The sequence below is a fragment of the Drosophila melanogaster genome, chromosome 2R, assembly GCF_000001215.4.
Source record: "Drosophila melanogaster chromosome 2R".
NCBI classification, from domain to species: domain Eukaryota; kingdom Metazoa; phylum Arthropoda; class Insecta; order Diptera; family Drosophilidae; genus Drosophila; species Drosophila melanogaster.
The window spans coordinates 5,740,755-5,801,702 of NT_033778.4; the positions used below are offsets into that span (position 1 = coordinate 5,740,755).

Consider the following 60,948-nt stretch of genomic DNA (forward strand, 5'->3'; position numbering starts at 1 on the left):
CGCCCACATTTTAAAACAATTTTTGGATTTTTATTTACAATTTTATTAGGCTTGTAAGTTTGTATCGATTTGCAAAAAAACGTTTCGCCACATCAACTCTTACGCCCTAAAACCCCGAAGAACTGCCACGCCAACATTTTTGGAATTTTTTTGGGATATTTATTCATAATTTTATTAGTCATGTAAAGTTCTACCGATTTGCCAAAAATTAAATTAGGACGCACGCTCTAACGCCCTAAAGCCGCTAAACCGGTAACGCCCACACACAATATTTAAATTATTTTCTCATTTTAGTTCCCAATATCTAATGATATTAATATGATATGATATGAATATATGATGAAATTTCGCTTTCGCATTCACACTAGCTAAATAAGGGGCATTTGATAGTCGGGGAAGTCTACTATAGTATTCTCTCTTGTTTTTTTTATTTTTTCTCCAATTTTATTTCCATTTTATGTTCTAGAAAATGTTGCATTTTTTACTAGCACTTGCAGTAGCGAAGTAACGGGTGTATCGTTTTATCAAGCTTTAAAGCTATATAAGTAAAAACAGATAATTTCCCTGCTCTATAGATTTATGAATTAATACTAATATATCAAAGCAATCAAATCTTAATTTTGTATAACATTTAATTTAATAGCTTAAGAAACAGTATTATCAAAACTCATTTTTTTCGAAGGGTGCTCTTATTGCCACTAAAATTTGCGTCATTAAAATAAATATGTTTGCCGCTTAAGTGGTGTGCGTCTGGGACTGGTAACTGGGGTGGATCCTCACGACTGCTGGGGCATTTGGATTTCCGGGTGGTGTCAAATGACACGGCCTGCGTGCTTTAATCCGTGGAAATACCTGCGGCGATGCTGGTAACCAGACCTCACCCCAAACTCCGTCAAGGTTATTATACGGTCACATGCTGGGCCCTAAGGGTGGCGAGCCAAGGATGGTGGCTCGGGTCGGTTTGTGCGAAAATTTGTAGAAGTCAAAATCTATCTTTTCAGCAAACAAAAGCTCTGGCTAAGAGTTTGAGTTCAGGTGGCTCATGTTTGCGGAAGCACTTGGGGTGCTTAGCACTGTGCACGGCGGGTGGGTGGGAGAGTCGCCGGCTAGTGACTCAAAAACATGATAGCCCGATTGACGAGAATATTTTGTACACGAGCTCAGACGGGGATTGTGTACTCGTGTTTTTGCAGTTCTCGGCTCTTGATTATGTAAAATCCCGTGCACGTGCTCAAAGCAAAGATTTTTTCAACGAGAACAAGCCGCACGTGTGCCCAAGCCAGCGTGTGCAGCATACGTTGCATTGGCCCACCGCAGCCCTCTGCTCCGTAAAACCACCCCCCACCTACCGAACCGCCCGGAGACAGGGCTATCAACCGAGATCGGACTGAGGCTCGACGGGGAGTTTGCTTACCGTGCCGTCTGGCTTTTATTCTATTACACAAGTTTATTACGAAAATCCGCCATAATAAACGTGCGTCCGTCAAGTCAAAGAAAGTACCTCCCCCCAATCTGCCCTCCTTCGGCTTTACCCACCCACCTCCGCGTTTCCAATTCCAGGAGCAGTCCCAAGTCGTGGTTGCCAGCTAGCGAATTTCAGTATTAGGCAGTCATCAGAGCAGAACGAGCAAACGGAGCCGAGCTGTGAGGACGAGTACTTTGGGATATGGCTTGATGTTTGGCGTACGGTGCACGGCACTACACTATATGGGTGACTGTGAGAGTCTGAGTGCCAAGCAGAGCTCTGCTGGCTGGCTGTTTCGTGTCAAAAGTGTGTAATAAAGCGAAACGCTCCCGCAAATTGAGCCACGCTACTTGAACCTTCAATTATGTGGCCATCGCAGCCCCAGGCTCTCCGCCGTATTTAGGCCTTACACCTCCACCTCCGATTCGACTTGGTCCTTGTGGCCCAGTGCAACATACGTCTGCACTTACCCCGTGGCATTCGCTGCCGATATGCACGGTTTAATTGGAGGGCCTTTGCGTTGTTGGGTGCTTATCAGTGCTCTGTTTTGCAGCTGATTAAATGAAAATAAATCAACTAAAAAGCGTTTGCGCACTTACAGAGTTGTTGCTACAGCTACGTGGCATCAGGTGCAGGACCATTCCATTCAAAGGCTGATGATGAAGCGCTATGAGATGCCCAACGACCTCAGCTGACATACACGGGATTATCCTCCTGGCTAATGACAGAGCGCATTGACCCATGTAGGCAAATTTGTTAGTGGGAAGTGAAGCCGCTTACAAGTTTAAAAAATGTTTAATTGTTCTATCGATGGGGTTTGACTAATACAATTTTCAAGGCCGCAGAGAAACTAAGATCTCTGCCTCCGTACAGGCAGACAGACAGAAGTAGGGACAGATGGGCGTGTTAAAAGAGCTCGGATTTTGATATTGAGTAGGAATATATAAACTTACTAAATTGAATCATTCTACCCGTTTTCTTCTCTATGTGTGACGGGTAAGCCATTTCTTAGATTCAAGGATAAGCAAGAGAGTATGCTATAGTCGACTTCCCCGAGTATTAGATACCCGTTACTCAGCTAGTGGGAAATTTCAAATTTAGCTTGGATATCGATAGATATTGTTGAATTGAATGAGAACAAATTTAAAAATAGTTTAAAAGTAACGCCCTCTCCAACGCCCTAAAACAGCTTATAACTGACACGCCCACTTTTTTTTTAACTTTTGGATATTTTTCCCCAATTTTATTAAACTTGTAAATTTCTATCGATTTGCCAAAACACTTTTTGCCACGCCCACTCTAACGTCCTAAAACCTAAAACGTCCTATTTCACATTCTTGTAAATTTATATTTGACAAGCAAAAATCAACAAATAGATTAAAATAATAAGGTTTTCAATTTGATTACATTTAACCATTGTATTCCAAATACTACATAACTGTTTCGTGCGCAACAGGTAAAAGGAAGAGTATCCGACCACATGAAATATATATGTTTTCAATCAGCATCCCTAGCCGGGCCGATTTGACCATGACCCTTATACATATATGAGGTATACACCAGTTGTGAAAGGTTTTAAATGTTTTGCCTTTTATTTCGTATTGTCATCTGTCTGACCAATTTCTATCTGTATACCAATTTTGACGACTCCAAAATTTTTTATATGTTTTGCGAAATTATATCGCTACGCCAAAAAATGACAACTTTCTCGATTGCACACAATAGCCCATTAACGAGTATAAAATAGTTGTTTTCTCAAAACAAATAGAATTATAGGTTCTCAAAGGTGAGTCAAGATCGAAAAATTGAATTCCTTAAAACGGTGTCTGTTATTCTGAAAGCTAAAAATATTATTCGTTCACGCGGCAATTGATATACTGTGTGTTTATTTTTTCAGACGTAAACCGGGAAGGTTTCCTCACCATTGGTCTCCCACACTATCACTATAACTATAATATATGTAACAACCACAACAGACTTTCATTCCTGGTGCGTTTTGTTTCTAAGTGGATTATCGTCCGCAGGAATATATATTGTATTATCTTAGTGTTTGCCCATATTTTTGTGAATCACGTATTAGATAAAAAATATATATATTTTTGATCAGGATCAATAACCGAGTCGATCTAGCCGTGTCCGTATGTCCGTATGAACGTCGAAATCTCAGGAAATATAAAACCTAGAAGGTTGAGATTCAGCACACAAAGATGCAGCGAAAGTTTGTTGACCCATCTTGCCACGCCCACTCTAACGCCCTAAAACCGCCCAAAACTGCCACGACCACATTTTTAATATTATGTCGAAATTTTTTCATATTTATATTAGTCTTGTAAAATGGTATCTATTTGCACGCCCATTCTAGCGCCCTAAAGCCGTCCAAAACTGCCACGCCCAAATTTTTGAATTTTTTTTTTTTTTTGGTATTTACATTATTTTATTAGGCTTGTAAATTCGACTTGTTAACTTTTTGTCACTCACATTCTAACGCCCTTATTATCTTATTTTATTCCCCATATAAATGGCATATAAAGCATTCTCTCGTTTTAGAGTGTATTTTATACCTCATACAAGATTTCCAGTGCAAGCTGCCAGAACATATGTATTTCTAGAGGCAAGATAACAATTACCTCGACCTGCGCCAAAGTTGGGGTGTTCATTGTTTTTGATTAGAAAAAAGGTCCTTGTGAAAAAGATAGTTTCCTTCATCGTACCACCTTTTTAATTAATAGCCAAGGCGTTTATTTTAAGAGGTCGTTCGAAGAGTAGCTTCAAATTGGAAATCAGAACCTTTTATTTCGAAATACTTCGTGCTTGCGTTTCCTTACATAGTTGAATTTGATTGATTTATTGATTGATTTTCCCCGCGGCATTAAGTGCGCGCCCCTTGAAAATCGAAGCAATGTTACTTACTGTGATTGAATCAGAAGCTGGGAGTTGTAGCACGAGACCAAGCCTAGAAAATGGCTTCCCAACCAAAGACGAATCCTGTTCCCCCACCAGGCAACCCCAGGGAAAACTATGCTTGGCCTCAGAAAAAATCAGCCGCCCTTCCCCGCCAGTCCGCTGGTTGCGTCGTGTCGCTGCGCAATAGCGAAACATAAACAGCAACATCAAATAGAGAGCGAGACTGCAGAACATCTACAGCCAGGGGCTGAGTACGCAGAACTCTCGTGGCAGTCGTCGTCACCACGCCCCATTATGCGATTGGTCCTTGCGGCGTGTAGAAAAGAATAAGCGTAAGATTTTGTGTGTGAAAAAATGATCAGAATATGAGAGCGAGCTTACGACTTTTTCGGCGGCGAGGGATGGCACTGGGCCTGCGATGGCCCATGCGCTGGGTGACGTGGCTGCGGGGAGGGAGGAGGCTGGCCAACTGAAGGCCGTAAGACGTGTGAAATAACCGTGCGAATGGCAGAAGTTTCGCCCCATTGCCGTAGGTCACAGTGCGAACAGGGCGCTGGCCAGGGAGCAAGAACAAATAGCTGAGCCATACACCGATGTGGAACAAAACCAATTCAGCGCTTTGCGTACAAAACGCAACTAATGGCAAGCAGCAGCGGTACCCTGCCCTTTGATCAAAATAGTTTCCAGCCTGCAACTCGTCACCGCCCCACTTACCCCCATTGAAAACCCAAGACTGCGACATTATTGCGGGTGGCAGCAACCCCTGCCTCCAGCCCTCGACTCACTCTCTTTGGTCCTTTGTGAGCACCCATTGTTCTTGTCTCCGTTTTGCTTACTAGAAATATTATTTATTGTTTGCTACCTCTACTTCATTTCCGTTCCGATCTGAAGTATTTACATTTGCTTGAGAGCTTTTTCCAAGGTGGGGGGCTTCCCGAAATGCTGCTCAATAATTACGAATATGAAATGGGGAGGCCGTGCGAATCGAGTCACATGGAAAGTTGAAGTGAACTGAACTGTAGCATTAATAGCTACACAGCAATAAAAAGCAACACTGAATACGTATTGAGTCGGGTCTATGCAAATTTCTTTGAACCAATTTCGAATTTCTGGCTTTAAAGGACTGTATATGATCTTATAGCTGTATTCATTAAGTAGCGTTTGAAACTCATGGCTCCAGATTTAAAGTTACATATACTTGTATATATACAACTACTCACGAAACTTATAAAAAGTTGGTGTCCTTAAATCATTTCGTCTGTGTCACAAGAGTACATGAAACATGTAAGGTTTACCACTTTTAAAATGATTGGCAGGTTTAGCGGGAAAGCAGCTATAACCAAAACTATTATACGCTATTTAACCAAACCAAAGGAGTAAATTAAGAACAGTCCTTTATAAGTAGAATGTTTTTTAATTTATCGTCAAATATTATAAGAACTAGATTGATTGTAGTAAATATTATAAGAAGTAGATAGATTGTAGTAAAGTTTTTGTAAGAGTTACAATATTTCCCATGTCGTTATCATAATTTTAGAAATTAAATTCTCAATTGGAAAAAACTCCATAGTTTTCTGCCTTATACTGGAAATGTAGAAATTTCAAGCGCTAAAAGAGTTTTGAAAAATCGCCAAAGCTAACATAAGGGCCTTCCTCGTAGAGTAAAAGGGTATACTTGATTCGTTGAAAAGTATGTAACAGGAAAAACGATGCGATTCCGATCTTACAAAGATATATATAAAGTATATATATATAAAGTATATATATATATAAAGTATATATAAAGTATATATATATATATTTTTGATCAGGATCAATAGCCGAGTCGATCTAGCAATGTCCGCCTTTCGGACCATCCGTTTAAACGTCGATATCTCAGGAACTATAAAGCTAGAAGGTTGAGATTAAGCTTAAAATTCTAGAGGCATAGACTCAGCATGTTTATTCCCCGCACACATAACTGCCACGCCCATTTTTTTTTTTACAAAATGTTTTCATTTTGTTTTATTTTTTTGTTTGTCTTGTCAATTTCTGTCGGTATACTGGCCACCCCCCTCTAGCACCTACAAAACGCTTAAAACGGTCACGTCCACACTTTTGAAAATGTTTTCATTTTTTTATATTTTTCCGCAAGATGTATCGCTTTTGCATTTCGACTATCTGAGTAACGGGTATCTGATAGTCGGGAATCTCGACTATAGCATTCTCTTTTGTTATACTCGTTACTTGTTTTAACTGGATACCCAGCAAAGTAAAAACAAAGTTGTTTCAGTTGAGCGGTCTTATGATATAATGGTGAAATCTGAAGATTTTAAACAGAACAAAAGAAAGACAGAAATTGAACGAATTTTAAAAAGTGTGACTTTTAGAGGTTTGTTTTTGTGTACTTGCGCCTCATTTCCCGATATCTCGATGACAAACGGATACAGCTTATCTTATGGACCTAATATATCCTGACCAGGCTTAATTATTCTCAAAAAATTCAGAACCCTTCTCGTTATCTAATTAAATATATAGACTATTAAAGCATGCTTATTGGTAGTTTGTGTTGACGCAGCTTAGAAATACCATTACTTGTCAAACTTTCTTTTTTCTAATTTTTCGATTTAGTGAGAGAGTGGGTTACACAGTGCGAAGTTGTCTACTACAGCGTTATTTCTCATTTTTAATCAGTTTCTGTGCACAATCGCGCATTGCACGCGATTAAAACGGCAAGAGCATGTGAAAAGTAATTTGCAATGTAAATGAAATGCTGCGCATTCAGTGCACAGTAAGTGGGTAGGTAGAGTCGGTCGTATGGCCCAAGTTGACCATGCCGGGAGTCAGATGGAAGCAGAGATGAGCAGAACAGGAGCCCAGTAAGCATTGACACCGACTTCGCGGTATGCCAGTCGTATTAGGGGAAGGGGCGCTATGGGGCGCCGTATATCACCCAAATGAATGAGCAGCAAGCCAGGTGAGCAAGGCTAAAAATCGTATCGGCAAACAAATTCATTGCGTTTTACACAATTGTCAGCGGGGCATGATAACTAAATGAAATTAAATTGCGACAAATTGCAGAGAGCCGGGCGAAAAGCACGCATACCTATCTACCGGTTCGGCCGCGGCTGCATCAGCTCCAAAGTGTGCTACTTAATTACAAATTGGCCCTGACTAGGCCAATCACCCTTCTCACTGGCCAGTAACTCGAACCTGGCCTCGAGCAGGAGCTTCACCGCATTCGCATCAAGTGTGACGCTTGTGTCGCTTGGGCTGGGCCCACAACTGCATCGGAAGGGAAATTTCCGGGAGATCTGCTGACCTCCCCCACTTAATGGGCTGGCCGGCTTATTTAACGTTCCCTCGACTTTGGCTGCTCCTGTGGCTACAGATTTTGGTCCAGTTTCAGATGCACCTCACTTCTTCTTTCAGTACATTGTTGTCGTAGCACTCGTAACACGAATGCTGCTGCTATTTCATTAATTGGTGCTACTTTAATTAACATTTTAAACGTCTAACAAAGAAATGCGCATGCCTGTGACCTTGAGTGATTGGGCCCGCCGGTCCTGTCTGGTGAGTCCGAAGCCAATGGATGTGCTATATACCTACATGTCGGGGTCCCCATTACCGTTGTGTGCGAGAGTTTGCGTTTCAAATGCTGGTAATTAACACTGGAAATTTTCAAGAGCAGTAGTCTACGTACGTATACCTCTCTTCTTTCGTTCTCCTCTGAGGGGATGTACATACATTACATCCGGAAGTCAGTTGAAGAGCCCGCCCAGCCGGGGCTTCCATACAATTCGTAGTTTAACGAATTTGGGGATCGATACCAGTACTGTGTTTAATAAAACATGCTACATTTAAAAAGGCTGTGGTTAAAGTAGATCCCATTTTATGGCATATTCCGCGTCGGCGAAAAAGGCTTTGCAGGTTTCAACAAACTTGATGTCTGGCTAAATATTTCAGGTTATGAATAAATCATTCGAAAAAGGATGAAATCCCGTCCGACAGTCTGACAATCAACAAATACAGCCTACAAACACAAAGGAATTGTAAATGGAAATCAGAACAACAATTGCAGCCTCAACTGCCACTGTAACTCCGACTGCAACTGCAACAATGTACACTCAGCCCAAACGCAATCGCAAATCGAATATGGGCTGCGCAATCGTTTCATTCCTTGTGAAGGAGAGTGGGGCTCAGAGTGGAGCAAAGTTTGTGCTGGTATATGTTTCGCATACGTACCACTCGCCGTGGATTGCGTGGTGGGGCAAACAATGCGGCAAACAATGGTTGCCGCTGATGCCACTGCAGATGACTTTGGTTGGGCCGGCGGCAGTAACGACAGACAATATATGGCTAACTCCTGTGCCTCCATGGCGATGCCTCGTTCACAATCACCCTTTCGGCCTCACCCCCCCAGCAGCCCTCTCTTGCGTTTGTGCGCACAGGCGCACTGGGAAAGAAATGGCGGATTCTGGCCCGAGTCCTCCTGGATACATTTTTTGGCTTTGAGTGGTGTATCCATCGGCGAGAACGTACAATTCATGACATTTGAGGGAAAAGCAGAGGGAGATGCTGCCAAACGCAGCTAAATCTGAGATGATGCCAGCACGTAAAAAAGCGCATAAATGAATAGGATTCTTGACCGCGACATGGACTTGTAGCCAGAGCGTAGTATACCTGGAGCCGTGGAACCAACGAAATCCCCAGCCACGTACCTGCTCGGCTGGAGAGGGAGTTCTTTGCCCATGTCCACCAGCCGCAGCTCTATTGTATCCAAAAGTGTGGACATGTGTCCAGCTTTCGTAAAATACGCCCTACGGCTGCCAGCCAAACGCAGTGCTGGGATGTATGTACATATGTATGTATGATGTATGCACTCGCATTTCGCCAGAATTCACCAAAAAGAGCGTATCGTCTGGCCAAGCTTGAAGCTTACAAGCAAATTACATTAATTACGTTAACTGTAAGATAGGATACAAATCTGCATGCTGATCAAGGTAACACACATATAAATACATTTGATTTGATACAAAAAATTGTCATTTCTAGAGCCAAGTTGGGCTTTTACAAATATTTTGTTTTTAAACAATTTTTTTTATTTATTGTACGATGTATGCCTAATTGGTTAAACTAAGCTACAGTATAGGTATCACCCATAGCTTCAGTGGCTTTTGACTAGATCTAAATTTATCATTATTATCAATTTTATAGCTGTTGTTTGTACATCGATTATTGCACTCTTTGGGTAACCTCTGCATTGACACTTGCCAACTTTTTTGTACCGAATTAAAAACGAAATGGCCTATGGCCTAAATACCCTCTGCTAGTACAGTAAATAGTGTATTGCCTTTCCGATCCTATGAACCGATATATATACAGTAGTATATATAGTATATACTATATATATAGTATATAGTATATACTAATATATAGTCTAGAGAGTTGACGATAAACTTTATACTTGTTATGAAGGCTTCAGAGCACTACACGTTTCTCTCTTTTCTTCCTTACATCCAGTTAGTTGTTATGCACATACTGCATTAAATGCCTTGACACATTTGTGCCATAGAGCTAGAGCCTTGAATTAAAAACCGGCCGAAATCAATAACTACAATTTAATACAAGACCCCCCCTCCCCATGCCTAAGCACAATTCCAAACACAAACATACCCTGCCGATGCCAAGCCGCCACAAGAATACAGAAATGCCTCTCATTGCCGGCCCGGTGTCAACTACTCGGTTTGTGCGGCACTGGAAATGTTAACATCCAGGCTGCTCTTTCAGAAGCACCAACGACAACAATGGCGTTGACTTGCACCATCCATGGAACATGGAAGAAGCCAACGAATCCTACGCAAAAGAAACCAATCGACCAAGCCGAGCAAAATACCTGTAGGCCGGTTGCGGCGCAGACATGAAGCAAAGCAAAGCAGCTTACCAATTGAACGCCGCAAAAGTCGCCTCGGCCGCAGTGCCTACAGAAGAGATATCAAATGCATTGATAAGTGAGAAGGAACCTTGGGACGTGGCACAGGCATAATCATTCGACCTCAGCGCGGTCTTCAATTCCGCTGAAAAGTGCAAAACATCGGCGCATGTGGAAAAGTGGGGGCTCTGTAGTGGTAGCTGCTCCGTCGTTCGGTGGCCATTATGTTGCAGCTCCTTGGGGATGCGGCGAAAACAGCAACATAAAAACACAGGGAACCTCAGCGTCAGCAACGTCAATGGACGAATGACGATGGTTGTTGCTCAGGTAGATAAATTCGTAATACAACCAAAACGTCTACAATTCCAATTCCTCGGATCTGGAGCTGGGGTGGACGCTGGGGCCTGGATTGCACCATTGTCCGCTGTCTGGGCTGTCCCTCAGTGAGCCGTCGACATGTTGCTGAGCCGCACATTCGGTTTACCTTTCCGGAGGCCTGCACTTTCGGGGCATTTTGTATTGCTTGTGTTCCTGCGGCTTATCCAGCGCTTTCAACGCCCTGCGATCAACGCAGGCAGCCAGTTCAATCCGTTCATATTCTGGTTTACGAACGAAAACCGCAACTGCCACAGCAGCATCACTCATGGTCTACGCCCCCTTTGCGAGTGACGGACAAATCCGATATGGCATTTGCGACTGGAGTCCTGCAATTATTACCTTCGCTGGCCGTATCAACTGGCCAAAGGTTGATTGCGCAATCGGTTTTGGAAAGCTGGTCAAAAATATAAAATATTCATGGGCGCATGTACATATTCCATAGATCCTGAGATAGATCCATCCTACACATGTCAACTCTTAAAACTACACAATTTCAAAGCATTTTCGGAGGAATGTATACATATGTATGTAGTTGTGTTTGCTCATTACACAAAGGGGTCGCTTCCGCCGACCACATTGATATTTGCACAGTTCTCGAGCGAAAATAAAACAACAAATAGGTGGTACGGTACGCCACTTACAATTACCCCAATGCCCACAGAATGTTTTAGGGGAAACCACAATTTCACACTGCAGAAGCAATAAAGAAGGTGTGTTTCTCTGTGATTGCACCTGCTTCAGTAGAGGGGGCTTATCAATTTCAGCATTTTGTAGCTGGTAGCTGGTAAAGGGATCCGCGAAGTGCTTTAGATGCACAAGCTTACCGAATGGTGAGATACAAAGTTCGAGGCTTTGGCGACTTCGCTGTTAGACTGGAATTTCGACCCAATTAGGAAATTCTTCAATAAGCGACAACAAATATTGACTGCTGATGCTACGACTCTTTCTGCTGAAAAATTCGAACCCTTTGGGGGAAAAGACTTCAAATACAACTGCTTTGGCAGCCAAACATACATAAAATATATTGTTATGTCTGCGATGAGAAAACTAATTGACAATGACAATAGTGCTCGACCTCGTCGGCCATTTGCCGGTCATATTTCTGCTTCAAACTGTAAGGCCAAAACGCTTTTTCGCCGTGGCTGCGGGAACAGGATTGGAGTTTCGGTTTTGTGCAGAGATAGGGATGCAGCAGCGATGGCGATGACGATTAATTCTTTGGGTCTTCGGACCGTTTTTCTGATGCCGGAGCCTTAAGCCTGGGGAGCCACTACCGCTTTCAAATATTAAGTCTCCTTTTGCAAGATACATATCAAAGGTGCCGCCAAGGTAGTATGATATTTTAATTTGCTATTTACAGAATTGCATTATATAAAATAAAAACAGTGGTTATGGCTGTCGCTCGTAGAGTGCTATAATATTAAAAAGTACGTAAAAGACGAAGCTGTTTTAGATATGTAGATAATACGATCAGGATCTCCGAAAGGCAGATTAAGCATGCAGCATAAACAACATTTCGCGAAATGTAATTTGCAATTTGGTAGTTTCATTATGGTTTAGGACTTGCTTGCTTATTAACTAGATAAACCGGTAATTATGTGTGGAGAATTCCAACTTGATTCTAAATATTTTTCAGGAATATGCACACATTATCGAGAGCTTATGAAGTATCAACACGTAAGTAAGTTTTCTTATTGGGTGAATACCGCCATTGTTCCAAATAGTTCTAATTTACAAGAGCGAGATCTCTTTTTATAGCTACGTACATATATAATATAACAAAATATATGAGATAAAAACAAAATATTAGAACAATTACTCAATTTATGTATGGGTCCATTCCAAATTCTACCAATAAGCAGAGGATAACAATAATTAACATTTAAGAAAATTGGGTTTTGGGTTAAGATTGGGTTTTAGAGAAGAGCCATTCATTCGAAAATAAAAGGGAGCATAGACAAGAACCACTATGTAAAATAACCATCCATGAAACAAACCCAAGCGAAGGTGTAATTTTCCACTTAATCATATACTAGAGACACTATTTGGACTATATCATGCATTTTATGCAAACCAAACATAATATGAGCACAAACTTTAATTTTGTCATGTATTACACCTCTCACTTGGTTACATTCATATATTGTATATTGTATATTACAATATATCGATAATACGCGATATGGCAACGATAAGAAATTAAATGAAAACGGTATTGTAAACTTAATTTTCAAATCTACATTTCAGTGAATTAGAATATGGTCTAAGGGTGAAAATAAACCTAATAAACCTAAATAAAATTGAAAATATATCATTTCGTTATTTCAATAAATAGGCTTCGTAAAGTACCATTTTATGTATAGTGTCAGCATGTCCGAAAAAGAACTTAAAATTAGAAAGTAGGAAACCCCTTCCCAAATGAACTGGAAGTTTACTAAAGTAATTTTTTTTATTTTTTCATATTTGTTGTTGCCAATAAAAATAAGAATGAAGGACTAAGGTTAGCGTGATGATAGTTTCGCACATAGACCATTCATCTACCAGATATCGATATAATAAGAATCGCAACTAAAAAGGCAAATTTACCCCAAAACTCAGCCAAATGACTGGCCTATTTAAAAAAAAATCATCCTGCTAAAACACACAGATGCAAAGCACCAGTGTGACCCAAAAAATTGAATAGTTGTCCTATGGAGAACCAAAGCTTAAGTAACCAACATCGAGCTAGCATCAAACATACATATATAGAATAAGAACATCACCCATATCTGACCAAATATATATTATATTTTTTAGATGTGTGACGGGTATTTGATAATTGTGTCACTTAAAAATACAAATTCTGCGTGCCATCATTTAAACAGATTTCCCACATTTCTGTTATAATGTCATGTCGTATTTGTATTCTATTTCTCAAACATTTAATTAAAGGAAAAGTGAAAAATACAAACACGAAAAGCTTCGAATATTTCTGTTAAAAGCGAATTAATTAGAGAAAAATATTAATTTTTATGGTACAGCTTATTACACTTTTAAATAAATGAATGGTAAGAAATAGTATTTTCCAGATCCGGATGGTATAAATGATCAATGTTCCTGCGGTCACACTAAAACTGAATTACTATCAGCCACTCTTTATTTCAAAGCCGCACGTGCTAAATTTAACAGGCTAGTTTCGTGAATCCAAAGCCCAGTAGAAAGCTATGGATGATGGAAATGAAAACATTAGTATGGAAGTGGTGGAGCCCGAAGACGCCGAGAGCGACATGAGCTCTGACAGTGGTAGTGACGCAGAAGACGATACCGCTGAGCCCAAAGCCCCCAAAGAGGTCTACTTGCCCGGAACCAAACTCGCAGACGATGAGGAGCTGGTCTGCGATGAGAGTGCGTACGTGATGCTGCACCAAGCTTCTACGGGAGCTCCCTGCCTGAGCTTTGATGTCATTCCCGACGAGTTGGGCAGCGGACGGCAGTCGTTCCCGATGACGGCTTATATTGTGGCCGGCACGCAAGCTTCCCGCGCCCATGTCAACAACCTTATTGTGATGAAAATGAGCAACCTGCACAAGACGCAGGACAATGACGGCGACGAAGACGAGGAGCTAGAAGACGACCAAGACGACGTGACTGACAGGGAGGAGCTCAAAAAGCCGCAGATGACATGCGCCCTTGTCAAGCACCAAGGGTGCGTTAATCGCGTCCGTGCCCGCCGATTGGGCAATTCGGTCTACGCTGCCTCCTGGAGCGAACTTGGTCGTGTGAACATTTGGGACCTAACTCAGCCATTGCAGGCCGTGGAGAACGCTCAGTTGGCCAAGCAGTACGAGCAAAGCGAAGCGCGTCCAGTGTTTACTTTTGGTGGCCATCAGCAGGAGGGCTTCGCCATCGACTGGAGTCCCAGTGCAGATGGTGTACTGGCGACAGGGGACTGCCGGCGAGACATACACGTGTGGACTCCGGTAGAAGACGGCACATGGAAAGTTGATCAACGTCCCCTAGCGGGCCACTCACAGTCAGTTGAAGATCTGCAATGGAGTCCAAACGAACGTAGCGTTCTCGCGTCCTGTTCGGTGGACAAAACCATCCGAATTTGGGACTGCCGCGCCTCGCCTCAGAAAGCATGTATGCTGACATGCGAGGACGCACACCAGAGCGACGTAAACGTGATTTCGTGGAATCGCAACGAGCCTTTTATCGCCAGTGGCGGCGACGACGGCTACCTCCACATCTGGGACCTACGTCAGTTTCAGAGCAAAAAGCCGATTGCCACTTTTAAGCACCACACGGACCACATCACTACTGTCGAATGGAGTCCCGCAGAGGCTACCGTACTGGCGTCAGGCGGTGACGATGACCAAATTGCTTTGTGGGATTTGGCTGTAGAGAAGGACATCGATCAGGCGGTGGACCCGGCGCAAAACGAAGATGTCCTAAACAAGTTGCCACCGCAATTGCTTTTTATTCACCAGGGACAAAAGGAGATTAAAGAGCTACACTGGCACCCTCAACTGCCGGGCGTTCTACTTTCTACAGCCCACAGTGGCTTTAATATCTTTCGCACGATCAGTGTCTGACCTCGCTATTATTCTGTTTCTTAACGTTAAAAAAATTAAACCGATCTTGTGTCTTTGGGTTTTAAGAATTTTTTACTGGACTTATTTAAACACAAAAAGAAAGTGGAACACTATTGACTTTTATGAAAGTAAATTAGCCAATTACTAGTCCACGAGGACTAGAGCCGAAAACAATCTTCTGGGGCAAATTGGCTTTGAACTATCAACATTTTATTGGCATATAGACTTAATTGAAAAAGAAAAAGATAATTGCGAAAGTCCTGGTTTAAACATTTCTTTTGTACCGTTTTATTGATGATATTTCGTAAAGAGGTTCGTCATGCATTTGGTAAATCCCGGCATATGTTTAAAGAATAAAAATGTAACGTAAAAAAACAAATTTATTATAAACATATATGTACTACATATCATTATTATTATTATAAAATATCAATGAATAATTACATTATACTATGTAGCGGGCGACTTTGAAAAAAGACATGCAACTTCACGCAAAGATTTTGTATAATGTCCAACAATTTTTGCATGAAAACTGATGGCAATGTTCTTCAAAATAAGTAATTCGTTGAAAAGTGTAATTTAAACACTATATATACAGTGCCACTCAACTAAATAGCTTTGACTTTTTCCAATTTTCGAAACGTTGTATCTCCATAAAGGGATCTCCGATTATTTTTTCAAAAACAAAAAATCTTCATTTTTTTTAACCCAACTGAACAGGATTTAAACTTTTGAATTCACTTCTCGATTGACCGTGTGATTGAAAAGAGTTAAATTCTGCATTGCATTCTATAATTAAAGGCATTCGGTATGAGTTTTTTTGTAAAGTGCGCCGTGAAAAAGATTTAACCGTAAAGCGATTTACGAAACCGCTCGGCTGGATTAAGTGGATTAAAGATCAGAAAGTCAAATTGCTCGAGTGGCCGCCTTACTCCCCTGACATCAATATTATCGAAAACATTTGGGGACTCTTGTCAAGGAGAGTACACGAAGGAGGGAGACAATTTAGAGACCCTGGTCTCTAGACGAACCAATAAAAAAGCTTAATCAACGATTTCACTAAGTAAAATTAAAAAATGTTACGGTTCCCTACCAAACCGTATGTTTGAAAGTATTAATAACAATGGTGGTAACTACATAACGCCTTAACAAAGTCCTTTATTATTTAAAATTCCCAGTTATTGTATACTTTTATTTAATAGTTTTACTGGTCAAACAGTTGAGCCAAAAAAGTTTAGATTTTTGTTGTTTTTGAAAAAATAAAAATAATTCAAAAACCAAACTAACAGAACCAAAACCTTATTTCGCTTAAATTCCTATGAGTTCCCTTTTGAAAATCGGAAAAAAGGCAAGCCTATTCAGTTGATCGAACCTGAAAATACAAAAAAAATTAACTACATAAAAAAAATATGACGTCAGAGGTGTCGCAGTGAATTAAGTTCAGAATAACGGAATGATTTTATATTATTAATAATAAAACTAAAATGCCATGCCTTTTAGTTTTCCCGCTTTGCAAGACCCAAGACAATGACATAGGAAAGGAATCTAGTTCTGACCCCAGCTGACAGTATTATTACGATTATCAGCAACTTCAAATAATTCGCGCCATTTTCAAGCGCTGCCACTCAGTTGAATAGAAAAGTCACAAAAAAAATACCGAACGGAAAGCTAACGTCAGGGATGAAACTGTCGCTCACAAATGTCAGCATTTCCTCGTGCACAAAACAAAATAACAAAATCGAGCTGAAAATAAAAATATCCGAAGAATCCGATCAAAATGGTAAAGTCTTCAAATCCCCTGAGCATCGTGCGCAGCATTTACAACAACGAGTTTCAATGGTGAGCGTGCATTCATATATACATTCCTCTTAACTCCGATCAGTGCGACTTTATGTAATCGGCACAATTCTGATTTCCCACACAGGATGCTGGTCAAGAGCTACGGACTTTTCTTCTTGGGAGTGCGTTTGGCCAAGGAGTTCGTGGGTGTCGAACTGATGCCGTCGCTGGGGCCAGCCTAAGAGTACTACCAACATTTAAAAATTCCAAAACGGCAATTAAAGATAACTTAGTATAATATTAGAAGAGAGCTGTTATTTGTTTGTTGTATTAAGTTCTTGTTATCATAAGGTCTTTGATTTTCGACTCGTCGGTGTCAATCTCTGTGATAAGACTGTCGGCCAAAACACTGGGTGTCATCTCGCGCTGCAGAAAGTTGGCCACCAACTTACGGCTGGGAACTGCTCCTCCGTGGGCCAGAATTTCGGCCCGATATTTCTCACCAGCCTGACGATTGAATGGGTTGGCTTCAAAGTACGTCTGCCAGATCCAGGAAGCGATTGTTTTCGAAACAAGATAGGCATAATACTTGGCTCCGTAGCCAACTAGGTGGGAAAACCGCAGTTGCCACGCAGTGTTATCTACGTAGGGAAGTCCGTAGTAATGATCCTGTACTGAGCGCAAGGTGTCTGTGCTGCTTTGGCCATGCCGCGCCGATGCTCCGTGATATTCCTGGTCCAGCGCTGAGTAGAAAACCTGAAGTTGGGTCTCGCTAGCGGCGAACAGATTCTTGGAAGCACACAGGCGTCTTAGCATGTCCTCGGAAATGGGTTCGTGGGTCTGAAAGTGGCGGGCGAAGGTTCGCAACACACGGGGATCGCCCGCAAAGTACTCCATGAGCACACTGGGGACCTCAGCGAAGTCCGTGGAACAGCGCGTTCCCGTCACATGCTGATGCTCGGTGCGAGCTAGCATCGAATGCATTGCGTGACCCATTTCGTGAAACAGGTTGTCCAATCGCGCTGGTGACAGAAGCGTCGGTCCACTCCACCGCGGTTGCGCTAGACCCAGCATGACCACCACCACGGGGAGCTGGTAGGAGCCGTCCGGCATACGTTTGCCGCCCTGGATGGTGAAGTGACAGTCCTGATTTGGCTTCCCCACTCTCTCATAGAAGTCACAGTAAATGTAGCCTAGCAGTCCTTCCCTCTCGTGGACAACGGCGAGCTTGTAGATGTCGTTGTGCCAGGCCTCGCCTGGCTTTAAATCTGTGTTCTGCAAACGGATACCGTAAAGCGCGTGTAGCAAATTGTCCAGACCTTCCATGCAACCACCAAGAGAGAAATATGGCAGGAACTCGTTGGCGTGCTCCTCAAATAATTGCCGCCTCAGCTGGTTGGTATAATACGGCGTATCCCAAACTTCGGCTCTTGCATCCGCCTTCCCGCCTTCACGGCGTTTCATTTGTGACATCAGGGCGAAATCGCAATCTGCGCGCGGTCGCAGCTTTTCCGACAGCTCGTCGATAAACTCTCGTACCACTTCGGGTTTCTCCATCGTGCTACCTTTGAGTGCCCGGTGTGCATATGTATCGAAGCCACAGCTACGCGCCAGTTCATGCCGGCAAAGCAGTAGGTCTCGGAGAAGATCCTCCTGGCTCTTTGACGGCTGCAGGTACAACCGGTAGGCAGCCTCCCGCATCTGAACGTTCTCTGCGTTTGTGCACAGTCCAGTGATAATTACATTTTCCCCAGAGGTAGGAAAGCTGACAAAAAAAAATCTTTAGTATAGCCCAGATAGTGTTATATGTGAACTTACTAGTTACGAAAGGACTCAGGGACTTGGCTGCGTGGAAGAACACTAGGTTGCACAGCTCCACTCATGAACTTCTGGCCGAGCTGAAGAATATAGTCATTTAGCCGCACAACACGCATACGTTCCTCCTCGGGCAAGTGAATTCCACACTGCTCAAAGTCGAAAAGGAACAAACGCGACACATGTCTGTCCACTTCGCTGGTGGGCAGCTTATCTCCATGATCCACTACGTGGCTTAAAGCCTTATAGATGGGCTTATGCGTGTTAAGGCTCTCGACCATTCCGCAAATGCTTATGCAGGCCTGCTCTGCTGCTTGGGTGTATCTGCTCTGAGGATGCGCGATACGAACAAACTCTGCGAGGTCCGCCACCTTGCACAATGAGTCAGAAAGCTCGTCAAAAATGTCGACCATCTTTCGACGTCGTTGATCGGAGGTGGCCTCGGAGATCAGCTCCTGCGTCCGGCTTTCCACATTGTCTCGAAGGAGATAGAAGCCCTCAAAACTCCGCAGTTCGGGCATGCCAAAGAGGCCCTACGGGAAAAAGGCCATGTATGCCTAGTCAGAGGTCCTGCGTTTTACAGACTTTGGGTCTTACAACATCGTCGTGGGTGAAGTTGATCCGCCTAGCCGGTGGCGCATTAAACGCCGTAGCCAGCGGCGTCCACGTAGAGACTCTGCGACTGCAGTGCCGCGTTCTCCAGCGCAGCAATGTTCGACCAAATTCTAGCATGGCACTTCCCCAATTTCGGATCACTTAAATTGCTTGTTTATAACGAAATGGTTACATGAGAAGTCAGCTGCCGGTGAAGTCAACCCGATGTTGCCAGACGTTTTGCTTTTCGATTACAGACATCAATTAACTGCATGTGCAGCTGTATAGAGTTGAGTTGTGTTAACAGTATTTTTCTAAAGCTGTCACCAGTTTAACTAGGATTAGTTTAGATATTACAGAAAAATAAATGTTAATTAAGCTTAAGCGAGTCCTATTTTAGGAATACAAAAAGAATAATATTCCTATTAAGACTGAGTTGCAGGGTATCCCGAAAATGATGTTATTTGATAAATATTTACAAGCAAAAACCCAATTTTATTTGTAAATAAATATAATTATAAAAAAAGCTGTTATACGTAATATGTAAGTCTTCGTTTAACTTGAGGTACAGATATACAACTGATTATGATTTACATCACATATAATAAGTGATATATTGGTATTTTTGAAACCCGTATAATATAATTTATCGATAGTTGATATTTGCGATATTGTCATTCTTGTCCATCCCTATCCAGCATCTCGTTCCGCGCGTGGCTCGTTTGCCGGCACGATGGATTCTATTCTTTGCATGATTTTGCTGATTTTGGTAAGAAATCATGCTTCTGAGGCAGCTAGGTTGAACCACCCGCGTGTGTTACTACCAATATTCGAAGACAAGGCAATAAACTTTACCCTGGAAGTCGACGAGCCGAACTGCTACAAATGGTAAATCGGCGTCATACAGATATAATTTTATAACTTCTAGAACTACTACTACTACTATGCTGAACTTGCAGGTCGTCCTCACGCCAGGACTTGATATCTGTCATGCCCATTTACAAGGGCTTCAGCGAATGTGCATACCAGGCGGTGGTGACAGTCCGCACTCACGATCGTCGGAGGAACACTGCAATCGTCTTCGCCGAGGAAGTACAAACGGGCGAGACGCTGCGTTCCGACGTGATTGTGGATGTCATTGCTAGTCTAAATGTGCGCACCGCCACTCGACAACTTTACCTGGAGGAGGCGCCCGCCATGTTCGAGCTGCACGCCTTTGATGAACAAGGCAACGAGTTTTTTACCTTGGAGGGAATCGAGTTTGACTGGGAGATTTTGGAACCCGGTAGCAAAAGGCCCACCGCAATGCGATACCTCACGTTCACGGACAGTCCGTACCACACTGTACCGCCCACCATTGAAAAGTTTGAAGCCGACGGCAAGAAGGGGCACATGATCCTCCTTGAGGGCATTAATACTGGCACCGCCAAGGTGACCATCGCCATGCCTCAGGCCGAGTACAAGCATGTGCGGCCAGTTGAGGTGTACATCAGCGTTCTTGCAAACATTATAATTGAGCCTTCCGAAGTCACCATAATGGCTGGAGACTCCGTCTCATTTCGCATTCTGCAGCTGAAGATGGACCGACTGCACGTTATAGACAACAATCAGTATTATTTGGAGGTGGAGGACTCCAGCATTGCATACCTTCGTGGAAACAGTGCCACCGGAGCGGCTCTGGGTCGCACCCAGGTCTTTCTGCGAGACCGCAACATGGCGGACTCTGATGAGGTCCAAAAGGGACCCAGCGCTCTATTGACTGTGGCATATCCGAATAGGTTGTCCATCAGTCTGTTGCCCCATCTCAATTGGGTGACAGTACAAGGCGAGCATCACGCTATAGCATTGGATCTTTTTGCTGCCGACGGTCAGAAGATCACAATGGGCACTAAATATTCAATCAACTCAGAGGTGGATGAATCCTTTTTCGCCATTGTTGATCGTACTCGCAACGGAAGCCGCCTTTTCGGTCAAGCAAAAAAAGAGGGAATCACTCAGGTGTATGGCTCATATAAAGACGTAAGTTTATAACTAAAATGTTTGTTATATATATTACTCTAGAAAATATGTGCATAGATATAACCCATTAAAAAGAATCGCGGTATTATCATATAATTAGGCGTTTGTCCACTTCTAAAAACTAAATATTATCTAACAAAAAAAAAGCCATTAATTAAAATTTGTTTTTATTGCTTGCCGACCGCTAAAAATAATTCATTTCGTTTGCCCACCTCTTTTATAACGAAGTAAATAAAATATTAAATAAGTCAAATAAATATCTATTTTTATAAAGTCAACCGCAGTGATATGTAGAATTTTAAATTGTTTGCATTTTTTATAGAAGGTTAACTCAAAATAATAGTCCAAAAGTCTATTTGTTATATTAAAAGTTCTTATAATATTGTTATTTATGTTGCAGCTGTCGGTACAAGCTGAGCTTCAGATATTTGAGGAGCTTCAGTTAGCGCCAACCAAGGTGGTGTTGCCATACGATCCTAACAGCTTAAAACCTTTAAAGCTGCAGTTTCATGCATCTGGCGGAGATAACAACTACGCTTGGTTCTCCGGAAATCCACAGGTGATCCAGATTGACACCCAGGGCCAAGCCACAACTGAAATCCGCGACGTGAAATCCGCTTACGTGAACCAGGAGGTACTGAAAGATGGTGGTAAACTGACCGCCCACACCACCGTCAAGGTGGCTCTATCCAAGAACCAGAAAATTTCCCGTGTGGCACATATCTACTTTCTCCCCCCTGAGCGCCTTCAGATCACGCGGAGCAACTTTGAGACCGCCCTGAAGGACTTCGTACACGTGCATGTGGGCGTATACGCTCGAATAAATAATTCAGAGGTTCCCTACACAAGTTGTGATAATCTTCACTTCCAACTAGACTTCAGCCAGCCCATTCTGCAGTTGGAGGGTAATGAAGGGGCGGAGGCTGCTCACGAGGCGTGTCATGTGCTTCGGTTGCGGGCCACCGCTGTGGGCACCACCTCGCTACGCGTTTCCTATATGTATATGGACAAAGTGCTTTACGACATTATTGATTTGTATGTCTTTGAGCCATTAGTCGTGCTAAATCCAATAGAAAACGAGGTTGTTCTTCCCGTTGGGTCATCCCGTAATATAATTTATGCTAATGGGCCGCAGCGCAGTTTTACGGTGGCAGCAGAAATCATACAATCTACCGCTTTTGATGAAAAAATATTAAAAGTGTCTAAATTAGAGTTCGACACGCAAAATTTGATAACTGCGTTCACCGTGCTGTGTCGTGAGCTGGGCGAGACGCAGTTCACTTACCGAGTGCATAATAGCCTTCCCACCTCAAGCTTTGCCTTATATCAATCGGAGGTGACCACAAAGGTGCATTGCGTCCGTCCTCGCTTCCTAAAGCTCTACGCTCGCCATAACCTGCGTGACTCCTGCCCCCTGGAGAAGCGCACCTCGTTATTATTCCTGAAAGATCCAGAGAATAAAATTGAAATTGAAATCGAGGTACACGATTCAAATAATCGTAGGCTCATGAATATCAGCTCACTAGGGCTTGACTGGGAGTTTTCCGCTGGTGAAGAGCGATACCAGAAGAACATTATCCCGCACCGTCAGATTTCTGAATTGGAGTTCAATCATGGAGTTACCCTGCCGAGTCGCGACCTTCTTGTCTTGACATTGAGTGAAGTGGCGACCAACTTCCGCATTAAGGGAACGGTGTCCCAGTATAACGACAAGCTACTTGCCCAACACGGTATTCACGCGGAGCGTCCTCCCTTTGGAATCAAAAATGTGGGTAATCCTCTTCAACGTTAGTAATCCGTAAAAATTTAATGATAATTTTTTTACAGCCTCAGACGGGTTTAATATACACTCCTCTGATTGAAAATGAAATTAGGTTACACGCCGTTAACAGTACGTTGTTGCCAAAAGATTACATGAGCATTTTTCTGGCCTCGGGCTATAGCGAGCGAATACCAATCGCCCAGGGCAGCGGCTACTTGCAGCTGGAGCTCTCCGAGGCAGGTATTGTTCAAGTTGAATACAATGAAAATACCCGAATCCTAGTGCTGACGCCACTACGCCTTGGCCATGTTCGTCTTGAGTTGACCGACCGTTGCTTAATGAACGAACCCAGCCATTTATCCATCTCTGTGGTTGGAATCGGGGCTATTGAGGTAGTTAGCATGGACCGGCTAGAACGCACTACTAGAATCGAAGCTATCGTAAGGCTTTTTGATACCAATGATAATCTCTTGCTTGTGGACCAGAGCAAACTTAGTGCGTACGATTTATCCGAGGTTGTCGCAGACCAAAGTATACTGAGCGTGCGCCTAGGCGAGCAGGAAAATGTAGGACCCGGAGAGATCCGCTACACAATTACGGGCAACCAAGTCGGCGAAACCAAAATATTATTTCAGTCTGGCAAGGGCATTTATAAGGTGGCAAGCGACCCTCTAAATATTCAAGTTTTCGCTCCAATTCGTCTCTTTCCGCGCGACTCAACTCTAGTGGTGGGCAGCAGTATACAGGTGTACTTCCATGGAGGACCGCACCCAAATACCAACATGATAATCTCAGTGGAGAAGGAGCAAGTAGCAAGTAAGTTTTTTTGTGTATCATCTTAAAATCACGTAATCCCTTTTGTTTTTTATCGTCAGCTATAAGCTCTACTGTTGTTACGGCCCATAAGCTGGGGACCACCAAAATCGTAGGCAAATGTCTTCTAAAAAACCCTGTCACTGGAAAGGACGAGGTGGTCTCCCAGGACTCGGTGGAGGTACACGTAGTGGCTCTGAAAGGAGTACAGATTCGAACGCCTTTGGTCCGCATTCATAGTGGGGCCGTAATGCCAGCTACCTTGTGGGGTCTTTCTGATTTGTCGCCCATGATTTTGGGTACCTTGCAAAACACTAAAATCTCCTGGAAAGTAAGCCAACCACAGGTGGTTGAGATATTTAATGTATTTACAACTGCAGGTTAGTATACTTTTATCTATTGTTTAAAAATAAACGTGTTCGGATACCGCTGTAGAGATAAGAGACTGTAGCTCTATGGCCACCAAGAGCACGGATAACAAAAACAATGTATTCTTCGATGAGCCTGCCTGAATGAGTTTCAAAGCAGGCACAGATACGGAATATACAATAGTTTCTATGACTGTGATATTTGATGATGTGAAGCGCTTCCTTCCGCTTGTTACACATTTTTCAACGAATCTCTTTTGCAAAGAGTTTAGTATAACTTAACCTCTGCAATTGGATACATAGTTTCTATACATAACAAATAGTAATAAATTACGTTTTTTACTACTGCAGGAATAGAGTATCAGAGTGGGGATTTGATATCAGTTAGAGTAAGAGCCCTCAATCCTGGAAAGGCAACAATCACGGCATCGGTTACTTTGGCAGACGGAACAATACTGCCACCAGCTACAGTGGACTTACAAGGTACGTTCAAGCTGAAACGGCCACCTATGTCTACCATAATAATTAAAAATTGTATTGCAGTTTTTAAAACATTGGAGCTGGTAACACCAAATGCCATTAAAATGGATTCAATTTTGGCTGCGCCGCGAAGCATTCTTCAGCTTAAATCTAATATGGATAATGTGGTCTATAAACTGGACGATCGAAGTAATGGCATTGTCAGTGTAACACCAGATGGCCTTGTACACACAAAGGACTCTCTTGGCCGTGATCTGATAATTGTGAGAACCTGCTTTTCGAACCCTACACGGGAGGACTTGAATTTAGTATTTTTAATATAGGCGACGACCGCGGACCAATCCCTACCCATAGGAATTGAAGTTAAAAATGTGCAATACATTTTAGTAACGCTGATGCCAATCCTCAAATTAAGAGAGCTTGAACACAAAATCCCGCGTGGAATGAACTTTGTGTTTAAAGTGTCGCTTCACGACAATTTAGGCAACGAGCTGTCGCACAACATCGAGGATTTCAACGGACTACGATATGAACTCGGCAACAAAGATGATGTGGATGTCCAGATAGATAATAATCTAACGTTTGCGGTAAGTGTAATTAAGTCATATGATTGTAACGCTCCATCATTGCCATGTCAAATTGTATACTTTCCTTTCTCCAAGTAGTTAAAGAGAGCCCAATTTTTTTTATCTCAGACCAAAAAGTGTAAATTCATTTAGGTTTTAATTATTTGAATGAAAGGTTCGGCTACTTGTGTCTTAATTTAAAGCGAATACATTCGCATTTTAACATTCAAATGTAATTTATATTTGTCTGTTACACTCATTTTCGTTTAGTTGAACTTGATGCGAGAGACCAACAATGTCATTGGCATTAGTCTAAAGGACTCAACGGGTGTCAAGCACTCCATGGACTTCATAAAGCTATCTGTTGTCGAGTCGGACAATTTATTTCCCACCAAGGTATTTATTCTCCCAAATAAGTGGAACTTGCTTTCTTACTTATAAATGTTTTAATGGAACATCCGTCGTCTGTAACTTATTTGGCTTTGACAAAACTTTATCCAACCGGCAGACTATTTTCTCTGTTGGCGACATAATTTGTTTCGATTCACCTTTAACGTTGTCATCGACTTGGCGAAGCTCCAATGAGCAGATAGTTTACATTAATAAGCATACAGGTGAGTAATTTACTGCTTGCATTCACTTTAATCCCACCTTTAGTGAGCATTGGTATACCCTTGCATTTAAATCACAATTTTGGGACGCTTTTCCATAACGCCACTATGATGTTTTGGATTTTATAAAATATATATGTATATTCGTATCCATCTAGTCGAGTCTAAAATTTAAGCCTTTCTGTTTAAAACTCTTCAAAGGGAGAACTTCTCAGATCGATTGTATATATAAAATCACAAGTATTCTTTTCTTAACATCGAAAATGAGCGAAGCCGTCTACATCAAAAAACAAAAGGGAATGCTATAGTTGAGTTCCCCACCTATCAGATACCCGTTTTTCAGGACAAGACTGATAAAAAAATGAAAAAATATCAAAACATTTTTAATATGCGTGGGCGTTAGGTGGGCGTCGCACTCGCACTTTCTATCTTCACCCCAAAATTATTTTACCCACTAAGATACATAGTTTATATCCTCCTCTCCATTACAGGCATTGCCCAGGTGTTAAGTCATCGACTAAAGCCGGGAGAAAAGATTGAGATCACTAATGGCGACGAGACAAAACGCGGCGGATTTTTAAAGTATGACCTGGAAGTTCGCGAATCGGATACGGTATTGCATCCATTGTTACCACCTTTTGTCAGCATCTCAACCAATATTTCCTACAGATTTTGTTTGTCAAATCAGTGGACACATTTAGCGGACCAGAATATCGGGGACAACTAGTTATTCGCAACCATTTGCAGTCCGAAAAGTATAGTAACCTTGTAAGGAAATTGTAAAAAATAACTGTGTCTTGTCCTGATACATGCTTCCCTTCCGTAGATTGCACAAAATGTTTCAAAATGTGCCAGGGAATTGGGAAGCGTACCGGTGAATTTCTTTACATGTCGCCTGGCGGCCAAGGATGCTCTGGGACGTAATTTACTAAAAATGTATAAAGTTGATGCATTGTTTGAGCCTAGCATCGGGCAGTACTCTTGTCGACTACAGTTGCTCACCGGTTTTATTGAGTTGCTAAGTATTGTCAAGACACACGACGTCTACCTGGAGCTGGAGGTCAGTCTCAAACAGTGTAAGATGTTCATTAAATTAAACAAACTCTTCTCCTTTGAACAGGCAGTGGTGGCCAAAGGAGTTTCCGATAAAATGTCATTGAAATTAGTACCCGGTATCAAAGTTTTTCCTGAATCAGTGCGTGTCACCGACCTAAAGCCACATGAAATTCATATAAGCGGACTAGACAAGGCGTTGCTCAAGGTTCAGGTAAGTCGCTGGTGGGGCTTTGGGCTCAAAAGTCTTCTTATTAACTCTTGCGGCGTTCTGCATACTCATATTCTAATGTCTGTGGTAATGGGTGTGTATACCAGATTTGTTTAGAAGTCTGATCGAACTTCGAGATCTCTAAAACCATAAAAGATATTGAGCATGTAAATTTACCCATAACCTGTGCTAAACTGTTTCAAACGATTTCGCCTACAAACAACCCAAAACAGTCAAAAAAAATCTTTGATTTTTTCAACCATCCAATTTATTTTGGATGCGTTTTATCGTTTTTTCCCTGCCTTCTAATTAACTGTCAGTACTCACTTAGTTTACATGGACATATCCTATGACAGTGTCCAAAATTAATAGTTGACAAGGTGTAACACGCATTCAGCATTTAAATGTGAACATATTTAAAATCCTGTGTAAAATAAAACAAGAGAGAGCGGTTTAGTCGAGTTCTCCGTTTATCAGATACCCGTTACTCAGTTAGTGTGAATGCGAACTCGAAATTTCATCATTTTTCTTGGATCTTGATAGATATTGGGGAATATAATCAGAAAAAGTTAAAAATTTGTTCAAAAATGTGGGCTTGACAGTTTTGTGCGGTTTGTGAGCGTTATAGTAGGCGTGGCAACATTGGTCAACAAACTGCGTCTTTAGAATCTGTATGCTGAATCGCAACCTTCTAGCTTTTATAGTTCCTGAGATCTCGTTTATACGGACAGACGTTTATACGAACAGATCGACTCGGCTATTGATCCCGATCAAGAATATATATATCTTATACTTACTTTTCAACGAATCTAGTATACTCTATTATTCTACGAGAAAAGGGTATAAATACACACATGCAATTTCAATATTGTAAACAAAATCTATCTATCACCTTTGATCAACAAAAAGATACAACTTTGAAATGAGATATTATAATTTCTTTTGCACGGGTAATTCGGTAATTCCATTGTCCATAATCTAAAAAAGGGAACGCAATAAACGCTGTGATTTCGAGAAATATAAAGCTAGAAAGTTGAGATCAGCCATGCAGGCAGGTTTTGTTCGAGAGAGAAAAAAGACAATTTGCACCCCGATTATACATGGCCAATACGAGTCAAAGATTGGGTTTACCCGATCTGCTCTTTACAGCTCTTAACAGATCTCTGGTGTGCACTTTTTATTCTTCGCCCAGGGAGTGTGAGAAGCGGGTATCTTTTAGTCGAGATTTTAAACTTAAGTGTGTGCTCTTGTTTCCTTCCTCTTTCCTTGTGCAATATTTACAAAGGTGAAGCCATCGGATTCAAAATACTTTGCTGTGGACTTTATCGAGCATGGACATGGTTTAAGCAAATATCGTTTGGAACTGTTTGATGACCTTCCGCTGGATGAAAACTTTTACATTTTAGTAGTTTCACCGGACACCAAACAAAGCATCGAGGTGAGTCCTTATCCCCATTAGCGGATAGTAAATGTGCTAGTAAGTGTAATAGTAAGTGTGCTTAGATGCGTATGAAATGTAAATTACTTGTGGGAGCTTATGCAGATCGAAATAATGCCTTTACTACCCAAGTTTCTTTTAAATATCTGCCTGCACCACCCTATACCCAGCAAACACCACAATAATGATACACACTTGTCTGACCAATATCTAAAGATATTCTTTTATCGACCACATCCCGATATCGCTAAGATGACATTTAATGATAATACGTGTCACTCCGTAAAAACCTTAAGATCTCAAACAGAGAAGAAAAGTCAATAATTTAAAACTCCTCCATTTTTATATTTGATTAGTTGGCAGTATCTATCGAATAACCTTTAAAATAAATTGCAATACATTTTTGTGAAAAATTTAAATTCATTTATGAAAATCGTTTTATGTTACATTTATTTAGAAAATGAAACAAAAGAAATCACTTATCAAAAATTATAATGATACAAAAATGCTTAAATTATTATTTATTATTAGTTCAGGTTTTACGCACTAACATTATTGGAAACCAGTTAACCAAAAATGTAATATAAAAGCTCCGGGATAATGATTTAAAATATATATATATTATGATGTTTTGCCTGTTATGTCGTAAACTATCGGAAATATTCAACAGTTTTCATCCGCTAGTATGCGCGGAGTCTTATACATCGAACGTCTAGACTTTCAGACCGCTCAGCTAGTAATCTTGATCAAGAATTTATACTTTAAACGCGTCGGAAACGCTTCCCTTTACTTTTCTGCATACCTACATATTTATTATATTTTACGAGTACATGGTTTTCTTTTGTTGTTTTATTTTAATGGCATTCCAAACAGACAATTAACTTCATTCATTCTTTTAATAATACACCACGAGAAGTTCAATAATTTCTTTAAGCAATTGATTGATTGATTGATCCCATTTTTTGGTCTTACAGGTGCCCATTATCGGCAATACCATGCTGGCCCCGAAGTGCACTGACCGCCGATATGGCGGTCCTCTTGTGTATCGGATACTGGAGAATTTGGGCTTCGTCCTGACTACGACTGTTATTGTAATCATTTCCATATGGGGTAAGTTGGTACACAAGGTTTTTATCTTTTTACAAGTTCCGATCATTTTTATTCACCCCATGTCTTTTTACGTGTAATTCTTTAAGCTAATAATATTAATATTTAAATTTTAATATTTTCACCTTTTAATGTACTTATTACAGCCAGGACAATTTTCTTTATACAAACCTTGTAATTGTTTTATTCTAATTCTATTGCAGTATACATGTCTTGCTTTCAAACTCAGGGCGTCACGCAAGTGAATTTTGAAGGTAAGAATTATTTAAATTCATGATAACCAGTTTTCTATGCAATAATCATACACGTTACTCGAAAAAGGGAATTATTGTCTAATTGTTATTGGCAAAAAGCGGTTTTAACACTTTCATAATCTTCAGTCGAGTCGATCCAGACAAACCCCAATATAATACATTGGTCTTGCACATTGTGGCACCGAATTCGTTCTTTCATTTCGATAGATATTGGATAATATAATGAGGAAAAATGGGCGGTTTGTGGGCGTAAGAAAGGGCGCGGCAAAAAGTTGTTATCAAATCGATAGAAATTTGCAAGACTAGTAAATATAGAAAACAAAAATGTGAAAATATTCTTCAAAAGTGTGGGCGTAACAGTTTTGGGTGGCTTGTGGGCGTTAGGGTGGGCGTGGCAACATTTGGAAACAAACTTTCGCTGCGGCTTTTTCTGGAAGCTGCATGCTTAATCTCAACATTCTAGCTTTTATAGTTCGTGATATCGAGGCGTTCATGCGGACAGACGGACATGGCCAGTTCGACTCGGCTATTGATCCTGATCAAGAATATATTTGCTATATATGGTAGGACCCGCTTCCTTTTGCCCGTTACAAACTAAACCATTTGCTTATGTTAGTAGTAAATAACAATGCAAAGCCTGCAGTTCGACAATTCATCGCTACTCAAAAACATCACAAAATCGACGGCTACGTCGACACAGCTAGGCACTTGCGCGCTATCTCTTTTCGAAAAATGTAATGGGATGAAGTCGTGATGGTATTTGATTTAGCGAGAAGCTTAAGCTGAGCCGACGCTCTTATTCGGCAATCGTAGAGACCTCAAAATTTTAATTCTTCGCTGCGCAATGGAACAAGCAAATCGGGGAAAGTACAATAAAAGAAATAAATGAAATCGCGAGTTTTATTTCTAAGAGACTTGCTCCCGTAAACTTTTTGCGAGAAACACTCCCGAATTCCTTTTATTAGGTGTCTAGTGACTCTTTATAATAGCCTGTAGAATCCAAATTACAATTTGATATTTTCTTTTTAAATAGTGAATATAAATAACCTCTAATTACAGCATTCAAGAAAGGGAAGTCGAGGACGGAGTTGATGCAACAATCTGGAAGAAGCAGTCAAGACGATACATTTGGTGGTGCGTTTAACTAGGCCAGCTGTAAACAGTAATATTTACTAATATTTAATATTTTCAATTCTTTTTTTTTTGTTAGACTCCTTTAACGTACGTAACTTTTCTCCGGATCGGCGAAGACCCCCATCGAATGCTTTGTCGGAGTCGTATATTTATGGACACCCTCGTTTGAACTCTTCAAACAGATCAGAAAACTCGACTAGCTTTAGTTAGTTGGATACGTAAATTAAAGACTGTCAGCAAACTGACTCGGGTTTTTTGTAAAATAATATAAGATAAACTCAGGCATTTGTAATACTTATATGCAGCTTCTGTCCTTTAAAGTAAATTCTTCTCATCCTGACGCCAGAAAAATAGTTTGTTAGGATAAGTCAATATTTGTTATGGAATAGAAGAATTAAAAAAAGAGTGAGATTGCAACGTCACAAGTTTGTCAGATAAGCTTACGTTTGTTCTACGTTTCCGCAAAACACAACTAGTTTTTAAATAAACATCAATTAAAATGAATATATATGTACATATTAAAAACCGTTCAAATGGTGAATATCATTGTGAACGGCAGCCTACGTAGGAACGTTAAGCCACGAGAAGTGGTGCGTAAGGAGACTAGAGCCGTAAAGCTGAAAGTCTGTATCCTGATCAAAATGTATTTCAAGGCTCTGTTTAAACTATATATTATATTGTGCAAAGTGCAAAGGGAAGCGTATGCTTGACGTTCTTAAATCATGGGAACTAGGTAAGAATCTGCACTCTAGAATTAAATATAAAAAGTGGATTCGTTTTTTTTTTTGGTTGTACGGCTCAAGCTCAAAATGTTCAGCGAATTTTTTGAAAACTTACAAGCAAGAATTCCGTGCTTACACTTTCTGAGAACCTTACGTGCTATATGTTATTTAAATGGTATTAATACAAATGCAAATCATTGCATTTACATTTCGAATAAAATTTAAAGCTCAAAATGTAACATTTTTCAAAAACAGATAAGTGTTTTTACCTAAATACAAACATTTTTCAATTGCCAACTGCCGTCACGGCTATTTGAATTGTGTTTTTTCCGAAATATGCTTGAATTTTGGGGTATCCCAGCCGTTCTTAAATTTATTAATTTATTTATTGATAACTTGGGATACACACTCAAACACTACGGCACGTCAGCTGTGCGATAATATTTCGTTGTTATCTAAGTTTGTCTCTCCCACGCTCTCTCTCTCTCTCTCTCTCTCTCTGCTGTTCGCAGTGCAATTAAGTGCTTAACACATTCGCTTTTGTAACCCATGCAAGCGCACATGGGTACCAAATTTCGCTCACAAAATAAAACACATTTGGAAATCGCTACCTATATAAAATCCGTGTTTCTCTTTTCTAAAAATAGCTTAATAACTTAAAAACGCTTGTTAGCTCAACACATATATTGTTTTTTATTTATATAAATCCATGAATAGTTGAGATGATATCGACGAATATATATGTATATTCAAAATTAGTTTTTCGATTATATGATATTTGGAACACGTAATACATAAGTCCAAACATTTACAAGAGAAAATAATGTAGTCGAATATGCTATAGTAGAATATATATGGATTACTAATTATCGAACCCACAGTAGGCGATGCAACATTTTTACACCCATTACTCGTAGAGTAAAAGGGTATACTAGATTCGTTGAAAAGTATGTAAAAGGCAGAAGGAAGCGATTCCGACCATATTAGGTATATACATTCTTGATCAGGATATCCGAGTCAATCTAGCCATGTCCGACTGTTCGTTTGAACGTCGAGATCTCAGGAACTATAAAAGCAAGGTGGAGATTTAGCATACAAATTCTAGAGGCAGACGCAGCGGACAAAAACGGGCACCACACTGCCACGCCACCACTTTTAAAAAATATGTTGCTTTTTTCCTTCTTTTTATTGGTCCTGTAAATTTATATCGGTTAGACGCGCCCTTTGTAACGCCCAAAAGCCTCCAGAAACTGCCACGCCCATACTTTTGATAAATGTTTAGATTTTTCTTTGTTTGTTTGTCTCGCCAATTATTATCTGTTTACCAAAAACAGTGGCCGCTCCCATCCTCTCACCTACAAAACGTTCAAAACGGTCACACCCACTTTTAAATAACTTATTTGCCATTCAAATACCCGATTTCTGAAAAACCAGCAGCAAATTTGGAAAAAATGGAATTCTTCTGGTTACCTTGCATAGATTATATTGACTTCAGTAAAGAGTCCGAAACAAATTGAAGTCATTTCCAAATTTTTAAAGTCTTCTGTCTATTGCTCGTAGTATATTAGCCGGAACGGGCCGGACCACTAAATCTTATATCTGCAGCGGGAATAATTTAAAATAAAAATTGAGTTAAAAATTACCATCGTTGTTTTTGATCATAATGTGTTTTTTGACAATATATATTTATGGTTTTAATTTGATATTTATCGGATATAGTTGGAAAATTATTTGAAAATAATAAAAACAAAATTCAAGTTTCGGAATAACGATTTAAATACTTTACTTTTTTTTTAAGTTGTGGCTATGGCGGTAGCTTTTGATTGGGGACAGCCAAAGAGGAATTGAATTTCTCCATGATGTATATATAGACTGCCGCCCATATGTTATTAAAATACACTCTGATCAACAACATTAAAACGTTTATTTTATTATTAATACTTATGGATCAAATGGCCCTACCATAGTTAAAGATGATTTTTGACTAATACCTGTTGGAATTCGAATGTGGAGGCATTTATTTAAAGTATATTTGCTACGATTTGGGTCAAATTAAATAAATTAATTCTAAAATTAGAATATATTTTCTTTGGGGTAATGTCACTGGATGTTTAACAGTAAATGTTGTAGGTTGCCACATACAAAGTAAAATAACATGGCTTAAATAACACGGCTAGATGCAATCCTCATTTTTTGGGGGTCAGAATTTACAAACATTACAAACATTACATTATTTCGTTGATAACGACTACTCTGTTGTAGGTTCCAATTGAATGGTTGAATGCTTGATGTTATATCTTGGGCTGGATACGAGCGCCGTGGCAGCCTGCAGTACCTCATTGCCGTCCGCTCGGGAGTCTGAAACGCATTAGATGGTAATGAAAATGCAGTTCTGTACATTTTAGAAACACACCTGTAACGAGATGCACCATCAGCACCCTTTGCTGAGAGGTCTGTTGCCACACGTTTAGGTGGTGCAAAGATCTGCCAATAGAAACACATTTTTAAGGTGAGGTTACCTTTGGCGGACTGGATTTGTCAACTGACCTGACACCTTCGATGCTGCCCAGCTCCAAGTGCAGAGTGCGCATATTAAGGTTTTGTGGAACTGCATTCACGATGATGCCCAAAGACTCCCGAAACAGACGCAAGGTAGTCATTATTACAATAATTGAGAATATGAGAGTACACAGGGGATCAGCATACTTGGCACCTGGCTGAAATATCCATAATATTAAAATACATAAAATAAGTAAATTGTATGCTAAAGCATTCCATTTCCGCTTCAGTCCTCTCTTGTTTTCTTCAAAGTCTTGTATGTAGTCCTTTTAGTTTTTGCAACATCTTTCTTTAATAGCCTATCACTCGCACCACCAAAGCTGGTTCAATATGTTCTTATGTTTAAATAGTTAACTTTTCACTCTCTCCTGGTGCGTATTGTAGCCATACAAGTGACCCACACCCAGTGGGTCCTAAAAGCTTAAAAATGTACTGATATATGCTCATCACAAACTTACACAAACTTTAATTAGGACGGCGGCCAAAAAAACGCCAATGCTCTGCACTAGGTCTCCAATCACATGAATCATAGCAGCACGCAGGTTCAGGTTTTTATCCTCGTGTGCCAGCTCCATGTTTGAAGTCCTGCAGGAAGAAAAATCAGTCAGGAACAAATGTAAATTATGAGCTGTGACATTCATGTTAATGTAATTTAAGATTAAATGATATTATGTTAAATACTGTCAAAAAGATACGACAAACGCCACCGGAAAAGGCATTTCACGTCTATCAGATATCCGCGATGGAGTGACTTGGACCGTTTCTCAATATGATAGTTGTTGACTAAATAAATAATTTTGGAATGTAAGCTCAATCTTTCCAGACTTTTTAGCTGGCAAGATCTTGACGTCCATGCGGACAGATAGTCTGGGCTGGTGATTCCGATGAAGAATAGGTAATATACCGTTTTGGGTCGGGAACCTTAAATTTTCCCGAATATATGTACATAGACTAGGATGTGCGGAGTTGTTTTTGCCTAATACTAGTCGAATAAAAATTGTATGGTTTTCACCAGAGGCGTTGTTTTGGCTCTGCATATATTTCACTTACCCAGTCAGAGTTGGTTTTTTCCCATTTGTAATAACAATCTTATGCTCGTTTGAATTAATTTCTTTCCTTATTGAATCCTCCTCATCTGCCGTTGAAGCGCTTTGACTTCCAATGGTCGTAAGAAAGTTCGAATTGGAACGTGTTTGTGAAAGACTATCGTTTGGCTCATGTCCGTTTCCGTGACTGTGGCTGTGACTATGACTATGGCTGTGACTGTGGCCATGACCATTCCCGTTCACGAACCAGGATCCATGCAAAACAAACATCATTCTGCGTACGAAAAAAAAAACAAAAATATTTTTAATTTTTAAAAAGTGGGTCCCACTTAAAAAGGAAGAGAGAACGCTATAGCCGAATTCCTCGACTATCAGATACCCGTTACTCACCTAGATGGAGTAATTTGCTATGTAGTAATTTTTAAATTTTTTGGCATGTCGGCAGAAATGTGCAAAATAATAGTAAAATAAAAAAACAATCATTTCTAAAAATTGTGAGTTGGTTTGCGAGCGTTACATTTACATTTGCTTACATGCTTGTGAACGGATCTAGTATACTCTTTGCTCTACTAGTTACGGGTGTAAAAACTGTTATATTCGAAAATATAATACGTTTCCCCAAACCTATTTGCTATTATCGGAAATTTGACGACTTCTTTGATTGTCCTGGACCTGGACTCATGGACCTTTTCATTACTGAAGACCACATTGATCAAATGTACTTAATTAAGTGCAAATTATTTGCTTTTTTATATAGGAAAAAAACGACAAATACGATTAGCAAAGGTGATAGAAGTTAGAAAACGTCATTGAAATGTAACCGCTGCATGATAAGAAGTCTAAAATCCACACTTCCAGCCTTCGTTTACATGAAAATATTAATCCGCAAGTGTAGGTTTCATATTTATTTTAGAAGTTAATTGCAGAATAGGCGAGCTTTACCTTTGTCTTTCGCTAGATGCGTCTTATGGTGTGATAGTATAAGATAATACATACAATTTTCATACAATTATTAATGCTTATGTAAGATTCTCGTCTTCACTTACACGATATTTATGACTATGCCAATGCCTGAAATCAGCATCATCATATCGGCGTTTAATTCAAAGTCTTGGGAGAAGATCCTCTCAATAGCCACAACCACGAGCAGGGTAGTTACGAACCAGATTCCCAAAATAGAAGCCAGAGCTCCGATAACCTCTGAAAAGAAATTTATCACAAAAAAAAGAAGAAAAATCAGAATAATCCTCTTAAATGCCGTGAGCAGTTGGGATTGTCTGTTAACAGACAGATATGGCATACGAGCGGTCAAATCGCCCAGTAACGCCGGGATTTATATGGGCGTGCGTGTGGTACTCTCATTAGACTGGTGTCAATCACAATTGGCTACTTACCAAAGCGTTTGTACCCAAAGGACATACGCTCGTCTGGCGGGCGACCCCCTATCCATATGGCGACTAGACCGATGACGAAACTAATGCAATCAGATGCTAAATGGGCGGCATCCGTCATTATGGCCAGACTTCCGGCGACATAGCCGCCAAGAAATTCAATGATCTGCGGTCGCCGTCAAATTTGTGGGATGAGTTCAGGACATGAAATGTGTCATAATTAAATCAGCAATACGTTTTCACACCTACACAGGTAGGCGGGTATGGTGCTTCTTCTTACCATAAATACGCAACACAGAGCAACTGCGAGCATAATTTTATACTTGGCCTCCTGTGCAGATTTGCTCTTCGAGTTGGCTCTGAACCCTGGTTGATGATTGCAGCACTCACGCTGCATATCAAATTCCGTTTCCGAGCTCTGCAATGGGCCGCACAATTTGTTCGTAAATATTTGTGTGTGCATGCAAGTAGTCCTTTGGTTGTTTCATTTACCTGGTTTCTCGCACTGTCACCACAATCGCCCAACAGTGGCACTTCCCAGGTTTGCTCCTCTGGAACCCGGACGACATTTGACCCAATTGTCACCACCTCCCTATTAACACTATTGTTGTTAACGCTGTAATACCTATCTTGGTAATCTGACAGTCGATCATCTCTAGTATCTGGATCCTGTTGGATTCCCAAACTTTGATGATTATCATCAAAGTAACCCGGGAAACCCCCTTCAGAGTCGTCATCGTGAGCGTTGGGCAACAGTGTGTTGTCAAGCTTCTGATATTTTGGCATGTTATTTGGTGTCAAATGGTGAACTTATGCTATTAATATTTCAGTAGTGTCGGCATCTCCTTATGTCGACTTGTGAATTTGATGTTTGGTTAACGAGAAGTGAGCAATTAATGTAAACTGAGAAGTCCGGCATCTGTCATAGTAAATCAATCAGTTGTTGTGTAGGAAACTGATCACTTCTCTTTGGTTCAGACTGTTGAAAAGCTTACATTCGACATCCTTTTTTTATGAAAATATGTTAAATTTTATTAAATTTCACAATCTTATTTAAATGATGGTTCTGATATCTGATATATGACCCTACAATATTTCAAAAATGTGGGCGTGGAAGTTTTGGGTGGGTTTAGCGCGTTAGAGTGGACGTGGCAACAAACTTGCACTGCGTCTTTGTCTCTAGAATCTGTATGTTTAATCTCAACCTTCTAGCTATTATAGTTCCAAAGATCTCAATGTTCATACAGACGAACATATATTTCAAAAGTAAGTGCGTGACACTTTTGGTTGGTTTGTAGACGTTAAAAGGGCAAACATGTATGCATTTACTGCTATGATATATTCGCTAATGGGAGTACTAAAGTAGTGCCCTCAAAAATACCAAATGCCTTATTGTCCTCAAAGGATTCCCTAGTCCCAAGACCCTTACCCCGACAGTAAGAGTTAGGTGCAGAAAATTTGATCTTTATTGTATATATGGACATATTAGAAAGGTTATAGAATATAGATTAAAAATAATTGGAAGCCATCTATGGGCTAATATGATCTGTCACGAGCTGGACCTTCAAAGAGGATATACATCGACAAGCACATGATGCAATGCTAATCCCTCAAGCCCTCATAGGAATCGTGTGTGAAAATCGTGTGTTTACTTTGTCAGTAAGTTTTCTTAGTTATAACATTGTAAGTTACTGTTTAATTAACAAATAATGTTGTTCATTGTATTAAAAGTACATTTCAAACCATTATCACTACATTTACATTGAAGTCTATGGGACTAGTTAGGTAACAGAGAAAAGATACACCGTATACCTTTGAATAAGGATACAAATTAATGGTAGCTCTTTGATTGCTTAGCCAAGAAAAATTACTATTTGTCTTCAGGGTAAGAAACTCGAAGAAGATCTTTAAATAAAATTCATAAATATTGATTATTGTAGGTAAAGTAGAAATATGAAAGCCAGACGAAATCGAAAACATTATGGCAACTAAGAGCAAGTCGGTCAAAACTCCCGAGGCCAACAATGGTATCTCTTTTGGAAATTAGTTATAAACATTTTAATATTGATAACGTAAATAAAAAAAATGATAACGGGTATCTGATAGTCGGGGAACTCGACTATAGCATTCTCTCTTGTTTTCCTTATGTCTAGGGAAATGTGTAACAAGGGCAGCATTTAAAAAATAATTTTCAGGGAGAGGAATTCATGATCACTTCCAGCATCCTATTTATGTAAGCCCCTTTATGTAAACTTCAAGCTAAGCGTGCAAGAAATTACATAGAAGATTATATGGTCCCATATGTTAAACCCTGCTTAAACGTGGATTGCCTAAACGTGGATTTTACAAAAATTTTAAATAATACAGTGGTAGTTTATTGCAGATTAGAAACGTTTTCATTTTAAGTTAACTCTTAAGGAACTCTTATAAGGTAAATTGATTATTCTATACAATGTACGTATAATGATAGCTAAACAAAATGTTGTTTATTATACCCGTTACTAGTAATGTAAAAGGGTATACTAGATACGTGGAAAAATATGGAACAGGCAGAAGGAAGCGTTTCCAACCACATAAAGTATATATATTCTTGAATAGGATCTGGCCATGGCCGTCTATCCGTATGAACGTCATACTATGAACGTCTTGATTTCAGAAACTATAAAAGCTAGACGGCTGAAATCAAGCATACAGACGCAAGTTTGTCGATTTTTCTTCGTTTTATTGTTTATCTTGTCAATTTTTAATTTTTTTCATTTCATTCTCATTTTATTTTATTCATTTATGAATAATTTCGCATTCGCAATCCCACTAGCTGAGTAAAGGGTATCGGATGGTCGGGGAACTCGAATACAGCATTCTCTCTTGTTAGAATTTAAGGACTAACCAATTAAATTTATTACACTCCACAACTTAAGTAATGTAGATATGCATTTATCAACAACGGATCGCACGTTGGTGGAACTCTACTGGCAATTTAAACCTTTTTCATTTGATTCATGTATGCTTATCAGCAAAAGTAGTCCTACTAGCTTGTGTGCCGTTGGGTTATCAGCGTTGGGTTTTCTCGGCAGGTTTTGACCGAAAGCATATTGTTGCCAATCAAATCGCCAGAAGAGCTTGTTATTATCTTTGATAGACAATAAGATACCCTTTTCCTGTCTAGTTGGAGGGCAAGAGATGAATATCGAGAGATATCGGGAACTATAAAAGCTACAGGGTAATCAAATCGCTATGTATGTAAGTTTGATTCAAAACCTTACCATTATCGCTTAAGCTGACACGATCACATTTTGTATTTTCATTTTGTATATTCTACCATTTGTCTTCCCAAAAAATGTAAAGCCAACAAACGGCTAAGGCAAAGAATCTAAAATTGTTAACAATCCAAACATTTTGCGACTGTTATTATGGTTTCGAATATCAAATTAAAACAGTGTCGAAATACTGGTATTGTAAAACTAGTACTATAGTAAATAGTAGTAATAATAGTAATAATAGTAATAATAATAATAGTAACTAGTAGATAGTAAAAACTATCTCTCTGAAAACTGTATCCCTAATCTCAACTCTTTAACTTCTATAGTTCCTAAGATCTCGACGTTCATACGGACGGACGGACAGACGGGCAGGGTCAGATCGACTCGGCTATTGATCCATATCAAGAATATATATACTTTTTCAAAGAATCTAGTATACCCTTTTACTCTACTTGTAGGCCACGGAAAAACCCTTGCTTACGCTTCGCAAAAAAAAAAACGAGTTTGCAATGGGCTCGGGAAAGGATTCAGTAGGAAAATTGACTACAATATAAGCAAGTGGAGGTTTTAGATTGGCTAGATAGTCCAGATCTAGGCCCCATAAACAATATTTGGTGGCTAATGAAAAGAAAGCTTCGAATGAACCACAGAGGAACATTTGTGACCTCAAAGAGATGTGGGTATCGATTTCTCGAGAACATGGCCAAAATTTTTTTAAATCAATGCCAAAACGTATTTAATGTGTAATACAGCCCAGGACGCGACGTTACACAATTCTTATGTTAATTAGTCTGTTATACTTTGCAGCGTTCGAATTAATAGTGGCCTTTTTTTCTTATCTCTGTTGTTGTTGTTGAAAATATAACATTTTTTATCAACATGAAGAGAATAAAATTCTCTTTCAGACTAAATACTTTTGCATACGTTATCTGTAGTAGTAATGAGTATACATATCGTGTGTTGAACATTGCACACCGCAAAAAACACATGCTGTTCGAAACACAATACAAAACAATAATAGTAGTTGGGGCTCGTATTTCATTTTCTTGGCTAGGTGTTCTAGAGCACCTTTTTTTTTGGCATATTTAACCCATTATATTATATACATATATACATGTATATATAACATAATATAATTTCTAATAGCATGCATACGTGTATTAAAATTGATGTGGTTTGTAATCTATTTGATTTGTAAATATGTAGCTATGGGACGTAGCGTTTTGCGAGAAAACTACCAATAAGAATTAGATCCTCCACCAACCAGAGAGTTTAACCGCAAGTCAAAGCAAAGTAAAGAAAACAATGCCGGCGCTGAGCGTGCACTGACCTTATCAGCAGGTTTGACTTTGGCAATGAGTAATAATTTCGACCGCGGCTCTCTTTCTCTCATATGTTTCTACTCAGCTGCTGATGCTGCACATAACTATGCACATACATATGAATGTACATATGTACGTTCCGTTGGAAAGAGAGATCACAACGGAGCGCCCATTCGTTGTATTCACTCTCACGTATCACACTGAACCATTGGCGTTAGTCTCATTTAGGCTTAATTGCGTAAAATTCTGATATTAAAAACATATTCATTTTAAACTCTTCAGAACATTAAAATTTAAATCATTATTATGACTTGTTCGTATCCAATCGTATTTTGTAAATCTTCCAGTTCCCAGCCATATGCGCATTGCATGGACTATGTAAACAAAATATGTGAATGTACGAAATACTCAGTTGAGAGACTACAATAATGTTCCGCTGTCGTGCACTATCAGCTGGTGTTCTCTTTTTATCGTACACGGCCCTACTCGCTGTAATTGTTTTAGATTTCCGATCGTCAGCGACTGCTTACTTCCCGGCACACCCGGCGACGCGTGAAGTTCAACTAACAGCGGTGACGGCGTCGCCTTCTCAGTTGGTTTCTGGGTAGAGCGAGACAGTGATAGTGGGGGCATTTTTCTCTTGAGTGGCGACGCTTGAGTGGTTCTCAAAGGACTTGGGAATTGCGTCTGTTGTTCGCTTATCAAAATAAGAGAGAAGAGTCTAGTTCCTCTACAATCAGAAATATCATATACCCATCACTCAGCTAAGTGGAGTCAGAAAAGAATGTGCCATAAGTAGGATCGTCGAGATCTCTGGCACTATAAATGATAGAAGGTTGACCCATGTATCCATTTTCCAAAAAAATTTTTGATACGCCCACTCTAACGTCCTGAAGCTGCCGAACCGGTCAAATTTTAAGTTTTTTCTCATTTTATTCCCCAACATCTATCGATATCCCAATAAAAAAAATAAATCGTGCAATTTCGGGTTCGCATTCACACTAGCTGAGATAGTCGGGGAACTCGACTATAGCATTCTCTTTTCGTTTATATTCTATTTCTTAATTTAAAAAAAAAAATCATTAGGCATCTGAAAGCCAAAAGCAAAAAGGAAGTTCTTAACGTCCTTAACGTCCGATCCGAAGACGCTAGACACTGATTATGTATATGTAAGGTACATATCAGATCATTTCAATTGGTTTCTTTAGTGTAACCGGAAAATTAAGTCGACGTTATCTACACTTTTGTGCTCGCGAACGTGATTATAAACACAACTCGAAGACTAAAAGGTAATCTTTAAAAATAAGGTTCAAGATAACGTTTCTGGCGCTATAAAAAATACATTTACACTTTATGACGAGTTTCGATATCGGGGAACTATAAATCGACACAGTTGAGACTAGACTTATCAGCGGTTCGATCCTTATCAAGTTCATCCACAGTAAAGCAGTATTATCAAATACTGTTAAAATTAAAATATGTACATAGTAATATGAAAGGCGTTTATCCTTAAAAACAAGAAAGTGGAAGTAAGATATAAATTTTTCAAACGGATTTTCTGGATCATATATTCATATTCATATTCGACTCTACAATTTAGTTGATATCAATGGCGCTTAAACACCGCTCAATTCATCACTTTTTCAATGTGTTTTAATCACTATATCCGTACTTATTTTTGAAGAGAGAAATTTCCATCGTCTTGTTGTCAGGTTCTTTTCAGTTTACGATTAAACTTAAAGTAAAATATATTATTATACCTTTAAAGATTTCTTTCTGCTCATGAAATTATTATATTACCTATAATAAAAATCGCAGGAAATCCGATAATCCATTTCGTTTTCTTACTTTCTTTTTTCTCATCCCCGCCCCATCCTTTTTATCAAGATGCAAAAGCACTTAAGCAAAATCTGCTTCCCGGAATGTGGTATTTCTTATTACAACGGGACCAATTAAAGGAGATTGTTATAAAACAGTTGTATGCAGTGGTGCTTGTCATAAAGAACGGATGAATAATCGAATTTTCTTTGGTTGTGTTTTGATTTGACAAAGAATGTATGTGTATGAATGTATGTATATGTATTAAGCAAATGCACTTTCGACGATCATTTAGCTAAGTTATTTCAAACAGAATAGCTATGCTTAGAGAAAACATTGGTGTGCAAATTGGAAGAGGAATTAGAGTTGTTAATTAGGGTTAATTAAAGTTAATAGGTGGAGTTTGTAGCGACCCCTGAAGCTATTATGTTAGAACACCCTGAAAGCTTGAGCCAAGCTTTGGGCGTGTAATCAAGGGTCATATTAAATGCAGTATTAGTCATAGGAAATATACTGGACGAGATGCAAATCTTTATCAGCTGAACTAGGAAAGTTTTGGATAGCTTGGTTATCACAAATGGAGTGATTTCCAGATGATCATGATTTCTTCTGATGGCCTAGACCCAGGCTTGAGTTTCCGTTCTATTTCTTTTCTAATCGAACCGTCGTAAAGTCAATTCGTGAACATTTTTTTCATTCAACTGTTTTTTAGAAAATTATAGCCTGCGCGCGTTAATGATATAATAATCTAGCGAGCTTTCCTCGCCGCAAAACGGTATGCGGTCTACATTTTTTTTGTGTGTTTTTTCCCAGGCGGAAACTTAATCTGGAAAATCTTTTGCTTGGAGCAACAACAACGCCACGCAAAAAAAGTGAAAAGTGATCAGTCAGTGATCAGCCGGCTCGTGGAGCACCCTTTCGTGCTGTCCCGGGGAGCACCCCGTTGAGCTCCCGTGGAGCACCTCTTTCCATCGATTAACAGACATAAACAAAACCTACGATTTTTATTTAACTTTAACACATGCTGGAAAGATACATAACATGTATATTAATAAAAAAAAGTTACGCACGTGGACGAGATATAAAGGAGATATGAATACACTAGGAGAATTCATCTGTTGAAGTAAACATCTAAAAATAAATTTAAAAAATATAAAGATGCTTGCTAAATTCTGTCATACCTAATCCTATACCTGCGTGAAAGATACCAAACTGCGAATCTACAGTGAAATTTTCCGAATAATTATATCCGCAACTATTTGTATTATTTGTAATAATTTATATAAATATGTACCCCAGGTGGAAACTTATTTTACATTACTTCTGTATTTTTAATTTTTTTTAATTAAATTTCCGTTAGGATTAAATATTTTTTTATATTATTTAACTTAACCTAATTTAATTATTTTCCCTAAGATGAATGTAATTTTAGAATTTTCGGGATAAATTTTGCAAAGATAAGTTTATTTAAATTCGTTTTGGTTCGGAAAATTGTGGAAAGTATGTATGTGTTCGTATATATTCGTAGTGTTTGTGGAAAATTCCACGATCTTATTTCAGCTCATCTGCGCCGGAAGATCGATCTTTTGCCGAGGATTAAAATTGAGTGTATTTTGTCTGTATTAACATTTACATATATTGGAAATAATGCACAAAAGCAATAAAGAAAAAAGAATTTCTAATTATACACCGGAATAAATCTTGGAAGCTAAATAAGCAAAAGTAAAAAATTTTTTGATTTATTTTTGTGAAAATATTTTGAACAAAATCTACTTAGAATAACGCGACTAATGAATACTGATTAAAGAAACTGAAATAATAAAAAAACAAGAGATAATGCTATATTCAAGTTCCCCGACTATCAGATACCCGTTACTCAGCTAGGTGAGTGCTAATGCGAAATTTCATAATTTTTCTGGAATATCAATAGATATTGCGGAATAAAATAAGAACAAATGTAAAAATTTTTCAAAAGTCTGGGCGTGACGGCTATAGGACGTTAAAATGGGCGTGGTAGAAAGTTTTTTTTTGGCAATTTTTCAAAAATGTGTGCGTGGCAGTTTTGGGCGGGTTTGGAGCGTTCGAATTTTTTTACAAATCGATTGAAAATTACAAGACTAATAATAATGTGAAAAGATATCGATGTTTTTAAATTTGTGGGAGTGGCAGTCTTGTGCGGTTTGTAAGCGTTAGATTGGGCGTGGCAGCATGGGTCAACAAACTTGCGTTGCCTACAGATGCTGAATCTCAACCGATGCGTCTTTGTCTCTAGAACCTGTAAGCCTTCTAGCTTTTATAGTTTCTCATAGTTCATACGGGCAGACGGGCATGACATCCTGATCAAGAATATATCTACTTTATACAGTCGGAAACGCTTCCTTCTGCCTGTTACATACTTTTCAAAGAATCTCTACGAGTAACGGGTATAAAAATAAAAACTGAATGTAGTTAAGTAACATTTATTCAAGTTTTTTAGGGAGGTTGTTTTTGCGTTTTATAAGGGGGAAATTACATCTATTTTCCAGAGGAGTGTTCTCATGAATTGGTAAGTTATACTTCAATGTTTTGCCAAATGTAACTTAATTTTCTAAATTAAATAAATTTCTAAATTATCGTGTAAGAGCGTTGTGTCGATTCGCAGAGTGTTTCCTTTTTATGACAGAAAGATAAAAAAACCATCTCACCAGGTAACAGCTTACCATTGCAAAGTTAGCCATAAATGAAGGTAATAAGATTCCTATTTACTTTTTTGCGTGCTACCACCGACGGAGAAGAAAAACTAAGAAGGTCACAATAGCAGATGGGCAGAATACCATGGTGATGCGATTAGATTGCCTAAACTACTATCAGCACCAAGTTGACAAGCAGGTGTCTCTTCATTACTCCGAGGGATAAACTTTTCAGCCTTTTATCATCATTCGCGGCTCTTAACGGATCTAGGCGGTTTTTACGTATATCCTGATCACAATATTCAAAGTGTAAGGAAAAAATTGGGTATAAAATTGTTTTTTCTAAAATAAAGAAAGTGTCGATGTTAAATCTAACCACTGTGAGACTGGGCTGTGATTATACTTTTAAATAAGGTCACACAATCCCACTAAGATATTATAAGATTTATTTATATTATTATTCACGGATCTTTAATGTCTTAGATTAGCTATTGTTTCACTTTCTCGTCTTTAGAACTTCCTCTTTCGCACAGGGAGAACTACCTCGTCTACCTTGTCTTCGCCAGTGATAGTAATACGTAAAAACTAAAATTTGTTGTCTCCGATGAGTGATTGAATTGACACACTTTGATGGCCTACTCTTACTAGTATCCTGGTTGATGAGTATTCTTCGGTACAAATGTAATGTTTGCAATGTTTAAATTACGAGTAGCCGCCCTCTAGATTTTATGGTTTTTTTGGATTGACTGCAGTTTGTTATGGCTTCCCAGTAGGGTAATGTCACAGCTCCTATTTCCTTGTCATCAACATTTACTTCCTTTATTATTTACTGAGCTTGTCGCCAAGGAATTTCAATAATTTTGTAGGCATACTTTTATTCAAAACCGAAAAGTCCTTTTAAATGGACATTAAGGTATTCAGTTTTCTGGAATTAAAAAGGAGGGACAGACAATTTTCATAATATTCAAATAAATTGCATTGTTAGAAATTTAAGACGGAAGACGTTTCAACTGATGTTGCTGACTCGCTTTCAACCGCCCCGTTTATTTCCGTTCTGTGCCAGTAAAGAGTGTGCACCACAATGGAGAGTGGAATTCAAAATTATAACCGGAACCAGAGCCAGTTAGAGGATGTTTTTTGTTAACCAACGTTTGGAATTGCACTCAGTAATGTTGTCTTGCTCTTCATTGACCTAGCTGTGTGAATATTGCAGTGTAATATGCCTAATTGGCCATGCCACAGCACCCAAAAATATTGTGGATGCTAATGACAAGGTAATGCAAGAACTGATGAAGCCAATGGGAGTTGGAGTGGGTGTTTAAAAAAAAATTTTGGCAGGCGAAAAAATTTGCAAGACAAATCTGTACGGGCAGACGGACATGGCCAGATCGACTCGGCTATTGATCCTTATCAAGAATATACTTCGTTGATGGAATTTGTGCCACGCTCACACTTCTGGAAAATGTTACGATATTTTTTATTTTTTTGTTTTTCTAAATTTATCGAATTTCGAAAAAACTGTTTTCTGCACCCACAAACCTACCATAACTGTTATTTTTTTCGTTTTATTATTTGTTTTGCCAATTTCTATTAAACATGTTGAACTTTTTTTTTCGCCGAGAAACTACTGTAGCGTAGTAGAGTTTTTAAAATTTTGTTGTGTACTTTACCAGAAATAAAAATCTTATTAGCAATACCCCATATAAGTATATGCAAGCAAATAATTATCGCATTTATACATTTGTCAACTTCCTTGTCACATTTCCTAATCAGTAAAAACGGATAGCAAATTATTATTATTACCTATGACATTAACGCTATTGGGCACGTCATACCCTTCAATGCGAAATCAATTTCTAATTTTTGAAATTGTCATTTGCCCATTCTATCGATTGTATTTGCTAAATGGAAACCGAACATTTCAAAATAAACGTAGCATCCAGAGAAACAATTAGAAAAGCATTTACAGGTCTGTAATTAAATTTTGCTGTCGCCGCTGCTTGCTTCAGTATTTATAGCTGCAGATATGGCCTAGACCGTATCTTAGTTTTAATCCCGTTCTTCGTAAAGAAATAGGGTATACTATATTATACAATTTATAAGGTACATACATATATTTCGATCTATTTGCCTGTATGAACTATAAGATCTCGGGAACAACGAAAGAAATAAAATGCTTAGCAAGTTAGTTTCAGAACGTTGGCACGCCCACTTTAACGCCAAATAAACAGCCCAAAACTGTCATGGTCATTTTCATGGATTTGGTAAAAACATTTTGGACTCGTCCAAAAATGTTCAGATTGCTCTTATACCCTCTTACTCTCATATATATTCTTAATCCGGATAACAGCAGCGTTGTTCTGACCCTGACCGTCTGTCCGTATGAACGCCTCGGTCTCAGGAAGTATGAAAGCTAGAATGTTGAGATTAAGCATACGGATTCTCGACACACAAATTCTAAAAGCCCACAAACCGCCAAACTTTTAAAATGGCTTGAATTTTTTTCGTTTTATTGATGATTAGCTTGGCACGTTCTATGTGAATACCAAAATACTTTGGTTACGCCCCTTCTTTCACCTACAAAACACTACACTAGCTGAGTAACTGGTATCTGATAGTCGAGGAATGCGACTATAGCGTCTGCTCATGTTTATGTCTGCACACATTTTGTTTTTAATTTTTCCTCTTATTCATTTTATTTTGCGTAAAATACGTCCTACCCTACACATCAAACGCTGCTCTCTGCGATGGCGTGCAATACCCATGCCACAGTCCTTGATGTATAGCTTGGGCAATATCAGCATTTTATTCTGCGTTCTCGTCAGTTTCCGGTGCTGCCACTGCTGCTGTTTGAAGCAGAGCCAGCGGTGGCATCCGCCATCATCATCATTGCTAGCATTTTGTGCGCACTGACCCGCTTTTTGTGCTTTTCCCATTACATTTGGCTTGCCATTCCTGCCCATAACACTCATACCGCTACCCTGCTTACTTATTTATAGTATAACTGTTTCGTAGTTGGCTCGCGGGCATGAACTATCTGCCAGTCGGTCTATGTGCAGCTCCAACGCATGAGAGTGGGTGATATGGTGGGTTCTGCACAAAATCTGTTTTGCCATGTAGTTTTCATGTTGAACGCGCTCAAAATTAATGGTCACACATATGAACAAACCCACATACACCAGCCGCTGGGTTTCAGAAATAGAAACGAACGTTATCGTTACAAATGTCCTTTCCGTTGTCTGTCAGCATAACTACAACTCGCGGACTAGCCCAGTCTTAGTGTCAATGTTTTTGCTGTTATCGGTTCCTTCTCTTTCCATTGACTAAGGTTCTCAGTTTTTATGTATTGTACTATGTATGTTTTCCGACGAGAAATTTTGATTTCAGCACTTAGATCTGGTCCCGGATTCGAATGCAGCACTCTAGGTCTCGTATCCAGAATTATGTAAGCTTAGTCTACAGGCAGAAACCTAAAACTATCAAAAATAGCTTTATAATTTGAAAATCGATTGTACAAAAGATTGTACTCATTTGGTAATCCAAAGGCATAATAGACCCATTAAAATATAAGAACCGTCGTGATCAAAGGAGTAAAGTAAAAACGCTTTAATATGCCTATAAGAATAATATAGTTTAACAAAAATCCACACCAAATGGTAATGTAATGTAAAGTAACCACTTTCCTGAGTGGAGAATAGCGAGTTCTTAATTTCCATACCAAGCTGACAAATTTGCCTACTACAAAGAAGCTATCTGTTGAAAGCATTCCAGTCAAATTACATCTTATTGTATTCTACTATAATTCATATAATATATTTAGTATTCTTTTAGTAATTTAAACGAAAATAACACTCAGAAAATGCCAACGTTTTAAAAATACATACATATAATGTACTTCTTTTATTATTATACCCGTAACTTGTAGAGTAAAGGAGTATACTTGATTCGCTGAAAAGTATGTAACAGGCAGAAGGAATCGTTTCCGACCATATGAAGTAACTAACTGGAACTGTAAAATGCTAAGATTCAGCATACAGAATCTAGAGACAATGACACAGCGCAAGTTTGTTGATTCATGTTGCCACGCCCACATTTGTGCAAAATGTTTTGATATTTTTTCATATTTGTATTAGTTTTGTAAGTTTCTATCGATTTGCGAAAAAACTTTTTGCCTCGCCCACTTTTACGCTCAAAACTGCCACGAGCACACTTTTGATCAATTTTTAAATTTTTTCTCATTTTATTCACCAATATCTATCGATATCGCTGAAAAATTATAGGTGAGTAACGAGTCATAGGTGAGTAACGAAGTCGACTATAGCAATCTCTCTTGTTTAATTTTTGGAAATTTTTATTGATATTCCAAAATTTACTAGCTCTATCCCGGTACGGCTGTAATGGTATTTGCTCTTCAGATTTCCCTGCTCTTTATATGTAGATAAGTACCAAGTAGGTTTAAAGCTCACTTTTCAAAAAATAAATATATATTTTTCAAGATACGCATGATTATATTATATTATGTTGCGGTAAAAAGGAAACTATGAAATTCATAACCCTTACATTACCTTACCTAATTGCAGTAGTGTTTTTGTTTAATTTAAAGTAATTTTAAAAATCGGTACCCAACCCGCTAGCAACAGTGTTAAAAAACTATCAAAATTTTATTACCGTGTACTTTAATTTCTTTCATGTGTGATTTTAAATTCGAATAAACTTTTTCACTCTTCCATTTCAGATTTGGCAAGTTTCTCAGATATGTTCATTTGTTTTACGAGAGTAAAGACGGAGAACGAAAATTTTGTGACCTTCAAGGAAACCAAGAGTAAAACAAATGTCAAAAATTTCATTAAAGGGCACATCTGCTTACACTGATGTTAGTTCCCACAGATATTGGAAACACGTTCATAGCCATGAAGGTTATAGGCTGCTGCAGTTTCTGTAGGAAGTACATGAGTGTCTTTTGGTATCGTTTCTCCTCATCAATCCAGTTTGACTGAAACAGGGCATCGGCCAGCTTGTAGCAGTCTTCTGTGAGATAATTGCACAATATGCAGAAGGGAGTCGTCTCTAGAAGCACTGCGGCCATAAACGAGAGCGCTGCGATGGCCGATCCCAAGTTGGCGAACAGGACAATGTTAATTAGGGTAAAGCCCAGCACCAACCCCACAACCAAGAATTGCACGAAGATGGTACCAGAAATAACAGGACGCAGGCAGTCAACAAATCTGTAAAAGAGGTCATGGTATTGAAAAAGGTTGCCACATTTTAAGGGTAAATATATTTTCGACCAGGATCACAAATCAAGTCGATCTAGCCCAACAGAAAATAAGTTTTGTCCCAAAAAAGTGCGTGAATTTTCCACAGTGCACCCTAATTTATATTTATATGTACATTATTTCCGTTTACTCACCGCAAAATTACTTTGTGATCTTGTATGCACTGAACCAATCGTTCATATTTCTGCTCCTGGCTTTCATAAGGATAAGTTCCCAAACGTCGAAGGCGCTCCGCGAAGATCGACATGTGGGCACGCAGGACCAAAACGAAATTGACTGGGTAGCAATCAACGCAAACGTCCTGGAAGCAGGCGCCAGCCATGGCGAAGTATTCCAGACCGGCCTGCAGAGCTAGATGCAGAGTGCTAGATCGCCAGTCCAGAAAAGGGTAGTAATTTTGGTACGGTGGCCTTCCAATGAAGATCGCCGACAGAAACGTATTAGTGGCATAAACCATGTAGACTGCCATGAAAAAGAAGAATATACGGTTACTGAGGGAGACAGCGCGATGAATCTGAAGACGCTCTCCGGGGTCTGTGATACGCCTATCCATCTCGTCGAGAAGGTTATTAGCCTCGTCAAAGCGCTTAACTAGTGCCCACACTATCAGGACTTTTGTAGAGCAGGACCAAGCATTAAAGGCCACCTGCAGCGAAGTTAGAAACTCTCCCGGGGAGAACTCTGATAAATGGCTTATATAGCCTGTGAGAAAGCCAATTGGCTGATAAAATGTTGAGCAGAAATTCAGTGCGAAGGACCAGAGCACGTAGGCCACGAAAAACTTGGCAGGTGGCTTGCGGACGCCCATTAAGAAGACGCAGCGTAGGAGGTACAGGGTCGCGTCTCGGGAGCGAACTGGCGAATCCTTCGACTGGGTGTACAAGGTCGGAAACCACCTTCGCAGATCCATAGTGAATGCACTCTAATTTCAACAATTGAACTAAAGCACCGTCTGCAATGTCCTTTTATAGGGCCGCCAATGGCGTGATTATAAGTCCATCAATCGTCAATTAGATAATTCATAGGCGACACTTGAAAACTCGTTTGTGGAAATCAATTACTCAAGGGGTAATAAAGTTTACTAAAGTCTGCAGTGTATAGATTGAAATACCCTTCTCTCTATTAGTCATTGCAGAGGGTTGACACAATTCAAATGACCTAAAGAATGAAAGCCCATTGGATAACGCTTCACATAAGTGTAAAAGTTTACACTATTCCATTAATAAATGATGATTCCCTTAGCACGACGAAAAAATTAACAGGCTGCAATCGTTCACAAAGAAGAGGATTTAGTTTGCATTTGTGTTCTGTTTAAGACATCGGTAGCACATTTATGGAAAATATAGAAAAAATAATAATAATATTAAAATATATTTATTTAAACCATTAGTGGGGAGTGCGAACGAGAAGTTTCAACATTTTTTAAAATATTTTGTAAATAGAAATTTGTGAGGAAACAAGAGAGAATGATCTAGTCGAGTTCCCCGACTATCAGATACCCGTTACTCAGCTAGTGTGATTGCAAACGCAAAAATGATATTGGGGAATAAAATTAGGAAAATTTTTCTCATTGGGCATTAAAGTGGGTGTGGCCAAAAAGTTGTTTGTCAAATCGGTTGAAATTAGTTAGATAAACAATAAAACGATAAAAGGGCAAAAAAAATTTTTTAAGTGTGAGGTTTGTTGACGTAAGGGGACAACACTTTTTTTTGGCAAATCGATAGAAATATGATAAGCTATCAAAGCATTTTTCATAAGTGTGGGCGTGGCAATTTTGGGTGATTTGTGGGCATTAGAGTGCGTGGCAACATGGGTCATCAAACTTGCGCTGCGTCTATGTCTCTAGAATCTGTACCTGCTTAACCTCAACCTTCTGGCATTTATGGTTCCAAAGATCTCGACCATATTATTGATCGGATCACTAGCCAAGTCAAACCATCCAAACTATCTGTCTGTCTCTATTTATGTTGTGATCTTGAAAACTATTGTATTAAAGCTGAAGACGTTTAGACTAAGCATACAGATTCTAATGACGCCAACGCTGTTCAAGTTTGTTTCCGAACGGTGTCATGCACAATTTTCCGTTGTTAACCGATTGCGATCAGTACTATGTATTGATTCGCTGCTAATGGAATGTACACGGTTTACGGTTCGTTTTAGTGTACCGGGGTACCAAGAGCTAAAAGTCCGGGAAAAGCCGAATGTCAAGAGTGAGACATTTGGAAACCCAAAGGCCGAGTCTGCTATTTTTTTAATGTATACATACCTGCACGTCCATATGCATACAATGGTTTTTATAGATGGAATTTGTAATTTAACAGTTTTAAGGGAGGAGCAAATAAAAGTATAGAAAGCCAAAGCGCAAGAAACGCGATTTATTGGTGGCATGGGATCACTTCAAAAAAACGTTTACAAATGCACGTGGACCAAGGAACTACTGCGATAAAGCTATAGAGTATTTCGATACCACACTATGTATCCGATGATACTACCATACCATATACACTCTGCAGCAGGAAATTCCCAATCGGTCAAATCATGAAGACTAATGAACTTATAACTTTAGCTTTTGAAAACATGTTGGATATTTTTTTTTAATTTTATTAGGCTTGTAAATTTCTATCGATGGGCCAAATATCTTTTTGTTACACCCACTCTAACTTCGTTTAATTGTTTGCCTTCCCAAATTTTATCGGTATACCAAAAACACTGGTCACGCCTCTCCCCCCACATTTTCCTAACGGTCCACTTTTTTAAACAATTTTTAAAATTTTTCTTTCTATCTATCGATATCCCAGAAAAATTATGAAATTTTGCGTTCGCATTCCCACTAGCTGAGTAACGGGTATCTGATAGTCGGGGAACTTGACTAAGCATTCTTTTTTGTTTTTCAAATACAGAGGTGGTCAAAAGTATTTACACAACGAACTATTTTTCAATTAGTTGACAATTCTTGTCAATTGAAAAAAAAGCACGTTGGGTAAATACTTTTGACCACCTCTGTATATAGTTAGGTAAGGATATTTCGCTTCGTCATGCTTTTTTTTTTGGTATATTCCTGTAAGCAGGGTTGACTTACGTCAAGTCACAAACATATTTTTCCCCTTTTTCGCGCCTCGTTCCGATTCTCGATAGGGCGCTATCTGCAACAGGTGCATAATTTCGTTTTCGAGAGAGGTAAACTCATTTGCACTTAAAGCCATGGCAACTAGTGTCATTGGTGGCAAAAGAGCTTGCAATCTAAATGTTTATATTACGAACTTGATTCGGGTCAAACTGGCTTAAATCAGCAGCGAAGCCAGGTGAAAATCGTCAGAACGACAGCAGGCAGAAGTCTCGTTACTTCAAAGTTAAACAACAGGAATTCGTGTTGCGCAACTGACGCGGCGCTTTCATCAACTGGAGCCTAACCCGGCGAAATGGCTAATCCGTTTCGCTGGTGTCGAGTGTCGCACGACTGCGTGTTCCAGATTAATGTGGTTCTGGTGGTGGTCGGAGTGATCTTTCTGCTTGACGTGCTCAGCCACCTTTATCTGAAGGCGGTCATGTTTCCAGGCCTTCGTCTATACCCGGTAGCCTTGCGCCCCTGGCTCTTTTGGGTGCGCGCTTTGACAATGGTTGCCTACATTTTGAACGCTGTTCTTGGGATTCACATGGCCCGACAACCCACCGTCTTGAAGTACGCTGGCTATATGCTCGTTGGAAGCGTGGTGTTGCTGTACACAATAAGCATCGGAGTGACTCGCTTCATGTACCGCAAAAGATTCGAGTTCTTTGCCGAGATGCTGGTGCTGCAGATGTGGGTGAGAGATAGACTTGGCAAGGTTGAAGTAGAGTTCGAGTGCTGCGGAAGGTCCAGCGTAGTTGACTACCAGACAGCATCGAGCAACCGCACCTGGCCCATTGGCTCTTGCTGCGGGAAGCAGAACTGCACCGGCTGCACTGCGAAGCTTAGCCAGTACCTGTGGACTATCGAGATGGATGTGGCAAGGGATAATATTATCGTATCCGTTCTCTTGTTTGTGGCGATGATCGTCATGGTTTTACACTTTAAAGATGTGCAATCGCTCGACGACACTAGTGATGTGGATGAGTCTTCAGAACTGGTAGACGACTCGGACGCCAAAGAATAAGCCCCATCCCATCTAGTCGTGCCGGTCCCAATTGCTTTTATATGGTCCCCCTCATTCAAGTACATAAATACTATTTTGAATGTGATATTACCCATGCCTTTAGGGCATATACAGTGTATATTTATTTTTTTGCGACAAAGGTAAATACACTGATTAGATCTGAAGCTATAAATTATGATCCTGAAATCTGAATTTCAGGTCGCCTGACCTAAACCGAAATGAAGGACTCAAGGTAGGTTAGGATGGTATTTTGCAACGCAATGTAAGTATATAGATAACATTTTGGCAGCAATATCGTAACAAAACCCAACATTTTTTCTAAGTTCTCATGAAAGGGCGTAAGAGTGGAGATAGGAAATCGATAGAAAGTGACAGTTCAAAATATTATAAAGAACAAGAGAGAATGCTGTAGTCGAGTTTCCCGACTATCAGTTACGTGTTACTCAGCTGGAAGTGGGAAGGAGAAATTTAAATTTTTTGGATTATCGGTAGAAATAGGGAAAAAATAGTAATAAATAATGAACAAAAATTCAAAATTGGTTTAAAAGTGTGGGCGTTTCAGAAATTTACAAGACTAATATAAATGTGAAAATATTTTTCAAAAGTGTGGGCTTTGCATTTTTGGGCGGTTTGATGATATGTATGCTAAATCTATTTTTATAGTGCCTGAGATCTCGACGTTCATACGGAGTACAATCCGGCGATCGACTCGGCGTTTGATCCTGATAAAGAATATATATACTTTATTCTACCTGTTACATACTTTTCAACGAATCTAGTATACCCTTTATCTCTACGAGTAATGAGTATAAAAATAAAATCGTTTCTCAAAAGTGTGTCCGCGGCAGTTTTGCGTGAAATCGCTAATAGAAGTCTTTATTTAGAGAATTCTAAAAAATTCCTATTTAAGCAAACATTTTGCAAATATATTGTTTGTGGGGGTCTCGTTTTAGGGAAGAACGGGGGTGCAGAGTATCCAATAAAGGACAAAAAAGGTATCCATCCACCTTAGTCCGTCTTAAATTTGTCAGCTATATTCATTTGCTTGGTAATGGTTATCACGGAGAAAGCAAACTTTGCCACCTAGTGATGGGGTAGAAAATGAGATACAATTCGAGGAGCATGTATTACAGTGGCGACCACTTACACTTATGTTGCTGCTCATGGATATCTGAAAGATACCGCCTGCAATGAAAACGATAGGCTGCTGCACGTTTTGGAGAAAATACAGTAGTGTTGTTTTGTAGCGACGACTGGCATCCACCCAGTTGGACTGGAAAATAGCATGGGTCAAGGACTCGCAGTCCTCCATGATGAGGTTGCATGTGTAGCAGAAGGGGAAGGTCTGCAGCAAAATGGTTATAACAAACATAAATGATGCGATGCCCGTCCAGATGTCTGAGAAGAAAAACACGTTGATCAGCGTGAAGCCCAGAACCAGGCCGATCAGCAGAAACTGTGTGAAGATGGTCCCCTGGATTACTGGTTTAATAATCGCGCAGTATCTGCGGGAAACATAATGGTAAGTTGCCCCATCTGCAGCTACACGCTCTTCTTACCTTAGAATGAGCTTGTGGTCCATCACACATTTGACCAGCTCTTCATAGCTCTCGGCCTCGCTCAGGTTCTCATCGGAACGGAGGCGTCGGATGCGCTCCCTTAGCATGTCCAAGTGAGCACGAAGGATGAGGGTATAGATCAATGGGTAAGAGTCCGAGAGTTGATCCTGCAGAACGGCGCCTGACATCACCATGTACTCCAACGTGGAGGCCACCCAGAGCTTGAGTGTGCCGTCATGCCAATCAATAAAGGGATTGTACAGCTGCCAGGGCGGACGCCCGCTGAGAACCGAGCTCAGGTAGGTGGAGCCGGCATATCCGCAGTAGACAAAGGTGAAGATGAGAAAGGCATGGTTGCTGCGGGCCACCACTAGGTGGATCTTTTCGCGCTCCTCCATGGCGGTGCAGCGCAGGTCCAGCTGGTCCAAAATGTTCTTGGCCTTGATAAGGCGCCAGAGCATGGAGTATGTGATTGCAACTTTTACCGATGAGCCGTAGGCATTAATGCACACCTGGAGTGAAGTGAGAAACTCTCCAGGGGAGAAGGACTTGATCTGCGTCATGTAGCTACCAAGGAAGCCAAGCGGCAGGTACGTTGTACACCACACGAACGTCATTAGCGTCCAGGTGAGGTACACATACCGGAGCACACCCTGCTTGGGGGGCAGCCATCCAATAAACTTCATGGCGCGGTAAAGGTAGATGCAACCATCTCGGGACCGCTTCTGCTCCGTGAGCGGAGCGGGACGTATTAGCTCGAAGACCATCTCGGCGTTATTGTGCGCACTGCTCTGGTGGACGGCTTATATAGGCCGGTTCCTTTCGAACTTGTGACATTTTTATAGATGAAGTTTTCAATGAGCTCGAAAAGTTTTCATTAAGTTTATGGCCCTTGCTGTTGTTTAATTATTAACTTGAGAATTTCTCTGCTGCGCTATGTTATGTTTAATTAACCAGTGAAAGCACTTGACTAGAACAAACATTTATTCAGTGTTGTTGCCCGACTTCCGATTTGACGAATTTGAATTTGAAACTGCATCGGTCGTGCTGTACTCGTTTTCACATGCTGGATTTCCAGCATGCATAAAATATGGAAAAGTTTGCGAAAATACCAGACGGGTCCTTAATGGCAATTAAGACGTTCCTCATACGTAGCGTTGGCCGCGCCGCCTTAACTTCGCCTGGGGCCACACTGTTTGCTTGTGATTGCAGCGCGGCAGGAGAAAAACATCAGCTCGAGTTTGGCACGAAGGGTTTCTCAGAAACTTTGTTAGGCCGTCCTGCGCGTGGGAGGAGTGCAAAATGGCCGCTAATCGTCCTCCTAACTAAATTTATTAAATTTTCTCTTGCAGGTCTGTGAGCTTGGGGGCGAGTGTGTGTTGAAAGCTTAGCATAATCATCCTTAAAGAGTAAGCTCGCCCAGATGCTCAGATGCTGTGTGACGTCCCATTGCAGCTTTAATGAAAAATATGTTCGCCGAGTGTTATTAATATTGCTCAGGATGTCTGGCAGTTGACACATGTTTTGTTGTCGCTGTCGCTTTTGTTGAATGTACCTTCAGTGTCTGCCTCAACTTCAGTTTCAGCTTCAGCTTTGGCCGTAGCTACAGCTACAGCTACCAACTTCCCTTGTCCTGCCACGTGTAAGCTGACATTTTTTCATTACTACACATTTCAATAGCAGGGACACCCGTAGCCGCATCAGTCGGCTACGAAGAACTCTGCCGAGCAGCTGTTGCTACTTCCCCTATCGTGTATGAGCACTGTGTCCAAGGAGCACCGGCAAGGCCATGGATAACCTTTTGTTTGCTTCTGCCGAGCTTGCACACTTGAATACGTTTGCTCTCCGGGTCCGTCACTGTCATTTGTGCTTTGGCCCGGCTATTTGGCAAGCTTCCATCTCCCCAGTCCTTTCGAGGTGAACCAGCACAGCCCACACCCGGCACCACCGGCTTATGTGCCAACACATCGCAGCATTTGAATAGAACTGGTTTTCAGAACTCGCCAATGGGGTGCGTGGTAGAAATTTATGTTGTCTCTGGCCAAATCATTTATCCCTTTAATTGCAGCGCTTTGCAGAGCTGAGAGTAGACACAGGAGCCAGTACCAGTGATGCAGGTGCTCGGGCTTGAAGTGGTCGACTAATTGAAGGCGGCGTGTGTCTTTTGGATCGTTTTGGAGCATGCTTTACGGGAGCTCGCTTGATATCCACGCCATCATTTATTATCGCTTGACGTATTTATTTTAATTAACGGAAATTAATGCCATGCTGCGCAGCTGTGCGAATATGTTTGCAGTAGCTTACACACATTTTCGGAGCGCGCTATCGAAGTGAGCTACCACGCCCACTTAACCCACACACACGCAGCCACATGAATGCACACGACGCAGCTTTTTGAGAAGGATGTCAGCCTCCCACATGACAAACTCGCAAAACAGGCAGCCTGTTTTATCGCACCGAGTACGATAACTAAGTGTCAATCTGTTTTTGATTTGTTGCAAATTAGTGGAGCCTTTGCTGAGACCTCAAAATTATTAAACATCCCGGAGCGGTCTAGTCAGAAATCTTGACAGCCGAAGTTGCCACGACTCAAGGCGAACAAACAATACTTGATTTACCGATTCTTGAATAATTATTTGTTAAATTATTTATCGTACTGCCGGAGCTTAGCTTATTTCCAAGCAGTTAGTCATATTGCTGATGTAGATGTGGGTTCTATGCACGCAAATGTTAGGAAGCCGTCCATACAAAACTTGAGATGTATTTCCCCAGAATCTCTAACATATATAAATAATCGCATTTTACTCAGCTGCCCCAAGCCATAACTACGCAGTTTGATGAGTTACTTCTTCCGGTGCCGATTCCGTTATGGAAATTAAATTATGGTCAAAAGAACTGCCCCACAGGCAACAAAAGGAGCAGAGGACCCTGCGCACACATAGACAAACTTGTTGAAACACATGACGGTGAGTGTAGACCAGGGTCGTAAATGCCATTACTATTTTGTAAACATTGCGACAGAGTGAGTGGCCAAAATTGTTAACTTACAAGGTCGTGAAAATCCATAAAAAATGGGAAACATTCGCGTACAAAAAACAATGGCTGCGAAACCAACACACAGACAAGCAAGCGTACAGCCGGGCAAATAAACAAGCTAGACATTCTGTTGCAGCAACATACAAACTTTTAATTAATTTCTGTCTGTGTGACCCGTGAGTATACGGCACATACATCTAACTGATTGCTATGATACTGCCATGAGGGGGTGGCAGTGTTTTGTTTACCCATGTGATTGCGATTGTGCGAATGTGCGGTGGGGGTCCTCTTCGGCACACCCGCACACAAATAAGAGCAACAAGAGCATTTAGCGTCACTTTGGTGGCAAAAATGGCTTGACCCAAATGTAATCAGGTAATTTGTTTCATACAGTAAATATTTACCCTCCTGCCACGCATATTTGAACTTAATAATAATTATTCGCGGGGTGATTGCCCCAACACACATACACTGGGCAAACAAGGACGAAACTGAACACAATGCGCTGCAGTGGCAGGCATTGATTTCCCTGGAAAGCCGTCTGGCTACATACTCCTTAAATATTGCATGCTCAGTCAGCCTAGACATTAACTTGGCCCAGACACGAGTCCCACTCGGGCTGCCTGACAGCCAACTTCGACTGCTTGACAGACAGAAAGTGAAAGTAGTGCAAAAGAGCAACAAACGAAATTGATTTAATAGCCCAACATTACGGCGCTAAATGCATACATGCTGTCCCACCTTCCTACATGTACATGCATATGTATGTATGTACATATGTGTATGTGTTTGGGGGTGTAACTCCAACTTCCAAGCGATTTCATTGATCAACGGTTTCCATGGCTCTGCCGGTTGTGTCAATGAGCTGCAGTTGTTCGGCTTGGATAATTGGAAAATCAGGGAATCAAATTCATCAACTCA

The 60,948-nt window shown here is 40.1% G+C and overlaps 8 protein-coding genes and 1 non-coding gene across 15 annotated transcripts, besides 27 other annotated features; 5 read left to right on the forward strand and 4 right to left on the reverse strand.

Annotated features, from left to right (window-relative positions):
• Nucleotides 1–420: part of a mobile genetic element that runs on past the window's edge.
• A 2,071-nt stretch (nucleotides 421–2,491) lies between these two features.
• Nucleotides 2,492–2,584: a mobile genetic element.
• Nucleotides 2,585–2,623: 39 nt separating this feature from the next.
• Nucleotides 2,624–2,809: a mobile genetic element.
• Nucleotides 2,810–3,552: 743 nt separating this feature from the next.
• Nucleotides 3,553–3,864: a mobile genetic element.
• A 2,283-nt stretch (nucleotides 3,865–6,147) lies between these two features.
• Nucleotides 6,148–6,406: a mobile genetic element.
• An 8-nt stretch (nucleotides 6,407–6,414) lies between these two features.
• Nucleotides 6,415–6,581: a mobile genetic element.
• A 7,181-nt stretch (nucleotides 6,582–13,762) lies between these two features.
• Nucleotides 13,763–15,573, forward strand: l(2)09851 (lethal (2) 09851). 2 transcript variants are annotated; one of them, NM_001273784.1, is made up of 1 exon: nucleotides 13,763–15,573. In NM_001273784.1, the coding sequence occupies exon 1, from the start codon at nucleotides 13,862–13,864 to the stop codon at nucleotides 15,230–15,232; it is 1,371 nt and encodes a 456-aa protein (NP_001260713.1). In that variant the 5' UTR covers nucleotides 13,763–13,861; the 3' UTR covers nucleotides 15,233–15,573. The 2 variants fall into 2 exon arrangements, with proteins under 2 accessions (NP_001260713.1, NP_610182.3); NM_136338.3 differs by having other exon boundaries at nucleotides 13,763–15,298.
• A 254-nt stretch (nucleotides 15,574–15,827) lies between these two features.
• Nucleotides 15,828–16,533: a mobile genetic element.
• Nucleotides 16,534–16,907: 374 nt separating this feature from the next.
• CG34200 (uncharacterized protein) lies at nucleotides 16,908–17,313 on the forward strand. Its single transcript, NM_001103723.2, has 2 exons — nucleotides 16,908–17,071; nucleotides 17,157–17,313. Exons 1-2 carry the CDS (start codon nucleotides 17,010–17,012, stop codon nucleotides 17,251–17,253), a joined length of 159 nt encoding a protein of 52 aa, NP_001097193.1. The 5' UTR covers nucleotides 16,908–17,009; the 3' UTR covers nucleotides 17,254–17,313.
• On the reverse strand, nucleotides 17,311–19,653 carry CG7791 (uncharacterized protein). The gene is made up of 3 exons (NM_136339.3): nucleotides 19,424–19,653; nucleotides 18,830–19,359; nucleotides 17,311–18,776 (listed from the first exon to the last, which is right to left on the reverse strand). The coding sequence occupies exons 1-3, from the start codon at nucleotides 19,556–19,558 to the stop codon at nucleotides 17,342–17,344; spliced, it is 2,100 nt and encodes a 699-aa protein (NP_610183.1). The 5' UTR covers nucleotides 19,559–19,653; the 3' UTR covers nucleotides 17,311–17,341.
• Nucleotides 19,654–20,107: 454 nt separating this feature from the next.
• Gp210 (Glycoprotein 210 kDa) lies at nucleotides 20,108–33,570 on the forward strand. Of its 2 annotated transcripts, none has more exons than NM_001273785.1 (19): nucleotides 20,108–20,308; nucleotides 20,380–21,439; nucleotides 21,840–23,207; nucleotides 23,267–24,017; nucleotides 24,077–24,394; nucleotides 24,734–24,865; nucleotides 24,926–25,125; nucleotides 25,186–25,449; nucleotides 25,699–25,824; nucleotides 25,937–26,042; nucleotides 26,531–26,652; nucleotides 26,709–26,807; nucleotides 26,866–27,099; nucleotides 27,160–27,306; nucleotides 28,589–28,741; nucleotides 29,716–29,851; nucleotides 30,052–30,102; nucleotides 31,162–31,236; nucleotides 31,313–33,570. In NM_001273785.1, the coding sequence occupies exons 1-19, from the start codon at nucleotides 20,154–20,156 to the stop codon at nucleotides 31,444–31,446; spliced, it is 5,631 nt and encodes a 1,876-aa protein (NP_001260714.1). In that variant the 5' UTR covers nucleotides 20,108–20,153; the 3' UTR covers nucleotides 31,447–33,570. The 2 variants fall into 2 exon arrangements, with proteins under 2 accessions (NP_001260714.1, NP_610184.2); NM_136340.3 differs by having other exon boundaries at nucleotides 31,313–31,738.
• Nucleotides 21,594–21,670: a mobile genetic element.
• scaRNA:PsiU2-35.45 (small Cajal body-specific RNA : PsiU2-35.45) lies at nucleotides 24,426–24,565 on the forward strand. Its single transcript, NR_048045.2, has one exon. It is a non-coding gene; the product is annotated as a small cajal body-specific RNA : PsiU2-35.45 (small nucleolar RNA).
• Nucleotides 24,588–24,636: a mobile genetic element.
• Nucleotides 26,331–26,382: a mobile genetic element.
• Nucleotides 27,744–28,097: a mobile genetic element.
• Nucleotides 30,336–30,694: a mobile genetic element.
• Nucleotides 32,855–33,057: a mobile genetic element.
• A 451-nt stretch (nucleotides 33,571–34,021) lies between the features above and the next one.
• Nucleotides 34,022–42,104, reverse strand: ZnT41F (Zinc transporter 41F). 4 transcript variants are annotated; one of them, NM_165448.2, is made up of 10 exons: nucleotides 42,023–42,104; nucleotides 37,447–37,959; nucleotides 37,235–37,372; nucleotides 36,958–37,120; nucleotides 36,610–36,763; nucleotides 35,568–35,837; nucleotides 34,976–35,102; nucleotides 34,506–34,675; nucleotides 34,372–34,442; nucleotides 34,022–34,316 (listed from the first exon to the last, which is right to left on the reverse strand). In NM_165448.2, exons 2-10 carry the CDS (start codon nucleotides 37,738–37,740, stop codon nucleotides 34,207–34,209), a joined length of 1,497 nt encoding a protein of 498 aa, NP_724431.1. In that variant the 5' UTR covers nucleotides 37,741–37,959; nucleotides 42,023–42,104; the 3' UTR covers nucleotides 34,022–34,206. The 4 variants fall into 4 exon arrangements, with proteins under 4 accessions (NP_724431.1, NP_610185.1, NP_724429.1 ...); NM_136341.3 differs by having other exon boundaries at nucleotides 37,447–37,873; nucleotides 41,961–42,104; NM_165446.2 differs by having other exon boundaries at nucleotides 41,545–42,104.
• Nucleotides 35,902–35,957: a mobile genetic element.
• Nucleotides 38,049–38,213: a mobile genetic element.
• Nucleotides 38,214–38,266: a mobile genetic element.
• Nucleotides 39,044–39,090: a mobile genetic element.
• Nucleotides 39,444–39,830: a mobile genetic element.
• Nucleotides 40,506–40,629: a mobile genetic element.
• Nucleotides 42,105–42,331: 227 nt separating the features above from the next.
• Nucleotides 42,332–42,580: a mobile genetic element.
• A 1,281-nt stretch (nucleotides 42,581–43,861) lies between these two features.
• Nucleotides 43,862–44,963: a mobile genetic element.
• Nucleotides 44,964–45,182: 219 nt separating this feature from the next.
• Nucleotides 45,183–45,782: a mobile genetic element.
• Nucleotides 45,783–48,346: 2,564 nt separating this feature from the next.
• Nucleotides 48,347–48,661: a mobile genetic element.
• Nucleotides 48,662–49,929: 1,268 nt separating this feature from the next.
• Nucleotides 49,930–50,355: a mobile genetic element.
• Nucleotides 50,356–50,686: 331 nt separating this feature from the next.
• Nucleotides 50,687–52,213, reverse strand: Or42a (Odorant receptor 42a). The gene is made up of 3 exons (NM_078898.3): nucleotides 51,434–52,213; nucleotides 50,891–51,248; nucleotides 50,687–50,828 (listed from the first exon to the last, which is right to left on the reverse strand). The coding sequence occupies exons 1-3, from the start codon at nucleotides 52,207–52,209 to the stop codon at nucleotides 50,742–50,744; spliced, it is 1,221 nt and encodes a 406-aa protein (NP_523622.2). The 5' UTR covers nucleotides 52,210–52,213; the 3' UTR covers nucleotides 50,687–50,741.
• A 544-nt stretch (nucleotides 52,214–52,757) lies between these two features.
• Nucleotides 52,758–53,201: a mobile genetic element.
• Nucleotide 53,202: 1 nt separating this feature from the next.
• Nucleotides 53,203–54,185: a mobile genetic element.
• Nucleotides 54,186–54,658: 473 nt separating this feature from the next.
• On the forward strand, nucleotides 54,659–55,956 carry Tsp42A (Tetraspanin 42A). 2 transcript variants are annotated; one of them, NM_001273786.1, is made up of 3 exons: nucleotides 54,659–55,572; nucleotides 55,631–55,694; nucleotides 55,756–55,956. In NM_001273786.1, the coding sequence occupies exon 1, from the start codon at nucleotides 54,719–54,721 to the stop codon at nucleotides 55,430–55,432; it is 714 nt and encodes a 237-aa protein (NP_001260715.1). In that variant the 5' UTR covers nucleotides 54,659–54,718; the 3' UTR covers nucleotides 55,433–55,572; nucleotides 55,631–55,694; nucleotides 55,756–55,956. The 2 variants fall into 2 exon arrangements, with proteins under 2 accessions (NP_001260715.1, NP_523623.1); NM_078899.2 differs by lacking the exons at nucleotides 55,631–55,694; nucleotides 55,756–55,956 and having other exon boundaries at nucleotides 54,659–55,594.
• Nucleotides 55,828–56,071: a mobile genetic element.
• Nucleotides 56,072–56,440: 369 nt separating this feature from the next.
• On the reverse strand, nucleotides 56,441–57,758 carry Or42b (Odorant receptor 42b; the record flags this gene model as incomplete). The annotated part of the gene is made up of 3 exons (NM_078900.2): nucleotides 56,441–56,515; nucleotides 56,580–56,937; nucleotides 56,992–57,758. The coding sequence occupies 3 exons, from the start codon at nucleotides 57,756–57,758 to the stop codon at nucleotides 56,441–56,443; spliced, it is 1,200 nt and encodes a 399-aa protein (NP_523624.2).
• Nucleotides 57,759–60,948: the final 3,190 nt, after the last annotated feature.

What these genes read in the sequence shown, in the direction of transcription:
- CG34200 (NM_001103723.2), top strand. Translation starts at nt 17,010, where the DNA reads ATGGTAAAGTCTTCAAATCCCCTGAGCATCGTGCGCAGCATTTACAAC. An exon ending in TACAACAACGAGTTTCAATG is followed by an intron (nt 17,072 to 17,156) that starts GTGAGCGTGCAT and finishes TTTCCCACACAG; the next exon opens with GATGCTGGTCAAGAGCTACG.
- CG7791 (NM_136339.3), bottom strand. Translation starts at nt 19,558, where the DNA reads ATGCTAGAATTTGGTCGAACATTGCTGCGCTGGAGAACGCGGCACTGC. An exon ending in ACTTCACCCACGACGATGTT is followed by an intron (nt 19,360 to 19,423) that starts GTAAGACCCAAA and finishes TTTTTCCCGTAG; the next exon opens with GGCCTCTTTGGCATGCCCGA. An exon ending in CCTGAGTCCTTTCGTAACTA is followed by an intron (nt 18,777 to 18,829) that starts GTAAGTTCACAT and finishes TTTTTTTGTCAG; the next exon opens with CTTTCCTACCTCTGGGGAAA.
- Gp210 (NM_001273785.1), top strand. Translation starts at nt 20,154, where the DNA reads ATGGATTCTATTCTTTGCATGATTTTGCTGATTTTGGTAAGAAATCAT. An exon ending in CTCCCTTTGGAATCAAAAAT is followed by an intron (nt 23,208 to 23,266) that starts GTGGGTAATCCT and finishes ATTTTTTTACAG; the next exon opens with CCTCAGACGGGTTTAATATA. An exon ending in CCGAAAAGTATAGTAACCTT is followed by an intron (nt 26,808 to 26,865) that starts GTAAGGAAATTG and finishes TCCCTTCCGTAG; the next exon opens with ATTGCACAAAATGTTTCAAA.
- ZnT41F (NM_165448.2), bottom strand. Translation starts at nt 37,740, where the DNA reads ATGCCAAAATATCAGAAGCTTGACAACACACTGTTGCCCAACGCTCAC. An exon ending in GTGACAGTGCGAGAAACCAG is followed by an intron (nt 37,373 to 37,446) that starts GTAAATGAAACA and finishes GGCCCATTGCAG; the next exon opens with AGCTCGGAAACGGAATTTGA. An exon ending in CTCTGTGTTGCGTATTTATG is followed by an intron (nt 37,121 to 37,234) that starts GTAAGAAGAAGC and finishes CGGCGACCGCAG; the next exon opens with ATCATTGAATTTCTTGGCGG.
- Or42a (NM_078898.3), bottom strand. Translation starts at nt 52,209, where the DNA reads ATGGATCTGCGAAGGTGGTTTCCGACCTTGTACACCCAGTCGAAGGAT. An exon ending in GATCACAAAGTAATTTTGCG is followed by an intron (nt 51,249 to 51,433) that starts GTGAGTAAACGG and finishes CCTCTTTTACAG; the next exon opens with ATTTGTTGACTGCCTGCGTC. An exon ending in CTGTGGGAACTAACATCAGT is followed by an intron (nt 50,829 to 50,890) that starts GTAAGCAGATGT and finishes GTTTCCTTGAAG; the next exon opens with GTCACAAAATTTTCGTTCTC.
- Tsp42A (NM_001273786.1), top strand. Translation starts at nt 54,719, where the DNA reads ATGGCTAATCCGTTTCGCTGGTGTCGAGTGTCGCACGACTGCGTGTTC.